The 72,089-nt window shown below is 41.8% G+C and overlaps 1 protein-coding gene and 1 long non-coding RNA gene across 6 annotated transcripts; both read left to right on the forward strand.

Annotated features, from left to right (window-relative positions):
* The first annotated feature begins 2,823 nt into the window (after nucleotides 1–2,823).
* TMEM268 (transmembrane protein 268) lies at nucleotides 2,824–54,301 on the forward strand. 5 transcript variants are annotated; one of them, XM_085882198.1, is made up of 11 exons: nucleotides 2,824–2,929; nucleotides 14,424–14,575; nucleotides 20,254–20,397; nucleotides 41,870–42,011; nucleotides 45,227–45,336; nucleotides 46,970–47,077; nucleotides 47,267–47,419; nucleotides 48,142–48,252; nucleotides 48,520–48,612; nucleotides 51,666–51,797; nucleotides 52,737–54,301. In XM_085882198.1, exons 3-11 carry the CDS (start codon nucleotides 20,368–20,370, stop codon nucleotides 52,890–52,892), a joined length of 1,035 nt encoding a protein of 344 aa, XP_085738324.1. In that variant the 5' UTR covers nucleotides 2,824–2,929; nucleotides 14,424–14,575; nucleotides 20,254–20,367; the 3' UTR covers nucleotides 52,893–54,301. The 5 variants fall into 5 exon arrangements, with proteins under 5 accessions (XP_085738324.1, XP_085738326.1, XP_085738323.1 ...); XM_085882197.1 differs by having other exon boundaries at nucleotides 2,830–2,929; nucleotides 14,420–14,575; XM_085882200.1 differs by lacking the exon at nucleotides 20,254–20,397.
* LOC147026607 (uncharacterized) lies at nucleotides 20,408–23,786 on the forward strand. The gene is made up of 3 exons (XR_015058413.1): nucleotides 20,408–23,005; nucleotides 23,271–23,328; nucleotides 23,617–23,786. It is a non-coding gene; the product is annotated as an uncharacterized LOC147026607 (long non-coding RNA).
* Nucleotides 54,302–72,089: the final 17,788 nt, after the last annotated feature.

A 72,089-nucleotide genomic window follows, 5' to 3' on the forward strand; every position in this document is an offset into this window, starting at 1 on the left:
AAACCAAGGCATTTCGGATCATTGACATCTTCCACGATGAGGCTGAGTCTTTGGGCTTCTCACTCTCTCACCACAGGCAGGTCGGTGGTCATTCTGTCTTCTACCGTCTCCTGTCCAGTCTTGCTCCCCCTGTTCTCTCTGCGATTTGTCCCCACCACATTTCCTCAGGGTGCTCGAGGTCCACCAACAACCCCTTCTGGTAAAACTACCAAAATCACGAATCACTGCTCACCTTCACTCTTTCATTCCTCTTTTTTCCCACCTTTGGAATAAACTCCCACACTCTGTTCATTCCCATTCTTCCCTCCAGGCTTTCAAAACAGCTGTTCACCACCACCTCTTATCGTCCCCATCCAAATCCTCGATCTTTTCTACAACCGTTAATCTACGCCAATCCCACCTCTTTCAAATTCCCTGCCTTCCTTCCTGAAAGTCCCTGTAATGTCCATCTTGTATTCTCCATGTTCCCCGCCCCATCCCTCTCCCTTCCACAGTTCACCTAATGTGTCTGTTCTCCACTGTTTTGTCCTTCCCACTCCCGCCCCCTCTTGTCTCATGCCCCATTGCTGTGCGTGTGTGTTAGCTCTCATACGAACCTCGACAATGTATACAAAAAATATATGAAAAATCTATGGGATTTTTTCCAGTGTTCCTGCAGCCGGGAAGGGAAATAGCCCAAAACACACAGGCCTACCTTAATATAACCACAATTTAGTATTTCCAAACAAAATACAATATAGTGACCACGTCCCCCAGTGGGTACCACCTGCCCCAGCTGGTCAGCTTACCAAATGCCCATTTTAAAATAGATTCTTACCAATCACATGGCATCCATACTCTTCCTCGCATGGAGGGAGGAACATGTGACTGAGTGGAGCCTTCATTTTAAACTCTGTACATAAAACCCCAACAGATGTGATTTTGTTTTTTTACCTTTGCAAGGCCATGGCATTATCTTTAACTCTCCATGTGTCCTTGGATGCAGCCAAGAGGTCCGAAAATGCAGTGGTGGGGATCTGTGCGTGCATGTTACCCGAACCAAAGTCCTCCCGTTAGAGGATCCAGGTCCTCCATCCTCCCCTCCCCCACCAACAGCTCCATAACAGCTTCCTAATTGTGTCTTCACCAGATGGGGTCATCCGTTGGCATTAAATGTCCTTTCATGGTCACCCGAGGTATTCTCTTCTACATGGCTGACTGAATCCGACCCATCTCAAGTGGTTTCCCCATTTCTAGTTGCATGCTGAAGCAACGGGGGGCGGGGGGAGGGCGAGGCATGGTGGAGCCGCAGACGACTATCTCTCTTGGAGTTCACCGGGCCTGCGGACACTTAAAGCACTCCCTCACACACAAACCTTACAACACAATTTCCCCTCCAGGCTGCAAAACCATTATCACTCATCCAGCCATTCAGGGTTTTTCTATGGAGTTCCTCTATGACACGGGCTGCATACTCACAAAACGAGAAGGGCACTGGGTAGAGCGCATACCTCCGACACGTAAAGCCTGATCCACCTTAGTTGTTGACCTTTGGCCTATGTTGACCTTTTGACCTCAAAAACAATAGGCTTCTTCCTTATGAGAAACTCTACCATGTGGTGAAGTTTCTTGTGAAGATCGGTTTAAAATTGTGACCTGTCGATGACAAACAAACAGACAGACAGAATAACAAAATCGACTGACCAACATGCTTGAAAAATCTTCGATTTTGCAAGTGACAAACAAACAGAAAGGGGTGAAAACATAACCTCCTTCACCTTTGGTGGTGAAGGTAGTAATTATATTGAGAAATCTATGAAACCTCCAACTCACCTTGGAATGGATAAAACAACAACAAAAACAATAACAACCTCCACAACAAAAAAACAAACCAACCTGTGCTATGAAAGGTCGTTTTTCGTGTTTCACTGTGTTTTTCATCATTAACATTTACAGATAGATGTGCAATATGTTTGTGAAGTGCAACATGATGTCTTTTAATTAAACCCATCGGTGAAACGATTGGCAGCCGATAGGAATGCATGGCTCGTACATTGGAAACATCTATGTTGCACAACTGGACTTTCAAGATGCTTTGAAAGTTTTGCAAGCAGATGTGAGAGGCCCCTCTTTGTGAGAGGCCCCTCTTTGTGGGTGGGTTCTCTTTGTGGGTGGCCCCTCTTTGTGGGTGGCCCCCTGGGACCGCGAGCTCCACGGGTGCCTTTCGGAGACTCTCCCTATGTTTCATGTGTTTGTTAATATTAAAATAAAAAATGTATGCTTGTTCACTTGCAGGAATCAGTGAGATACACAATGTGTCTTTGTTGTATTTGACGATAAATTGAATGTCTTATTTTTTTTCTACAAGAGGTGTTCAGTTTTGTCTGCAGCGTTTCCTTTGAAACACCTTGTCCTGACTGTATCTGGTGCTATGTCGGCCGCAGTGTATGTTTGGCACTTAAATGATCACATATCTCACGAAAACTTCCTTATGAACAAAGATGGCGTCCATAGCAACCACCACACCCGTGCCTATTTGGAGAGGTTTTTATCAGTATGTGGCGTAACCGGTTTCAAAAAACGATCAATCGGAAGGCGTCTCAGGCTTCCTTCCTTCTTTCAACTTTCAAGTGTTGCTGTTTACTGCTCGGAAGTCTTGATATAGTTCCTGGAGTAACTGGTGTATTTTATTTACAATTCTACTCTCACATTCAGTTTCATGAACTCCTCTTTGCCCATCACGTCTTCATTGGTTCGGACAAAAATTTAATATCGTGTCTTGGCCAATCACTGCTCCGCCCTTGACACACTGTCCCGCCCACTTTTTCCTCCCTCCTTTGTGACGGAAGCACGAGTCAACAATCACTCCGCGCCCCTCCACCCGCCCCGGCTCACAGTTCCCGAACGAAATGTGGGCTGACGATATTGCTCGTCCCTGAATCCCAAGCACGTAATGTATAATTTATGATCTATGAGCGCGTTCTTCTCTTAGTTTAAACTCATGTGCTCGATAATTAATCATCATCTTCCGATGAATGTGTTGATGTGCGTCGCCTGTGTTGGTTCGAGCAAGTTTCGGCGTTTCCATGACATTGAAACCCGAACGTGGTGAAAAAGTCGACAGAGAGCCCCCGCCTTGCGAGGAGGACTCGAGCTCGAAACCTCGTGTGGAAATTCTCACGGCCGAACGTGAAACGTGCTTCAGGAGCCGACTACTGAAACCAAGGAGGTCAACCACCGGACTGTCAAATATCTATTATAAGAGTAGCCATGTGTGTCTGTGTGTGTGTCTGTGTGTGTGTGTGTGTGTGTGTGTGTGTGTGTGTGTGTGTCTGTCTGTGTGTCTGTGTGTGTGTGTGTGTGTCTGTGTGTGTGTTTGTGTGTCTGTCTGTGTGTGTGTGTGTGTGTGTCTGTGTGTGTGTGTGTGTGTCTGTCTGTCTGTGTTTCTGTGTGTGTGTGTGTGTGTGTGTGTGTCTGTCTGTGTTTCTGTGTGTGTGTGTGTGTCTGTGTGTGTGTGTGTGTGTGTGTGTGTGTGTGTGTGTGTGTGTGTGTGTGTGTGTGTGTCTGTCTGTGTGTCTGTGTGTGTGTTTCTGTGTGTGTGTGTGTCTGTGTGTGTTTCTGTCTGTGTGTTTCTGTGTCTGTCTGTCTGTCTGTGTGTCTGTCTGTCTGTGTGTTTCTGTCTGTGTGTGTGTTTCTGTCTGTGCGTCTATCTGTGCGTCTGTCGTGTTATAACGAGAATGAATTCACTTATTTCAATGAATCCAACGAAGATGGGTTCAGGAAACTCATGGGAAGGTTTGAGACACAAAATAATGTTACGGATTTCCCGCCCGTCGGTGTGTGAACGACCGTGTCTAACCAATAGCGGTTGCTTTGCCCACCGAATGGACAATACAGTCGCGGCTTACCAGATCAACGCCGGAAACCAGCCACGGGTGTGTTTTTAACCACACCACAACCTTGTCCGCACTCTACCCGCGCTATAGGGTCTGATCGCCAAATCTTCGATTTACCTAATCATTCGCACGGGTAGGTTACAGAGAGATTGTACCTCAACGGGACCGCTTGGAAACGAGCCGCTTAAGCAGCTCGCTTCCTTTTGGGATAACCGAGCGGGGTATTATCGCGCAGTCCCATTCGACCCGATCACTTTACCGGCTATTTAAAAACCAACTATATTCTGAGTGCAAGATGGCAGCTCAATTAAGGGAAGAGGACTCAACGAACAGGTTAACATTCACACAAGGACATTTATTACAATAAAGCACGTATGCAATTAAACAAGGCAAAACACGTATGCAATTATACAAGCATCAAAAGCACGACAAAAGAACTACGACCGTCTATACGAAATGCAATGCAAACATTTACAGCACACAAAGCACTTAACAATTTCCTACTTAATAGACGGGCCCACGGACACACGTACACACACACACACCCAAGAAATGGTGGCAGAGGCATTTAATAACAGGCTCCAGCTCGGAGGAGAGGTGAGCTGAAACCCAGGACCTATGTCAAACCTCTCCACCTCGTGTGGTCTTCAAGTTGTTCGGACCCGGGCTCCAGCCAGAGCGAGCTGGATCCAATCGCCGTGATTCGCGATCCTTCCCGAGCTCCCGCGAATCCTCCCACGCTTCTCAACACGTGCTGGTGAGACGAGGCGCCGATCCTTCCCGTTGATGCGTCGCTTCCCCGAGGAACCACCTCCAAGAAGAGGTCGATGAGTCACACCAAGGGGGAACCAAAATGGAGAACAAAGAGCTCCACAAACCAAGACCAAGAAGCCACCATTCGCAGCTCGAGCCGAGCATCCGGCTCAACTTCCTTCCAAAACAAAGCAGCTCGAAGCAAAAAGCTCTCCCGAGCCAAGCAGAAGCCGAAGCTCACTGAACCACCAAAGCAAAAAGCCTCCAAAAAGGCTCCTCCCGAGCCAGGTCGCAGCCGAAGCTCACTGAGCCAGCCGAAGCAAAAAGCTTCCGAAGGCCTCAACCCTAACCCGAGCCAAACAGGAACCGAAGGTCTGCTGAACGACTACTCTCTGCCGAAGCAAAAAGCTTACTACTCAACTCCGCACACGAACAAAGAAAAGATCTCCTCTTATCCTTCTCCCGCCCTTCCCCCGCTCCCGGTGTGACTCATGCCCTCGTACTCCATCCCCCGCTCAGCCACGGGTGGGAGGGAGTTGTTGACATCATGAGTCACGGGACGGCAGGGTTCTTCTTCCTCTTCGCAGAAGAGGGGGAGGGATGTCTCCATTGTTCGTTCCTTAACTATTAAATCGATCCGCAGCGCATATAATCAATTTCTGAACATTTAAACAATGGAAGGTGAGCTATCGAGGGAACAAGTACTTATCGACATAGGTGACGAAAGGAACCTGTATGTTGTGTGCAATCGAATTCCAAATTCGAAACAATAATAACAAGAAAAAGAGCAATCAGAGATTGCAGACCCTCGTCAGGACTTGTTTTTGTGTGGTGTTTGTGTTGTTTTGTGTGGTGTATTTTGTGTAGCGTTTGTGTGGTGTATTTTGTGTGGTGTATTTTGTGTAGCGTTTGTGTGGTGTTCGTGTTATTTTGTGTTGTTTTGTGTGGTGTTTGTGTGGTGTTTGTGTTGTTTTGTGTGGTGTTTGTGTTGTTTTGTGTGGTGTTTGTGTTGTTTTGTGTGGTGTTTGTGTTGTTTTGTGTGGTGTTTGTGTGTGTTGTTTGTGTTGTGTTTGTGTGGTGTTTGTGTTGTTTTGTTTTGTGTGTGGTGTTTGTGTTGGTGTTGTTAGTGTTGTTTTGTGTGGTGTTTGTGTTGTTTTGTGTGGTGTTAGTGTTGTTTTGTGTGGTGTTTGTGTTGGTGTTGTTAGTGTTGTTTTGTGTGGTGTTTGTGTTGTTTTGTGTGGTGTTAGTGTTGTTTTGTGTGGTGTTTGTGTTGGTGTTGTTAGTGTTGTGTTTGTGTGGTGTTTGTGTTGTGTTTGTGTGGTGTTTGTGTTGTTTTGTTTTGTGTGGTGTTTGTGTTGTTTTGTGTGGTGTTTGTGTGGTGTTTGTGTTGTTTTGTGTGGTGTTTGTGTTGTTTTGTGTGGTGTTTGTGTTGTTTTGTGTGGTGTTTGTTTGTGTTGTTTGTGTTGTTTGTGATGTTGTTTGTGTTGTTTTGTTTTGTGTGGTGTTTGTGTTGGTGTTGTTAGTGTTGTTTTGTGTGGTGTTTGTGTTGTTTTGTGTGGTGTTTGTGTTGGTGTTGTTAGTGTTGTTTTGTGTGGTGTTTGTGTTGTTTTGTGGTGAGTTAGTGTTGTGTTAGTGTTGTTTTGTGTGGTGTTTGTGTTAGTGTTGTTAGTGTTGTTTTGTGTGGTGTTTGTGTTGTTTTGTGTGGTGTTTGTGTTGTTTTGTGTGGTGTTTGTGTTGTTTTGTGTTGTTTTGTTTTGTGTGGTGTTTGTGTTGGTGTTGTTAGTGTTGTTTTGTGTGGTGTTTGTGTTGTTTTGTGTGGTGTTTGTGTTGTTTTGTGTTGTGTTAGTGTTGTGTTAGTGTTGTTTTGTGTGGTGTTTGTGTTGTTTTGTGTTGTGTTAGTGTTGTGTTAGTGTTGTTTTGTGTGGTGTTTGTGTTGGTGTTGTTAGTGTTGTTTTGTGTGGTGTTTGTGTTGTTTTGTGTGGTGTTTGTGTTGTTTTGTGTGGTGTTTGTGTTGTTTTGTGTTGTTTTGCAAGGTGTATTTTGTGTAGCGTTTGTGTGGTGTTTGTGTTGGTGTTGTTAGTGTTGTGTTTGTGTGGTGTTTGTGTTGTTTGTGTGGTGTTTGTGTTGTTTTGTTTTGTGTGGTGTTTGTGTTGGTGTTGTTAGTGTTGTTTTGTGTGGTGTTTGTGTTGTGTTTTGTGTGGTGTTTGTGTTGTGTTTGTGTGGTGTTTGTGTTGTTTTGTTTTGTGTGGTGTTTGTGTTGTTTTGTTTTGTGTGGTGTTTGTGTTGGTGTTTGTGTTGTGTTTGTGTTGTTTTGTGTGGTGTTTGTGTTGTGTTTTGTGTGGTGTTTGTGTTGTGTTTTGTGTGGTGTTTGTGTTGTTTTGTTTTGTGTGGTGTTTGTGTTGTGTTTGTGTGGTGTTTGTGTTGTTTTGTTTTGTGTGGTGTTTGTGTTGGTGTTTGTGTTGTGTTTGTGTTGTTTTGTGTTGTTTTGCAAGGTGTATTTTGTGTAGCATTTGTGTGGTGTTCGTGTTATTTTGTGTGGTGAATTTTGTGTAGCGTTTGTGTGCTGGTGTGAGTTACGTAATTCATAAGAGACGTAACTCGAACTGCAACTTTATAACTGCTGGAAGTGATGACCGGGTACGAAGACGTCCCACTTTGATTGGACACCTGAACCTGACCCGTTACGTTTGTTATTATTCGTCATCCAATTGAATGCAGAATGGGATTAAAATAATTTCATTTCAAATCAAATGGAAAACCAAATCGGTGAAGTTCTGCATTGTGGTCATCAGAAGGAACCCAATCAAGCAAAAAGCAAAGATGAAGTCATCAGGAGGAACCTGGATATGATTTGGGTTTCAGCTGCTACTCCTCTACCTTCAAACCCATCCAGGTGCAGCCATATTGGGAAAAAAAAATCAAAAATAATCCAGATTCAAAAAAATAAATAATTCTACCTGCCAGACCATGCGTCCGATCAGGTTGTCATTTAAAAAAATATGTTTCGCATCACGACTCGATCATAATTGTGAAGTTTCACATCACTTGATGAAACGGTTCAAGTGAAAGAATATTTTTTTTTATGATTTTTGCTCAATTCAATATGGCTGCCAGACCATGTGACATCAATTATTCGTGAATATCCTGGGATCCCCAAGGCTTGGGGAAGATTTGTGTGAAGTTTCCCCTCGATCTCTCCAGCCGTTCTGGAGATGTTTTATTGTAGGTTTTGGGTAAATCCAATATGGCTGCCAAACCATGTGACCTATGATGTCATATGTGTGAATGTTTTGTTCCTCATGGATAGGCGGTCATTCATGCAAAGTTTTGCCTCGATCTGTTTCGCCATTTGGGGAGATTTTTGAAGGTTAATTTTTTTTTATTTTACAACAGCGTGGCTGCTGAATCACGTGGCCAATGACATCATCATTTTTTTTTCTGTGGACCAATTTATCCATAGATGAACCTCAAATATTCATACTGATCGAATGTGTTCTACATATGCAATTATGAGGTCATAACGAGATGGTATCACCAATTATGCCATCATAACGTCATGCACCAGCAAACATAACAAAAGCAACTATGATGTCCTAAAGAATCACAGTTATTCCCCATGAGGAATACTTGTCATGTGCCAAGTTTCAATTTTTTCTTTGGTGCAGTTTCAGATTTACAAAGGCCAAAGTTTTCCCGTTTTTCCAACACGGCTGCCACACCATGTGACCTATGATGTCATAATTATAATTACAACATTCTACATGAGAAGTCGTGAAATTTTCATCTCAATCCAACAAGCAGCTGCAGAGAAATATACCAAAGTTCTATGCGGAGAAACAAACAGACAAATGGACCCAAATGAAATACCCTCTCCTCTTGCGAGGGTAATAATAATAAAGGTCGGTTTATGCATGGGTATACATGGCCACAGGTGGTGAAACTGCAACCGGCAACTTGCGACGCTGGTTATTCCCGCATTGGAGGGCAGGATCTCCCAGGAATCCTTTTATGTTAACTTGAGAACGGAATAACAGATTTCAATGAATCCAATGACGGTAGATTCATGGAACTCACAGGAAGATTTGTGACACAAAAAAACTGTAATAACCATATTAAAGATCAGATTATGTATGGGTGTACATGGGCACAGGTCAGGTCAGGTATGGGAGCATGTGCCGGAGTAGCGCGTCACTGCATCCACTTTCTGCCGGTACTCCAGGGGCCTTTGTCTGGCCATCCACCAGGCAGACGCTTGGCCCATCCCCATCTCTTTGAGATGCTAATCAACCTGCTGCAACCACGAGGCACGTGGTCGGCCCATTGGCCTCCTCCACTCACGAGGCTCCCTCACTGAGAGAATCTGGTGAGCAAGATCAGCGTCAGGAAAATGAGCCACGTGTCCACACAGCCGCAGCTGACGCTCACGGACTATGCAGGTAACAAATCTCATTTGAGTCTCTCTCAGCAAACGCTCGTTGGACACAAAGTCCGACTAGTGATAGCCAAGGATTTTCCGAAGAGACTTGGTACCAAAGGAATTAAGTCGCTGTCAGATCCCTGGTCAGAGTCCAAGTCTCACATCTGTAGAGCAAGACTGGAAGCACCAAGGACCAGAAGGCTCAGACTTTCATCCTGCACCACACCCCATGATCCAGTGAATTCATGACTCCCCAGGCCTGACCCTGACATCTGTTGGCCTCTTGCTCACAGCCAGCAGAGACGTAAATGTCACTGCCAAGGTAAGTGAATCTCTCCGTGACCTCAACATCCTCACCACAAATAGGTACAGACAGGATAGCAGCATCCAAGATGTCATTGAAAGCCTGGATCTTAGTTTTGACCCAGGAAAACCAAAATCCCAGCAGCTCCGACTCCTCATTCAGCACCTCAAGGGACCCTAAAAGGATATCCAAAGTATCTGCAAAGATGACTGCATCATCTGCAAATCAAGGTCATAGATCTTGACATTCCCAAACTATACAACGCAGCTTGATTTCTCCGACATCCTCCCCAGAATCCAGTCCAAACAAGCTCTGAAAAATGTAGGGGCCAGTACACACCCCTGACAAACTCCTGCAACAACTGGAAATAAGTCAGAGATGGTATCACTACATCTCGTAGTACTCTCAGTACCAGAGTATAGTTCACACATTAGATCGATCAGTTTTGGTGGCACCCCACGAAGACCAAGCATCCTCCAGAGGGTATCCCGATTCACTGAATCAAACGCTTTTCCGAGATCAAAATAGGGTGCAAGTAGTCCTTGCCGAAACTCTTGCCTGTGTTCAGTGAGAACCCGAAGAGCAAGGATACAGTCAATCAATGACCTCTTTGGTGTAAAGCCTGACTGCTCTGGACACTAGTGATCAAGCAGAAGGTGGCAAACCCTATCAATAATTATTTATCCGAGCAAAGACCTTTCCCGGCACTGAGAGCAGCATCACCCTTCGGTAGTTGTTGCAGTCCTGGCAATCACCCTTCCCTTTCCAGAGAGGGACAAGGCAGTTGGGATGATGCCTGTGTTCCAGGCAGAGCACAGAACTGCACGCAATGACACGAGTACAGCATTTTTACCAGCCTTGAGAAGTTCAGCATGGATACCACAAATCCCAGGAGCTTTACACCATTTCAACCAGATCACAGCAGTCTATGTTTGCCCAAACGAAGGTGGATCACAGTTGATTGGAGGATCAGCAATAGGGATAAAAACACCCCAGACATCCAACTTCACAGCTGGTGGATCAGCCTGGTACAACCACTCAAAGTAACCGGCCCAGCGGGCCTTCACTTCGGACTCCTCTGTCAACAGCCCATCACCCTCTCCTCTGACTGCAGTACACTGAGGGAAGGTCTTGGAGGAACGCAATGCGCGAATTCCCCTGTAAGCAGGATGAGAATCACTTGACCACAGGTGATGCTGTACCTCTTCACAGATTCCTTTGCACACTTACAGTTTTACGCCTCAGCTCCCTGAACAGCTCAGCTCTGCCATTCGGCCTGTCCCTGCGACTCTGGTCAATGGTATCCAGTGTCCCTTGAGAGACAAAATTATTCTCCACCCCACAGTGAATTCCAAGACATCCACCTGCAACTTCAAGGATGGTGGTCTTGAAGGCACTCCACAACTCTTCAGGATTCTCCAAAGCACCCAGACCCCCCCTCACCACCTCCCCAAATCCTCACTCAGGCTGTTCTCAAACTCTTCAGCTACCCTCTCATCGTTGAGTTTGCCAACATCCAGCCTCGGCTGGGATGGTACCATTCTCTTGGATTTACGCTGCAACTTCAGAGTTGCCACAACAAGCCTGTGGTCGGTATTGAGGAACTGAGCACTCCAGTGGACCCTGTAGTTCTGGATCATCCTCCAGCGACCATCAATGAGCACATTGTCAATCTCCTTTGCCACACCACCAGTATTGGAATACCAATTCCAGCGATGAGCCGATGGGCATTGTAACCATGAACCAGCCACCCGAAGTCCATGACTTCTTGCAAAGTCAAGGAACATCATGCTCTTCTGGTTCACGGTTCCAGACCCATGGGAACCAATACATGTCTCATAACCATCCCTATCAGTTCTGGTTGATGCATGGAAACCCCCCAGGATGAGAAGAGTATCTCGCCTGGGGCACTGATTAACCACAGACTCAAGTGTGGCATAGAATGTGTCCTTTATGGCGAGATCACTCGCCAGTCGGAGCATATTCAGAGACCAGGTAAATGACACCCAAGTAGTGATGAATCCTTCGTCTCACAATATGCTCGTTGACCGATGTGACCTCAATTATCATTGGAGTCAGCTTATTGGACACAGCTACAACAACTCATTGGGCATGGTAACTTTCAGAGCGACCAGACCAATTGTAGGTGTGACCACCCGCCATGATCTTGCCACAGTCCGGTCTCTGAACCTCAGAGACTGCTGCAATACCGATGTCCAAACACTTGACCTCAGATGATAAGAGAGACAGGTGATCATCCGCTCTTAGGGATAGGACATTGCAGGCACATACCCAAAGGGACCGCCTCAGGTTAACCCAAGGAGACCACCCTCTGGTGGACGACACCTCAGCCCCACTCTGACACACACGACCGCAATCTGACCTGGGAAGGTTACCCTGTGGTTTTCCTCCTATCATCAAAGAGTGGGAATCCTGAAAGCTTTGCCCCAATCCCGTGCAGAGTGCAGCTGCACAGGAGGTACTTCCACGGAGTGGGTTTTCAGATTTATTTTTGCTTTTTGCATGTTTTGCAGAATGAAGAGTTTTACGGAGGCCAGAGTGCAGATCCTGCCACCAACTTCCAAATTAAAAGTTCTCGATTTTAAAGACTTTAAAAGGTTTATTCTTCAAAAAATCATAGCTGTCAAACCATGTGACCAATGACGTCATAAGTGGAGAACTTTTTTTTCCTCATGGATAGGCGATCATATCTGTAAAGTTTCACCTCGATCTGTTCAGCCGTTTTGAAGAAGATTTTTGAAAGTTAAAAAAAATGTTTTTAAAAATGTGGCTGTGAACCACGTGACTGATGAGGTCATAAATTCCCCCCCAATACAATTTAGCCCTAGATGCCCCTCAAAATTTTGATACTGATAAGATAAAGCGTTTGACGTATGCAATTATGACATCATTACGAAGCCACCTATGACATCATAAATCACATTTATTTCCCATGTGGAGTACTTGCTCTGTGCCAAGTTTCAAGTTTTTTCCATGGAGCAGTTTCAGAGATAGAGATCCAAAGTTTTATCTTTTTTCCAATACGGCTGCCACACCACATGACCTATGACATCATAATTATCATAAAAACATTCTACATGAGTAGTCACACCAATGGTGAACGTTTCTGGTCAATCTGAAAAGCGTTTGCAGAGAACAGAGAAAACAGAGAAAAGTAGCATGGACGTACGTCTATATGCAAGGTGTTAATGTACGTACGGACGGATGGGCAACCTGAAAACATAATGCCTCCGACGACTTCGTCTGCGGAGGCATAAAAATATGATGACATCACAGTGTGCAGGTGAATGCAACGAGTTCAGAAAATGGTCATATGATGTTTTACGACAAAAAAAATATATATGAAGAATTAGAGCATAAATAAGGAGAAAAATCTATTATTTTAAACACAATTTGCTCATTAAATAAGCTACCAAATCGTCAAAAAATGGTCAGAATCCATTTCCTTGACAACAAGTATCCTGAAAATGTATCTTCAATTATTAATTTTTATTTTAAAACAATATCTTCAAATATGCCTCAAACAATCCGGAGTTCATATTGTTACGAATTCGCGCCCGCCGGCGTGCGATCGGCCGCGTAACTTTAATCGCAACCGCGTCGCCCACCGGTCGGACAATTCAGTCGTGACCCTCCTGGAACCATCGCCAGGAACCAGTCACGGGTGGGGGTTTAACATCACCACAGCCCAGTCCGCATTCTACTCGTGCGAAATAGGGTCACTCGCCGAATATCGAAATACCTAAGTACTCGCGTGGGTAACCTACCGAGGGGCTGCACCGCGCCGCAGGTCGGCTTAGGACACGAACTGCTTAAGCGGTCCATTCCGTTTTACAGCGATAACCGAGCGGGTGTTATCGCCGACCTCGACGGATCAGATTGTCTTAGCCGGGTGTTTAAAACCCAACTAATTATTCCACGATGCAAGATGGCACTTTCAATGGGGAAATAGGACGCAACGAACGGGATACATTTCACACAAGGACATTTATTATTTACACACAACACAAGCAAGGCAGTCATGCACGTATGTACAAACCAGGCAGTAATGATGCAATAATACAAGAAAGGAAGCAAAAGTAATACCACCGAATACGAGCAAGGATCAATGTACATGCACAGTCACTTCTACAGTCGTTACTTCACAGGACACGGCGCCACAGCATTCATTCGAAAGCAAAAGAATGGCCACTCCCAAAGACGAGAGTGGCAGACAGGGTCCGTGGACCTTTATAGTACGTGAGCCTTGGTTGACCGAACGGGCTCACGAAACTGATGCGGCTTACCCACACCCTCGTGGTGCGACGATGGGCAGGTTGCGACGTCTCGTCCCCATGGCAGCTAGCGTAGCCGCGCCTGATCTCAGGCCTTGCAACGATGGGCAGGTCGTGACGCCTTCTCCCCACAGCCACTAGGACAGCCGCGCTTGATCTCGGGCCTTGCAATGATGGGCAAGTCATGACGCCTTCTCCCCATGGCCACTAGGACAGCCGCGCCTGATTGCGGCCTTGCCAAGGCGAGGTGATCCGGGCCCCTGCCGGCAACGCGGCTGAGAGGAACGAACGGGTCTATCAACGCTCTCTCAGCGCTGATGCTCGACAAGAGTTGATGCTCGATCAGCGTTGATGCTCTCTTAGACCCCGTTCGTCCCTAAGCGATGCGCGAATCGCGCCGAGGTCCGATCACCTCGGACTGCCTTGGCACTGGCAAGCGCTCTCCGGCTCTGGTCTCCACATAGCCTTCTGGTGTTCTCCAGGCTCTCCGATCCTCCCAGACCGCCGCAGACTGCCCTTGACTCACGCTCGGCTCTCCAACCCCTCCAGACTCACGGCTCCACAGACTCAAGTGAAGCTCCGTTCTGTTCGGCTTTATATAGGGCCGGGGAGACGAGATTCGATCTCTGCACTTTGACCTCCGACCCCCGGGGAGCGGACGTGGTAGAAATCACCAGCGTGCACAATCTGACAGTTCGACCTCCGCCCCCCGGGGAGCAGACATGGTAGAAATCACCGGCGTTCACGATCTGACAGTTCGACCCCTGACCCCCAGGGAGCGGACGTGGTAGAAATCACCGGTGTGCACGATCTGACAGTTCGACCCCCGACCCTCGGGGAGCGGATGTGGTAGAAATCACCGGCGTTCCAAACGGCGAGAGAACCCTTTGCCTCTGCCTGCAGTGAAGAGGGCGTCGTATTCGGAACGAAGGTGAGGCGATGTTCGTGGCGTGGGGTTGTTTATGGTTGTGGAGGTAAAAAGGGCGAAGGTGGTGGTGGTTTGGTTGTGGCCGTTTTGGAACGATGTCGGTGGTGGCGATCTGGTTGTGAGGTATGGTTGGTCCAAAATAACGATAGAAAAAGAAAAACACTATCTCAAAGGGTCGCAGCCCGGTGAACACGAAGAAATCCCTCTAAACAACGGTGGGGAAACCTATCGAACACCAAATTACCGGGATAACTGATCTGAGGACCTTTATGATGTATTGCGAGTTTCCACAGCCGTAACAATATTCTCTGTATTAACTTTACTGCGTTTTTTGTGACATTTCAGTCGAGCTCACCCATCCATAATTTGACGTCACAGATTGATGAAAGTTATCATGTAACATCGCTATTATCTCCTCTTTCCGAAAATGTAATAATCTCCCCCTTTAATATCTCATATCAGGATGTTTTCATTGTTTTATTCCAAGGCGGTGCGTAATATTGCACAACACGCTTCCATGTTTTGATTTTTAGTTTTTTTAAGGCTATTTATATTAGTCCGGGAGCCAACCGATCAAAATTAAAAAAAAATTGCCCGGTCTGCTATAAAATTTTTGTGTTGATTTTCATAAAGAGACACCCTTTGAGTATATGAAAACCAATGTTGGCAATGGTGAAACTCTTGCGCAACAACACAGTCAACACTTTTGCGAGCCCCCTCTGATAACAAAATGTTGGCAAAAGCGAAGATGTAGGATGGGGGTAGGGGTAATTCATATTGTCCTAAAATCATAACCACTAAACCTATATGCACAAATGACCCCTCATATTAAAGAGGAGTTCATTTCCTATATCACAATTGGTGTAGATTTAACCTACCTTCAATTGACAAGGTTATATGTCAAACAACAAAAGATTTATGTAACTCAGAAATGCTTGACTATCAATGGGGTCAGGAACAAGAACATACTTTTACATGCCATGGTTTTAAGGAAGATAAAATTAGAAATGGATTAACACAATATTGTGACATGAAACATCCTCTTCAGAGGAAGAGTCACTCTCTGAAACAACTCCACCACATGAACCTCTCTGACCAAGGCATATGCATGTCACTCAGCAAGGCACAGCAGCCTTTTTGCATGAACATCGTTTCAGACATTTGGATAATTTGCACATGCAAGACACCGTTTTGTCTATGTTTGGCTTGGCTGGCTTAGACATGAGAATTGGGACCAGTTTTCCATTGATAAGGGTTCTGCCAAATGTTGTGGCTGGGGGAAGTGCTCGGTCACTGAGATGTGCACGTCTATACAGAAGCAATTGATACAATGCTCTTAAAACAAGGAAGTAAAACGCATCTTCTGTTGCTGGCAGTGACCTAAGGTCTAATTTTGAAGAGACAAACATATGCTGCCTGAGGGTATCCAAACAGCTGAACCCTTTTTGGCCATGCAGAGCAGTCCAGTATACTCTGGCCTCATCAATGACACATTCTGTTGCTGCCATTTCACTATCTCTTCCAAAATCAACAAGGTGGGGAAGGTTTCCTATCAGTCCCAGAGAAACCTGTGCCGCTCTTCTTTTCACAGGAACACAGGCATCATCCCAACTGACTGGAAGAGGGGCCTTGTTGTCCCTCTCTGGAAAGGGAAGGGTGATCGCCAAGACTGCAAAAACTACCGAGGGGTGACGCTGCTCTCAGTGCCAGGCAAGGTCTTTGCTCAGATAATTCTCGATAGGGTTCGCCACCATCTGCTTGAGCACCAGCGTCCAGAGCAGTCAGGCTTTACACCAAAGAGGTCAACGATTGACCGTATCCTTGCACTTCGTGTCCTCACCGAACACAGACGAGAGTTTCGGCAGGGGCTGCTTGCAGCCTATGTTGATCTCTGTAAAGCGTTCGATTCAGTGAATCGGGATGTCCTCTGGAGGATTCTTGGTCTTCGTGGGGTGCCACCGAAACTGATCGATCTGATGTCTGAACTCTACTCTGGTACTGAGAGTGCTGTGAAGTGTGGTGGTACCATCTCTGACTTATTTCCAGTTGTTACTGGAGTTCGTCAGGGATGTGTACTTGCCCCCACACTTTTCAGCACTTGTATGGACTGGATTCTAGGGAGGATGTCGGAGAGATCAAGTTGCGGTGCATCGTTTGGCAATGTCAAGATCTCAGACCTTGATTTTGCAGATGATGCAGTCATCTTTGCGGAGACTTTAGACATCCTCTTGGGGGCCCTCGAGGTGCTGAATGAGGAGTCGGAGCCGTTGGGATTACGGATTTCTTGGGTCAAAACTAAGATCCAGGCTTTCGGTGACATCTTGGATGCTGCTGTCCTGTCTGTGTCTGTTTGTGGTGAGGATGTTGAGGTCGTGGAGAGATTCACTTACCTTGGCAGTGATATTCATGTCTCCGCAGGTTGTGAGCCGGAGGTCAATAGACGTCTGGGTCGGGCCTGGGGAGTCATGGATTCACTGGATCATGGGGTGTGGCGCTGCCGGTACCTGTGCGGGAGGACGAAAGTCTGAGTCTTCAGGTCCTTGGTACTTCCAGTCTTGCTCTATGGGTGCGAGACTTGGACTTTGACCAAGGATCTGAGACGGAGACTTAATTCCTTTGGTACCAGGTCTCTTCGGAGAATCCTTGGCTATCGCTGGTCGGATTTTGTGTCCAACGAGCGGTTGCTGAGAGAGACTCGGATGAGATTTGTTACCTGCATAGTCCGTGAGCGTCAGCTGCGGCTGTATGGACATGTGGCTCGTTTTCCTGACGCTGATCCTGCTCACCAGATTCTCTCAGCGAGGGAGTCTCATGAGTGGGAGGCCAGTGGGCCGACCACGTGCCTCATGGTTGCAGCAGGTTGACCATCATCTCAAGGAGATGGGGATGGGCCTGGCATCTGCCTGGGGGATGGCCAGACGGAGGCCCCTGGAGTACCGGCGGAAAGTGGACGCAGCGACGCGCTGTTCTGGCACATGCTCCCATACCTGACCTGACCTCTTCTTTTCCCCTTCTGAATGGGTAGCTCACTGTGTCACATCCACACAACACATATGTGCACAGAAGTGTAGCTGCGACATCAAGAGGATTTTCTGGTACTTCTTGCTCAACACTTCTACCAGCTCATGAATAGGTAGGTATTGATTCTGCCGTTGTATCCAGAGTTCTTGCAATGTGTTCAAGCAGCAGAAGTGATATATACACAGCATAATTATGTCTGTATCTGTTGCATGCACAACAGCTCGATGGTGATCAAGATATTCCACACAATACGCAAGATGAGCAATAATCCTTGTGTCTGCCTCTTCATGTTCTTCACAAGGTAAGTCCAGAACTGAACTTGATGCTGATGTGATGGAAAGAGTGTGACCTTTGTTTTCCATCATACTACCAAGAATGATGGTCACTCCATCCGGAATAGCTTCAGGACTCTCACAAAGGGAAGTGCCAATGAAGTTCTGAAGATTTCCTTTATTTCTTGGATTCTTCATGAATAAATTTCAGTCCGGAATTTCTAGACTCTTGGATGGTGAGAATTGTCTTGCCTGGTCTGTCTGGTTTCTCCTCTGCTGCTCATCACCCTTCAAAGTATGGCTATCATCAAAATCATACTGATCACCAATGATGTTGACACAGTTGCACATTTCAGGTTTCAACTGCAGGATACACCTGCTTGCGAAGATACAGCTGGGGAAGTTCACCAAATGTTTTCGCACCCATTTTTTGGTATTTATTTACAAATGCCATTGTGTCTACCAGATAAACTGTGTATAGGTCACTCTGTGGTAATGATGGCAGCTGTAAAACAACATCCTGCTCAGCTTCAGCAATTAGCACTGCCACGAAATCAGACTCGTTGCCTTTGCGCATTACAACCCCCTGTGCTAAGCGTGGATCAACCTCAAACAGGGATGATGGATAGTCTGTCCACTCATGGGAAAATGCAATCTGTCTTGTGACTGGGTCGGCAACTCGATAGAAACACAGCACACGTGTAGTTGCAGTCTCATCTTGATAGATCCTGATTAAACTCTGTTTCCTTGATGGTTTTGATTTCTTCTGTGAGGAGAAAGTTACCAGCTTCAGTGGTTCAATCTTAATAGAGACCACCTCTTCTGCTTTCATAATGGCTTCCATGCCCTTAGCTTGAGCATGGACCAAGTCTTTTGAAGCATCCTTCTCACCAGTTGCTCTATTGAGCAGATCCACTTGGTTGTTACACTGGAATGGGTTTATCATCTGCTGGCATATCACTTTCTTGATCTCCTCAACATGCATATGTTCTTCTGTTGCCTGCTTCTGTGTTTCTCCATGATGAGTAGATTCCTGTTGGCCTAGATTAGCCATAGACTTTATGTTCTCTGATACAGCTGTGAGAAATGGTGCTGTTTTCACATATTTATCTCGAGCAGCTGGTGCCTGAGATATGCGTTTGAACAGAGATGTCTTCCCTTCATTGTTGTATGTCTGCTCCAGGGCCATGTCACTCCAAACACCATTGAATTTTCCTTTGGAAGAGTGAACTGTGAAGTACCCAACCTGGATCCAGCAAACCTTAACCGAACTGTGTTCAATAGAGTAAGAGGATTTTGGGGGTAGGGGTAACTTTGGTTGACAAAAATGTTAATTTTCTCTTTAAAAATTGATAGAACTCAATCAAATTTGCTGTTTTAATTAGCCATGGATACCATGTTCATATCACATTAAGAGAAATTAGTATTCTAATGCAGCATCTGCCTATGATAAGAAAAGTTCTAAAGGCCATCTTCAAAAAACGTTATTTTTAAGGCATTTTTCACAAAATTATGTACTTTTACGAGGTTTACTTTCACAAAGGCAATTTTTTTTTGTCATTTTACAATGCACTGATTGAATTCTTACATTTAGTTCACATTTATTTTTCATGAATGTGATTTTTTAATTTTTTTAGAAATTTTATTGACAATTGCTGTTTTATCAAATTTTTCAAATCTTCCTCAAACAAAAACGGCCGCCAAAATTTTTCGCAAGAGCTTATGAATTGCCAACATTGGTTTTCATGAACTGCAAACATATATCTAAACATCCTGGGGGTGTAAAATTTTATAGCAGAGGCTGTAAGGTCCAACCCTAAAACAGCCTCGTACACAGGTTGGCTCCCGGACTATATGGCTAAGATGTTATTATATAACTCTCATGCATTAATGCACATGTGGTGAAACTGCAAACGCCAACTTGCGATGCTGCTTCTACCCGCATGGAGGGCAACAAATCCCCAGGAATCATTTTTTGTGCTTGCCCTCATTGATTAGCAGCAAAGATTGCTATTCGTGTCAGCGAAAGTGCCGGGTCTTATTTGCTAGTATAGAGTAAAATGAGAAAAGTTTTTCTTTAAGAGTTTCACTTCAACAGTGAAGGGCTAAGTCACCCGATATGTGACGTGTAGAAATTGCGAAGATGATAAATACAATTCCCACTCACTATTTATGAAGTCTATTGCAGAACATTTGGAATTAACATTCACAAGTGAAAATTTGGCTTCAGGGATGTGTTCCATTACCAATCAGCTTGTCGGGCACTTGCCAAGTGGCTTTAGCACTCAAACAAAATGGTTTATAGGGAACAGCTGGCTTGGCAAGCGATCGCAAGCTGATTGGTAATGGAACACTCCCCAGGTTCACAATAAAACACTCTCCACTCAGGAATCACGATATGAAACAAACGGCGAGCAGTATTGAGAAAACTCAATAACTTTGGGAAAGTCGGTGATAAAACATCCGAGGCCTCAGAGATAAACTCCTTTGGGAAGATGTGGAATGTCCATGAAGAAAGGAAGAACACCTCTGGTGAGCACAAGTATGGTGAAAATTTCAAGTGATAAAGTAGAATCCACAACCACGTTGCATATGAGACGTTCCCTGAAAATGATGCTTCACTGGGTATAACTCCCAAATTGATTTTCAGCATTCGGAACTGCTACTAGCTCAATTCTGGAGCTTAAATTTTGTAATTTGGCTTGGGTATAACTCCAAATTAACTCCAAAAAAAAAACCAAGCGAAAGATTGGAAAAAGCACCCAGAAAGAAAAACGATGATTGGTGATTAAAAACGGTAAAACTACCGCCAGTGTTGGTGGACGCAACTTTGGACAATTTCCGGTTAACGATGGCCGCCACCTTTTTAGCACGTTCAAAAAAACAACTCCTTATGGCAACAATTTGAACGCCATTGATTTCTGTGATGGTGGTCGTAATTTTTGTTGTGTAGTCCACCCAAATGTCATTCAATTATTTGTCATGGGAAAATTACGAACGACACAATGCAAAATGCAACGACGGATCGACTGGACCCGAGCCATGCAGTCTAAGGGTAGCGTTTTTATTGAATGAAAATTAATTATTCCCATTAAAACTGAACAGAATTAAAAAAAAAATTGCCACAGAAATATTGTAAAAATTCGACTTGAAGGACCCGTGAAAGAGCATGCAAATAAAAATTGAAATAAAAAAGTTATAGCACGTCAAAAAAATTGGTCCAATGGACTATCCTATGCATGTTGGGGTTAACAAAAGGGTAGGGGCAGGGGGAGGGATGGAAGAAAGAGGGATAGGAGTGGGAGAGGTGGAGGGGTGAGAGAGGGGAGAGGGAGAGAGGGGAGGGAGGGGATGAGAGAGTGTGGAGGGGGAGAGGTGAAGAGGAGGGAGTGGAGGATTCCAGCAGATGTGACCTCCAATTTTACATGCATCCGAGAGACGGCACACAAGTAGGGTAAGAATACTGGTTCTGGCTCACTTTTCCCCATGTAAATGAATGGGGGATTTTCAGCCATGAAATTTTTCTTTTTTTTCCCCTAAAAAAATAAATCCCCTTTTTAGCCCAAGGTATATTTATTTGTCTCCCCTTTTAACCTGGAGCCTGGTGTTGGCTTAGTGGTTAGGGTGGCGGCTTGGGATCCCAGGGTCCTGAGTTCAAGCCCCGTTGGCTGCTGAATTAACACCAGGGGGTTGACTCAGCCTGCCATCCTTCCGAGGTCGGCGAAATGAGTGCCAGTGTACTGGTCCCGGTGTATGCCCCGGTTAGAATAGGTGTACCATATCCCTGTGTGTCGTAAGAGGCGACCAGGGTTGGCGTCAGGAAGGGCATCCGGCCATAAAACATTGCCTCAAGAAAAAGCCAAACCCCTGCACAGCAGGGAAAAATGGCTGTAAAAACGGTCATTTTTTTATTTCCCCTTTTAACCTAGGGGCTCTCTATTCAAATAGCCCATACAAGAACATAAAGATTTGTTAAAGGTGATTCTAAAGAAATATCTGAAATGTCTAAGCCTCGGGGCACTCTTTATCAAATAACCCATACAACAAGATAAAGATTTGTTAAAGGTGATTCTAAAGAAATATCTGAAACATCTAAGCCCTGGGACACTCTTTATCAAATAACCCATACAACAAGATAAAGATTTGTTAAAGGTGATTCTAAAGAAATATCTGAAACGTCTAAGCCTCGGGGCACTCTTTATCAAATAACCAATGCATATTGTTTAGCTCACTCATTGAACCTATAAACATTTGTTCATTCTCAAATTCCTTCAATAGTTTAATTTTCTTTGCACAATAATCCCCATCTAAACTATTGAAAAACAAAACATTTGAATCTTTATATTTTTTAAGATACCCCTTTTGTGCCATTACGAAATGATAAACTTCTCTTAATGATCTCATCTGGCCACCGCCCGAGTTGCAAATCATTTTTGTACATAAACCATGCCATAAAAAAAGTTTTGTTTCAAATGTTTTCAGTTCATGCCGTGAAAATGAGGAAGTGTTTTTTTTTGACACGGCCGTGCTGTGTGAATGAGGAAGTGGTTTTGGACTGTCATGCTGTGAAAAAATAGGAACTATTCTGTGAGACAAGGTCTCGTGTTTATATTTTATCTCAGAACACGAACTGAAAACATTTGAATCAAAACTTTTATGGCGTGGTTTATGTACAAAAATGATTTGCAACTCAGGCGGTGGCCAGATGAGATCATTAAGAGAAGCTTGTCATTTCCTGTGCCCACACCCAATGATTAAGCAATCTCCTCATCGTTGCTTTATAAGTGATTCGCCAGACAAAGTTTCTGCCAGACGGGATTTTCATTTTTACAACTGGGGCATGGACGATCTTTCTTCCGATGAAGACAACAGCCCACTACAGAGTTGGTAAGTTTGTGTATGATTTTCTCTTTGAACGATGAAGCAAATGATTATTAATTAAATCATGATAATTCTGATATATATATTTTTTCCCTGACAGGGCATTGGAAGAAATTGAGTTTACATATCACGACGTGGTTCATGAAATTAATACTCTTATTGAAGAGATCAATGATTTTAGAAGAGAATTGAAAGACATTTACAATGAGTGGCATGAAGTCTTATCACGTCCTCTCATCTCGAAGGAATTAAACCAATGGTGAGACACGTGTGTGTGTGTGTCTCTCTCTGTCTGTCTTTCTACCTACCTCTCTCTGCTCTTATTGAAGAGGTCAATGATTTATAATGACTGGTCTCTGATCTCGAATGAATTAAACCAATGGTGAGGCACGTGTGTGTGTGTGTATGTGTGTGTGTATGTGTGTGTGTGTGCGTGTGTGTGTGTGTTGCTTTCCCTGTCTGTTTGTATCTCTCTCTGTCTGTCTCTTCATCTATACCCTTGACTTATTTTTTTTTTTTTTCAGCACTATCGCACAACATCAGCTGTTGAAGCAATCTTGTACAACACATGATTTTCTGGAGGTAAATATTTCTGAATTATTATTAATATCACTCATACAACACATGATTTTCTGGAGTAAATATTTCTGAATTATTATTAATATCACTCTCTCTTTAGAATGTCGCCTTATGTTGGTTGCATCATTAGTTTGGACGTGGTTTTGTCAGTACACTGGAATTCATTTTATTGACCTTGAAAGGATGACAGGCTCCTGGTGTGTTAATTCAGTGGTCAACGAGGCTTACTCATATTACCATGTAATTATCTTTATAAAACCTAATTATTATCCACTTTTTGTTTCAAAACAGAATATGGTGTCTGAGTTTCGAAATCACAAGACATCTGAAGAAGATTGCTGGGAAAGATTATACATTCTCGCAAATGAATATTTAATATTTTCAATATTAATAAATTATATTTGTTTTGTTTACAATTACTTGATTCTGAATTACAAGAAAAGAATAAAAGAGATGTAAAGGGAGGGTGGGTTGGGGGGGAGGGGGGGGGGTAGGTGCGCTCCCCCAATGACCCATCACCCCCTCATCCCATCCCTCCCCTCCCCATGTGTGTGTGTGGGGAAGGGTGGGGGGTGGGATGAGGGAGGTGGTGGGTCAAAGGGGATGAGAGAGTGTGGAGGGGGAGAGGTGAAGAGGAGGGAGTGGAGGATTCCAGCAGATGTGACCTCCAATTTTACATGCATCCGAGAGACGGCACACAAGTAGGGTAAGAATACTGGTTCTGGCTCACTTTTCCCCATGTAAATGAATGGGGGATTTTCAGCCATGAAATTTTTCTTTTTTTTCCCCTAAAAAAATAAATCCCCTTTTTAGCCCAAGGTATATTTATTTGTCTCCCCTTTTAACCTGGAGCCTGGTGTTGGCTTAGTGGTTAGGGTGGTGGCTTGGGATCCCAGGGTCCTGAGTTCAAGCCCCGTTGGCTGCTGAATTAACACCAGGGGGTTGACTCAGCCTGCCATCCTTCCGAGGTCGGCGAAATGAGTGCCAGTGTACTGGTCCTGGTGTATGCCCCGGTTAGAATAGGTGTACCATATCCCTGTGTGTCGTAAGAGGCGACCAGGGTTGGCGTCAGGAAGGGCATCCGGCCATAAAACATTGCCTCAAGAAAAAGCCAAACCCCTGCACAGCAGGGAAAAATGGCTGTAAAAACGGTCATTTTTTTATTTCCCCTTTTAACCTAGGGGCTCTCTATTCAAATAGCCCATACAAGAACATAAAGATTTGTTAAAGGTGATTCTAAAGAAATATCTGAAATGTCTAAGCCTCGGGGCACTCTTTATCAAATAACCCATACAACAAGATAAAGATTTGTTAAAGGTGATTCTAAAGAAATATCTGAAACATCTAAGCCCTGGGACACTCTTTATCAAATAACCCATACAACAAGATAAAGATTTGTTAAAGGTGATTCTAAAGAAATATCTGAAACGTCTAAGCCTCGGGGCACTCTTTATCAAATAACAAAAAAGATGATATCATAGACAAATAATATCATAAAATTTTTTATTTTTGTTGAGTTGAGGGGCGCACAGGGGGGATGAGGGGGGGCGGGGCTTGTGTGGGCGGGGCTTGTGTGGGCGGGGCTTCGGTGGGGCTTGTGTGGGTGGGGTGTGTGTGGGAGGGGCTTGTGTGGGCGGGGTGTGTGTGGGTGGGGCTTGTGTGGGTGGGGCTTGTGTGGGGGGGGTTTATGTGGGTGGAGCTTGTGTGGGAGGGGTTTATGTGGACAGGGTTTATGTGTGTGGAGTTTTTGTGTGGAGCTTGTGTAGGCAGGGCTTATGTGGGAGGGGTTTATGTGGGCAGGGTTTATGTGGGCAGGGGTTTATGTGGGTGGAGCTTGTGTGGGAGGGGTGAATGTGGATGAGGTTTGTGTGGATAAATGGATGGGTGGAGAGATGGGGGGATGGGTGGATGAGTGGAGCTTGTGTGGATGGGTGGATAATTTTTTAATTAAATAAACATGTTGTGTGTGGGGGGGAACTAATTAACTAATCACTAATTATGTGAATATGATGAATATGGGTGGAGCTTGTGTGGGGTTTGTGTGTGTGGAGCTTGTGTGGAGTTTTTGTTGCGGAGCTTGTGTGGAGCTTGTGTGGGGTTTGTGTGGGGTTTGTGTGGGCGGGGCTTCGGTGGGAGGGGCGTGTATGGGCGGAGTCAAAAAGGGGCGGAGTCAAAAAATTTCAATTTATTGGAGCTTGTGAGGGGGTGTGTGGTGGGGTTTGTGTGGGGTTTGTGTGGGCGGGGGCTTGTGTGGGCGGGGCTTGGGTGGGTGGAGTCAAAAAGGGGCGGAGTCAAAAAATTTCAATTCATCTTTGTCTTTTGTAATGCCTGTGAATAAAATGAACCTAAAATCTCTTCCCCTTCCAAATCATATATCTTATAAGTCCAAGGAACCGTATCTATTACATCAACAATTTAAAAAAGCTCGTTGGTCCATCTTTTCGTATAACCTTTTTCAAAATGAGATTTCCACCTATATATTCTTACGATATCACCAACTTTGAACTTAGGTTTTCTGACATTAATCTCTTTTTCATATTTTAATTTTGTAAATGTTTCTGATGGTTTCATATTTGTTGCCGTGTGAATCGTGTCATTATACTTATCCACAATATCCTGAATAAAAGATGACCATTGTTGTGAACCGAGTTGTGTGAATTTTTTATATAGTCTCTCTTTTAAGGTACGATTAAAACGTTCAACAACAACTGCCTTCCCTTCATTAAAGGTACTGTATAATGTAATACTGTTATTTTTTAGAAAATTCATAAATGTCTTGTTATAAAACTCCCTACCCTCATCAGTCCACAATTTTTTAGGTTTTCTCTTACTTTTATTAAATATCTGTTGGAAGGCCAACATAAGAGTATTACCTGTTTTGTTTTTTAATGGTACAACCCACACATATCTACTCCTCAAATCAATAACGGTTAAAGCATACTTGTACCCCTTATCATTATTGAGTTCAATCAAATCAGCAGACCAGATATAATCTACTTCCTTGGAATAAACTTTCCTTCTCTGAAACTTTGTGAATATTGGTTTATGTAATTCATCAGCTAATTGCTCTTCAGTCTTAATGGCATCATTAGAGCCTATAAGTTTTTTGAATTTCCAAGTCCAAGTTTCAATTTAGCACTGATCATCTTCTTCACAATGAACCGATCAACTTTTTCTCTCAAGGTTGGATTTTGTATCAGAGACAAATTATACAACATTTCTCTATCGGCTTCATGCTTTTCTTCCAACGTTGTGGTATTCCCATAATCAATATCGTGTCTCATGCACACTTCATCAACTCTATTGATAGGCCGACTCCAGGATTTAGGATTGTCTGCCTCATCTAATCTTTTATCCAAGTTTGTGCCTGGACCACAGAAAGAATACCCTGGAAGATGTAATTCCCCTGGTATTCCAGTAGTTGTAAATTTACTTCCTGATAAAAACTTTTGTATATCTCCTCCTAGTTTGTGTTGGGAGATAAATTGATTTTTTTTTGAACCACACACCGAACATATACCTTTTTGTATAACCCTGTTATTTTTACTTTTAATATATGAAATATTTTTAGTATTAGTTTTCTTTTTACATTTGAGACAATAACTCATTTATTTATGAGAAAAATTCCTGCAGAGTGCAAAAACCTTTTTAGTTTCCAACATGCACATTTGAATCTTAATTTTTAAAACATAAAGAATCCTTAGAAATGCCTTCACTCTCTCCCCCATTTATTTAAGAAAAAAAAATGAAAAACTTGAATTAAAATACATGTCTTCTCGATATCAATAGTCTTGTCGAAAGTATTGTAAATAGACTTATCAATTCTTTGTTTTCCTCCTCGGTGGGTTGAGTTATTTTCTGTAATACCACCAATCTTTTTTGAATCTCACTGGTTTCCATATTTTGATATTTATTCATCCACTCTCTTTCCTCCCTCTCCTCCCTCTCTCTCTTCTCTCTTTCCTCCCTCTCTCTCTTCTCCCTTTCATCCCTCTCTCTCTTCTCTCTTTCCTCCTTCTCTTTCTTCTCCCTCTCCTCCTTCTCTCTCTTCTCCTTTTCCTCCTCTTCCCTCTCTTCTTCAACTCCTTCCTCATCCCTTACTATCCTTGAATCACTTACACCCCATAGAATATTATACATATATTCATCAGGATTTCTTGTTATTCCTGTATCCAAAATAATTTTTTTACAACAGGAAACCAATAAAATTTCTTTTGAATTTCTAAAAGAGCCTTACCTTTTCTTAACTTTATAATTTTTTCATTATTTAACATTCTAATTAAATCTAAAGTTGTCGGTTTATCAACATCAGCATAATGCCAATCTTTTATTGAAAATACCTCATTCTTATGTTGTAGAACATATTTATTAAAATACCAAATACCCTTTTCTTGAAGGTATGCTTGAACACAGAAATGATAATTTTCTTGAAGCCTTCTTGCTGTCATTTATGTATTAGAAATATATGTTAGAATAATATTATGGCATGAAACACCTCCCCATCTTCCCATAGTTAAATCATTTTGTATTTCCTTACTTATTATATATAATCCTGTTTTTTCTGTTTTCATGAGATAAACAAGGGCAAAACCATTATTATATTTACCCTTATTAAATTCTTTTATTTGTTGTTTACTAATCGTAGCCCCACAAAACTCATTCTCGATACCAAGTGGATAATATTCTTCCTTACGAGACTGATTTAATTGTTCCAGGTCTTCGAGGTTAATTTTAAATGACCAATTATACTCTAAATCATTCATATCATACCCCCATTGTTCTATTCTCATACAAACGATACGCCCTTCTTTATAAAAATTTATTTTAATTCGAACTGTGAATTCTGTATGACCTGGAGATAATATCAACACTTCTGTATCTTTGGAATACACAGCCATTTTATTTAAGTATATATATTGTGATAAATCACTTAATCTCACCAAGTCATTCGCTTCAGTTGGGGTTGGATAATTTTTTAATTTATAAGCATTTTTCATGTTAATATTTTTGGTTATATTATATTTATGTCGTTCAGCCTGTGCCTTTGTGTAATAATTTGATAAATCAATATCCAGTTCTTGAGATACACCAAAGATAGAACCATCTTTACCAACATAAGTCATTTATATTAGATTAAAAATAATATCATAAAATTTTTTATTTTTGTTGAGTTGAAATAACACATATAGGCATAATTGGCCACAACACTTGGAATTTAATTCTTGGACTTGAAATGTTTGATAAACACCATTCTGTAAGAATTTTATGACTTCAACAGGTGGCGGAAGACCAAAACTATCAAAATAATATTTGTCTTGACTATTAAAAATACAAACCCAATGAGAACCGTTCCCATTATTATCTTCTAAGTTCATAATAATATTCTTTGTATGTTTCGGCACATTTGTTAATTCATCTCTCATACAAATAACCACATTATGAATTTTTAATTTCTTACAATATTTGACAAGTTGTAAATTTGATGTTGTATTCTTTCCAAATTCTTTCAACCACTCATCAATGCTTATTTATTTATTAGAAAGATATAATCCATTACCTCTTTTCGTTAATTTTACACCTGCTTGTGCTATAGAAGAAAGCATATCTCCAACTAACAATCTCGCTTTATCAGGCAGACCTTCAAGTTTTTCAGCAAAATCTACAATTACACCACTTCCACTAATTTGTTTCTCCAACTCTTTGTTGTGTCTTTCCAATTCTTTTTGAGCCTGGAGCTGAGCCTTCCTTTCGTTGGCAGTTTTCACCGCTGTTGAAATACCACCCGTCAATGCTCCAACCGCACTTAAACCAGCAAATAAAGGAATTAGAAATGGGAGAAATCCTCCACTCGTCTCTCTTATTGAATATTTTTTCAACATTGGTTTTGTCATTTTAATTTTAAGTGAGCCAGTGTCATTCAAGATTTTAACCTGTTCTCTTGTGAGAAAAACATCAATTCTTACTGCTCCTTTTCTCTGAATTGTATTAACGTTAATCGTACAAGGCTTTTGATTTTGAACACAAGATGATAGTTTATGAAGATTGATTTGATTAACATATACCCCAGTTGGTACTTTGCCACTCATTTATTTAACAAAAAATTATGTGAGACTAATCATCACACCATTATCTGTATTAATCTGCAATTCTGTTTCTTCCAAAAGCAAACAATATGTATCAACTTCTTCACTCTCTCCTCTTTCAATGTATAGGGAAGTATCCACTCGATTAGACTTTATAGTTTCCTTTTGAGCGCTCAGGTCAAACGCATAGATTGTATACAAACTTTTAAATGCTGTCATATCCAAAATAGGTTCTTTATTTCCATTACTTTCACACACCTTTTGGTAAGACTTGTATGCTTCAGCAAAATCATTTTTTCCCAATTAATTTCCAATCTATCTCGTGGGTAAAATGTTCCATCTAGAGAAACGCGAAGTTGTTTCACCTTAGCATTATCACTCAATGCATTATTCTTATCAGTCGCAGTATCACCATCTGGCTTTTTAAAAATGATCCACAGATATCGTGGCTTTCCTTCCAGAACACCCAAATTCCACGTGTAAGTAGTTTGATTGAGTTTAACGTGTTGACATCTTCTTTTGAGGTATGATACACTGAGTGGTTTCTTTGAGTTAAGTCTTCGATTCAACATCTCTTCTGTTTTAAGATTAGGAGTATATTCACTGATATACCAACTCATCTCCTCAATTACAAATTTATTCTGTTCACCAAAAGCACTACCAACACCAAAAAGCAATCGATTTTCATTATCATTCCTCTGCAGTTGAAATCTAATTTTAAGACCATACAGAACTTTATCATGATCACAAAATACAAATATACCTTTAAGAGGAACTGCCACAGTAAAACTATTTTCTGTTTTTGCATCATCATTATACATTCCTTTCCTTTGAGTATATCCAGGGTCTGTGTTTGTTCCCGTTGACATATCAGGAATAAAACCTTCGGCAGACCCCTTTCCCATTCTATCACTGAATGTATAGAGTGTAAATTTTATCATTTCAGATACAGCAGAGACATAATCAACCGCTTCAACTTCTTGTGTTCCAATATACAAACGCACACTATCAAACATTTTCCAGAAGAAATCATTTACAAGTGTAGCGTTTGTGTTATTCCCAGCTTTAGTGAATTTAAATTTACACAACAAGAAACTTTCGGAGAGATTCAAATAGGTTTGTTGATTATTTATTTCAAAACTTTTTGTACCATTCGTATTCCCGTCTGTTCCAGTTATTGCATTTACCTTGAAGTAATCTTCTTTTTTAGTGGAGTTTGAGATAATAATAGTATCATCCAAATCATAGATACTATCAATTGCTTCCATACTTGTATTTATTTAGGAAAAAAAGATGTTAAAACTTTTGAAACCCTGATCCAAGTATTTGAATTATTTTCTGTCGTTCTTGGGGGACAACTGAGTTTTGCCTTTCTTAATTTCTTTTATTGCTTGTAATTTATGAGATTCCTTCTGAGCATCTTTTATACTCTTTACAGCACCTGCTACATTTCCCACAGCAGAAGCAGTTGAACCAATTAGATCTTTATGTTTAAGAATAGTTGAACCAATACCCATGAGAGTATCAATTATCCCATCTCCTCTAAATTGATGTCCAACACCCCTTTGTCTCTTAGGTTTATAGTATCCTCTACCAAGATACATACCTTCACCCTTGTAGTATGGGGAAAGGAACATCCCATCCCCTGTAATTATTTTATATTTTCCCAACTCGTGTTTCCTCACAATAACCATCGTATTTATTTATTGGAAAACTTCACGTAGGTGAATTCTGATGGATATAACTTCTCCATTAAAAGAAATCACACGATTATCTTGGTCGGTTATCCTAAAATTTACTCTGTGTATGGTTTTTCCTGACACAGGCAGATAAACCAAATTTTTGGGTTCCATATTGAACTTATAACCAATTGGGGTTGAGTATGCGCTGAATGAAAATATTGTATTTGTTTTTTTCCCATCATTATAAGCACCATCAATCAAATCACAGTGAATTAACACCGAATTTATTCCTGAGGATATTTGAATGACATTATCACTGTAAAACGTCCCATTAGTTTCAATCTTTTTTGAGGAGAAACCCAATAACTCTCTAAATGAATTATCAATTGTGAAATCAACCTTGTAGTTATTTTTAACTTTAATCGTTGATTTTGAAGTATGTTTTTGAATGTTTATAACAATATTTTTTGGTTCATCACCCTGTTCTTTTATAAGACGAGCAATTTCGGAAGATATTTGAGAAATCTCATATGCTCCGGGTGAGACTGTTATCGTTTTGTATCCACTTCCCGGATTATAACTAAACTTGTCATTTTTCTCGGTTATATTAAATAAGGTATTATAAGTTTCCATGGACAATAAAGATGCCTCATATTCTTTTGTTGTGTCAAGTTGTAGTGGGTATGGGAATGAAGATGTGTGGTCGCTTGTTGTGAAATTGAAACTAAGGATTGTGCTTCTCATCTTATTTAATATGAGATAAAATGTCTTTATATTGATATTTATTAATTATTTTCATGTTCATCAACTGGTCTAAAATGGCTGATGCTTCATTAAAACAATTGTTATTTCCAGCCTTCTTACTGCCTAACAACAATAACAGTCTATTAACTAATTGCGATGGGTCATTTGGAAGAAAACTAACACCTGAACCAAGGATACTTAAAGCCTGAATAATGTGTTTCTCCTTCTCATTCTTCCTACTTTTACCAGAAAGAATAACCTTATAATTTAGAGTGTTCAGCAGATCAATATATACTCTATCATCATTATTTTCCATATCCAATGGTTTATCAATATACTTTGATTCATCCCTCACAGTTGAACCTTGTCTTCCATCTTTTGTGAGAAGAAACATTAATCTCGGAGTTAGTTTAACAGGGGGTTGAGCAGAACCCAAGAACCTTAATTCATCATTAAATATCAATACCTTTTCTTGAACAAGATGAAATATTGCTGATTGTTCTGTTGGAATGAGCCCTGCTTTGGTTTTTGAATCCGCTGAATATTCATTGTTTTGAACAGCATTCACAATATAATCAGGGGGTTGATTAATCTCTTCCAGTTGTTGAAATAATTCTTCATCATGATATTCTAATTCTCCAATATGCTCTAATTCTTCCTCCGTCATTTGACTGAAATCTTTTAACATTTGAAGTTTTTTAGGAGTATATTCTACTGTGGAAACATCTTTCATTTTTTCTTGGGAAGTTTTTAAAAGTGGTTTAAAAAATTTCTCTTGTTTTCTTTCAAATGCTTCTTCGCCCGTTAGTTTCTGTCTGCGTTTCTTCTTTATGTCTTCCTGCTGTTTTACAACTTTTGAAACCAACTCTTGATGTTCCCTAAATCTTCTTGCTCTTTCTTTCGCATCCATTTATTTATTGAAAAATATCATTTAATATCTCATCTTGTTTCACAACAATATATTTATATTTTTCAGTCGTGTGTTTCATGTAATCCCCAAATTCCTTTTTACTACATAATGTAGAACAATTGTCTCTCCAAAAATTGTTTATATCTATTGAATTTAACTTGAATAAAATAAAAGTATTAGCATTGTTTCTGATGGAACGACGAGGAAGTTGAAAGTACGATTGACTAAGATAAATACAATTACAAGAAGAATGTCTCCCTCTTGTGTAGTAGCTGTCCATTACCGTTTGGTTTCTCTCATTAACACAATCATCAAAGATAACGAGGTTCTTTTTGGATTTATCCAAATCTTGGGGAGACGGTATATCATCCGTATTATCACTCAGAATACAAGTTATCGGTTTTGATTTCTTTTTACATCTCTGTGTATCACAAAATAGTTGTATTATATCTTCAATGTTAAAATCATTTAGGTTTTTTTGAAGTTTAAATAAACCGATTATATCTTCTTTTTGAAGACCAGCATTAAAACCTTGTGAGAGTAGTTGATACTCTGGTTGAAAACTCGACTTTGTGAAAATTATTAAATTATCATAATCTAAAAAGTTGGGAGTGAGGAGCATCTTTAAAAGTAAGCAGGTTTTTCCACATCCACTTGAACCAACTATGAGGCATCTTAATGAATTTGGGAGATTTTTATGGTTGTCAAATTTTATCTTATTTTCCCAAATGGGTAAAAAATCATTCATTTATATATTTGGAAAACAGGTTATTTAATTTATTATTGGCTTTTTTCGAAATTCTATATTTTATCCTAAGTTCAGGTTTAATTTCAAGATAATCCATTATTTTATTTATGCAATATCTTGTGTTGATATTTCCCTGAAAATCACATCCATGAATAATATATAACAACAATCCTTTGAACATTTCTCTAATACGTTCAGTTTCTTCCCTTGTAAGGAAAGGTGTGTTCTCACCCTCGTACTTTACATTCATTTCTCTAATCAATCTTGTAAAGTAATTCATTTTTGGTGTAAATCTAAAAGAATTATTTTCCTTTTTATATTTTTGATTATCATTAATTAGAAGATAATCACAGAATATACATTGTTTATAGGCTTTTGACTCTGTGTTTAATCCCCGTCTTTCACACGCAGGACAATTCTCAAATTTGTCATATGGAGAATCATGGAATTCAAGAGGCTCAAAATCGAGTAAACTATTCATATTTATAAAGTAAAACTTTACTTAAACTGAAATTCATCTTCGATATCATCTTCGATACTTTCAGAATCATCTATACTTTCATAACTATCATTTGAACACAAACTCTCGGTGTCATAACTATCGTTTGAATGGAAACTCTCGGTATCATAATCACTCTCATAATCTTCAAAATCTTCAGTTGAATATTGGCTCATTTAATTAGTAGAAAAAACATTACCATCGATATCGATATACATTTTTTCATTAACAGATTCAACTGCTACATTTTTTATATTAAACGTAATTTTAAAATGATCCTTAACTACAATTGAACGAAATGTCGTTTCACCTGATATATTGACATCCTTTATTTCATCAGGATTTATATCTTTAGGGTTGTTGAAAAAAATACACATTTCTCCTTGCATATTACAGATGGTCTTATCTTTTCTTTCTAAAGCTTCATCCATAAGGTTTTTATTTTTTGATACCTTTTCTTGTTTCATTGCTTTTTCTAGTTTTGAATATATTGCCAGAAGGAGAGGAGAAACTTTTGTTAGAGATACCTTAATTGATGTTCTTCCAGGTATACTAAAAGCCCTTCCACTGAAGTAAATTGAAGAACTCATCATATCCACCATAATTGTTTTTATCCAATAGTTGTTATATTTATCTTTGTTCAATTTTACATCCTTGACATATTTCTCAGCATCTTTAACAAATGAAGAGATTGATTGAAACTTGTCTTTTGTGTCTTGAAACATTGTATTTATTAAGTGAAAAAGTTGGAGGATAAAATGGTTTTAAGCACAGATTCACCTGTAAAATAAACGAAATTTTCATCAAGAAAATTTTAGTTTAAGCACAGATTCACCTGTAAAATAAACGAAATTTTTATCAAAATTTTAGTTTAAGCACAGATTCACCTGTAAAATAAACGAAATTTTCACCAAGAAAATTTTAGTTTAAGCACAGATTCACCTGTAAAATAAACGAAATTTTCATCAAGAAAATTTTAGTTTAAGCACAGATTCACCTGTAAAATAAACAAAATTTTCATCAAGAAAATTTTAGTTTAAGCAAAGTTTTATTATATAAATATGGTGAATACAACATACTGCGATGTTTGTAATCACGAATATAAACATTATAGAAAACACCTCCGAACCAACAAACACACATTTAATCTATTTCACAAAATATCCCCTCTTGAGTTGGAAAGAAAACATTGTGATACCTGCTCAAAGGATGTTTTGAAGAGTAGTTATAATAGGCATCTTCAATCACAAAAACACAAGAAAAATGAGTTTAAAGTAAAGGGAGACTATTATATTGAAAACACTGATGGGGCATTTAAAGGGCATATAAAAATAAGGATTTTTCAATTTGGAGAACCCGGTCCATCATCAATAGTTGAATCAATTGAAATAGTGAAACCTGATGTTGAAAAATTTATTAAAAAGACATTAAAAGAAATGAAAACTTTAAAGTTTTATATGGGAGTGAAAATGAATATGAAAAGACAAGATGAAGAACAAACTCCTTATATGAGGACAGATCTTCATTTTATAACATCATTTCAAGATTTTTTGAATAGTGGGGTTTATGAAGAACTATCAAGACAAGAGGAGGATGTTGATAATACAGTGGTAGGAAGTGGATTCAATATTAAAAAAATCATCTTTTTAGATATACACATTCGAAAATCAAACCCTCTTAAAGCTTCTTCTTATATTGAATTACCAAAAGAAATAAAACGAAAGAAGGCAGTTGTTAATATTAAGAATAATGATAATAAATGTTTTCTCTGGTCTGTTCTTGCTCACTTACATCCACCAAAATGTAATTCAGAAAGAGTAAAACAATATATGAAATATGAGAATACCTTGGACATTAAAGATTTTAATTTCCCAATGCCACTAACAGATATTCCTAAATTTGAGAAAAAGAATAATCTTTCTATTAATGTATATGGATTAACGGATACAAACAAAGTTCAAATATTAAAAATTTCAAACAACTATAAAAATGAAGAAACACACATTGATCTTTTATATTTTAGTGTTGGAAAGAATTCACATTACACATACATCAATAATTTATCAAGATTAATCTCTTCTCAGGTATTCAGAACAGCAAACAAAATATATCCTTGTAAGCGATGTCTTAATTCATTTCATACAAAAGAACGATTAGAACAACATTCAAAATATTGTAGTAATCATAAATCAGCTGTAATTACAATGCCTAAACCTGGTGAAAAGATTTATTTTGAAGATTATAATAAATCTATCATGCACCCATTTGTGATATAGGCTGATTTTGAATGTATCCTTAAAAAGATAAATACTGCTTCTCCTAATCCAAAAGAACCATATACAAATAAATATCAAAAACATATTCCTTGTGGTTTCTGTTATTATATCAAATCATCTGTTGGAGAAAAGTATAATAAACTTGAACAGTATAGTGGAAAAAATGCTTCACAAGAGTTTGTAAAACGATTAGAAAAGGATTGTATAAGACTAACTAAATTAATGAAAGAAACAAATGAACCGATGAAATTAACCATAGAAGAAAAATTAGAATTTAGAAAGAACAATATCTGTCATATTTGTGAGGAGGAAGTTGAGGAGTCTAAAGTTCGGGATCATTGTCATCTTACTGGTAAATATAGAGGTCCCGCTCATTCCTGTTGTAATCTTAATTATAAATTACCTTCTTTTATTCCAGTCTTTCTTCACAACAGCGCCAACTATGATACACATCTATTTATAAATGAACTTTCAAAAACACCAGGGAATATTTCTGCTATAACAAACACAAGTCAAAAGTATATTTCATTTTCAAAAATGATATTCACAAAACCTATAACTCGTATAAGGTTTCTTGATTCTTACAAGTTTATGGGAACGCCACTAGCCAACCTCGCATCAAATCTAAGCTCCACGGGCTCTTTTCCAAATCTTAATTCATTCTTTCCAAAAGAGGAAATTCTAACTAAAGAGGAAATTCAGATTAAAGAGAGAATTCAAAGTGAAGAGGAAATTCTAATTAATGAGGAAATGAATGAAGAAATTCTTACTGAAGATGAAATTCTAATTATACACAAAATTCGAACAAAGAATGAAATTCTAACTAAAGAGGAAATTCTGATTATAGATGAAATTCTGATTAAAGAGGGAATTCTAACTAGAGAGGAAATTGAAACAAGGAATGAAATTCAAAGTAAAGAGAAAATTCTTACAAGTAAGGGAATTTATCCTTATGGTTTCTGGATTCATTTATGAGATTTAAAGAAACACAACTTCCTTCAAAAGAAAGTTTCTATAATAACCTTTATGAAGAAGAGATAAGTGATAAGGAATATAAACACGCACAAGAAATTTGGGAAATATTTAAGATAAAGAACCTTGGAGAATATCATGATTTGTATCTAAAAACAGATGTTTTATTGTTAGCTGATGTGTTTGAAGCTTTTAGATCACTCTGTCATAATAAAAATTGTTATGGATTAGATCCTGCCCACTATTTCACAGCTCCTGGTTTAGCTTGGAGTGCAATGTTGAAAATGACAAAACAAGATATAGATTTAGTCAGTGATGTAGATATGCTTTTGATGATTGAGAAGTCTAAGAGAGGTGGAATATCACAAGTATGTTCAAAAAGATATGCTAAAGCAAATAATAAATATCTTCCAAATTATGAGAGTGAAAAAGATAGTAATTATTTGATGTACTTTGATGCTAATAATTTGTATGGATGGGCAATGTCTCAATCTCTGCCTTATGCTAAATTAGAGTGGGTGGAAGAAAAGGATTATGAAAAGGCTTTGATGAATATTGTTATTTCTTCTCAAGAGAAATTGAATGACAAAGAAGAAGGTTATTATTTTGAAGTTGATTTGAAGTACCCGAGTGATCTTCATAATAAGCATAAAGACCTTCCTTTTGCATGTGAGAAAGAAACCCCAAAGAAAGAATGGTTCAGTGATTATCATAAAAGTTTTAATATTAAAGGCAAATCAACAGAAAAGTTATTAACAACATTCTATGATAAAGAGGGATATGTTTTGCATCAAAGGAACTTGAGACAATATTTATCTGCTGGGTTGAGAGTAGCTAAAATTCATAGAGTTTTAAAATTTAAACAAAGTCCTTGGATGAAAAAGTATATTAAATTCAATACAGATATGCGAACAAATACAAAAGTAAAATTTGAAGGGGAATTCTATAAATTGATGAATAATGCTGTCTTTGGAAAGACAATGGAGAATGTTAGAAACAGGCAAAACATTAGATTCGCAACATCTTGGAAAGAAGCTTCGAGATTGATAAATAAACCAAGTTTTGAGAGAGAAGAGGTTTTTTCATAGAACTTTTCTGCTATTCATATGAAAAAGGAAAGTATTGTCATGGATAAACCAATTTATATTGGAACAGCAGTTCTTGATTTATCAAAGATATTGATGTATGATTATTTGTATAATGATTTAAAGAAAGAGTATGGTGAAAATGTTTCATTGTTGTATATGGACACTGATAGTTTTATTCTAGATATAAAAACTGATGATGTTTATAAAGATATGAAGAAAAACATTGGAGTATATGATACAAGTAATTTTAGTAAGAAGAGTGAGTTATTTTCAAAAAAGAATGAAAAGGTTATTGGTAAGTTTAAGGATGAGTTGGGTGGAAAAGTAATGAGTGAGTTTATTGGATTGAGAGCAAAGGCATATGCTTATAAGTATGGTGATCAGATTGATAAAAGGTTAAAGGGTATAAAGAAATATGTAATAAAGAAATCAATAACTTTTAGAAATTATTATAATTGTTTGATGAATAAGAAAGAAGAATATAGGAAAATGAATACAATAAGAAGTTATAAACATAAGATATATAGTGAAGAAGTAAATAAAAAGGCATTAGGGGCCTTTGATGATAAGAGATTTATTTTAGATAATGGAATAGATTGTGTTCCATATGGATATATGATAGAGTGTATAAAATAGATTGTGTTCCATATGGGTATTGTATGATAGAGTGAATAGAATAGATTGTGTTCCATATGGACACAAGTTTTAACGATGGGAAGATGGGTTAGGGTTTTTAAGGGCTACCGCCGCGTTTTTCACAATATATAAATGGTCGAACCAAGTATTAGTCAAACTAAAGAGTGGAGAAAATCTCAGTCTTGGTATATAAATGGAAAACATAATGAATGTGAAAAATATCAAATAAGTCTTATTGAAAAAATATCTAAAACAAAGGTAAATAAAACAAATATGCGAATCAATTTAAAAACCAATAAGTTAGAGGATGTAAAGAAAATAATAAATATGTTTGAATGGACTGAAAAATTTGATGGTTATCAATTGAACAATGGAAAAATAATTTACTACAATATCAAAATGATATGCAACTCAGGAGGTGGTCGGATGAGATCATTAAGAGAAGTTTATCATTTCGTAATGGCACAAAAGGGGTATCTTAAAAAATATAAAGATTCAAATGTTTTGTTTTTCAATATTTTAGATGGGGATTATTGTGCAAAGAAAATTAAACTATTGAAGGAATTTGAGAATGAACAAATGTTTATAGGTTCAATGAGTGAGCTAAACAATATGCATTGGTTATTTGATAAAGAGTGCCCCGAGGCTTAGACGTTTCAGATATTTCTTTAGAATCACCTTTAACAAATCTTTATCTTGTTGTATGGGTTATTTGATAAAGAGTGTCCCGGGGCTTAGATGTTTCAGATATTTCTTTAGAATCACCTTTAACAAATCTTTATGTTGTTGTATGGGCTATTTGAATAGAGAGCCCCTAGGTTAAAAGGGGAAATAAAAAAATGACCGTTTTTACAGCCATTTTTCCCTGCTGTGCAGGGGTTTGGCTTTTTCTTGAGGCAATGTTTTATGGCCGGATGCCCTTCCTGACGCCAACCCTGGTCGCCTCTTACGACACACAGGGATATGGTACACCTATTCTAACCGGGGCATACACCGGGACCAGTACACTGGCACTCATTTCGCCGACCTCGGAAGGATGGCAGGCTGAGTCAACCCCCTGGTGTTAATTCAGCAGCCAACGGGGCTTGAACTCAGGACCCTGGGATCCCAAGCCGCCACCCTAACCACTAAGCCAACACCAGGCTCCAGGTTAAAAGGGGAGACAAATAAATATACCTTGGGCTAAAAAGGGGATTTATTTTTTTAGGGGAAAAAAAAGAAAAATTTCATGGCTGAAAATCCCCCATTCATTTACATGGGGAAAAGTAAGCCAGAACCAGTATTCTTACCCTACTCACACACATTGATGAATCACCCTGCTGTGAAACACCGGGATGAGTTTATAGCTGGGTCGGGATTCAAATCCAGGATAGACAGCTTAGAGCAAGCATGCATACCTCTCAGCTATCCTGCAATGATGTGGTGATTCATTGCTTTGTAACAGCTGAAACTACTCATTGTAATCGTCTAACTTATTTTGCCTTCCTAACTCCAGTATCAAACTGCGGTTTCGCCATCGAAGCTTGAAGAGCATGTGCCAAGTGGCTTTACCAAGCACTCCACAAAACGGTTGAAAAAAACTTTTAAAAAACGAAACATATAATTTGTCATGTGTAGCTATCTATGCCGAACAGACAGGTCATATAATGAAAGATGATCGTACAAAAAGGAGAAACTTGGTGTCAAATAATATTGCCCATTTTCAGTGAGCCAGCCAACACCCAATGCAACGCAGGACCAAATGCGGGCGAGCGTCCCCTGAACTTTGTTGAAGTCAATCGAAGCACTCCAACTTCATGTTTCATCAGGAATGGCTGGCTTGGCAAGTGATTATAGCGATCACTGATCCCTCATATTCAACACTTCCCGGAGATGCCCAAAATATCAAACTATGTCCGAATTAGATAGACAAAGGAACACTTTTTAGCATTCGGAACTGCTACCAAGCTCAATTCTGGAGCTTAAATTTTGTAATTTATCTTGGTTTAAGAGATTCTCAAGGTTATAGCATGTGCAGAAATGAAATAAATCCACGAACGCTGGTGTCTCCCTGCGTTTATAAGCACTGAAATGTATCCAGCAATTCGTAGCTATGATGAACAGGCCTTTGATGATATGAGTGAGAAAAGTGAAAAAAAACTTTATCGTTAAGAAATCGTTGTGGCATGTTCCAAGTTAAGGCATTGTTGAGCAGGCCAAAAAGTGGCGAATTAAGACCCCATCAAGGGACAGCGAGGTATCCGAGGATGTGCCTGATAAAAGATTTAATTAAACAAGGCCATTAACCATCTTCAAAAGGGGTGTTTTAATTATCTCGTACAACAAATTTTCACTCATGCACCTCCTTGGGGGTTTCTTAGTGTGCATGCAAAGTTTCACACTGCTAGGTTTCATGGTTTTAGAGTTATGGAGGACACACACACACACACACATTTATTATTGTAGATGTGATGTATTGGATCAAGTGGAAGTCGGAGGAGCCCACAGTGGAGCCAGACGCTCATACAGTGGAGATGGGCCTGCCGTGGGTTCTTTGGTTTTAAGTATGGTGCACACAATAAAAGACTGGCAGTGCACTCAAACTGCTGTGTCCATTAGATACTTTACAATTGATGACATTAAGATTGTGCTCGTACATGGCAGAAAAACATCCATTCAACATTGCTATCCATTATATGTCTGTCAACCCAACCTTGACCTTCCCAGTAATGGTTTCAGTTGAATTTGGAAAAGCACCAACATGACAAGTTTGCACATGATGTTGGAATGAACCGATGGTCCAGCCAGAAGAAAAGTGGTGTCGAAATGCCATTGTGGTGCTGTGTGTTGTTCTTCAGCATAGACCTCCACTTTTACTGCATCTTCAGTGTCTCAAATGTCTTTTTGTTGTCGTCGAACACCTCAAGGTTCGTCCAAAGTATTCCATTCCACGCCGTGAGACCCAGCAGATGGAACATCTGGAAAAGCGCTCGGAGCCAATGGTCGAGCAGCCCTCAGAGCGAGTTCAGAAAGGTTCAGGATCAAATCGAGTCCAGGAAACTGCAAGCGGTAAAGCATGGATCCACATGATATCTTGTAATCTCATGGTCATTGTATTGTTGTGGAAATGACTTCTTGGGGTTAACATTGCTTAGCATAGTTTTGTTATATCCCATATTATATGTCTTAGAATAAGTGTGAAGTAACATAATTGTGATATGAGATATGTGTCACTTTATGATGAGATGATGTCCACGGTCCACCATCCCTTTGAACCTTTATTTAATGTTCTACACTCCGTAATCTGTCTTTTATGTTCTTTTAAAGCATCCCGGGGGACCTTCAAGCACAAGTTTGTGCTGGAAAATTAAAACGGACATGCGATGCTGGTGCAGGGTGACCTGCATGGTGACCGTGGTGACCGCAGCTGCAGGGTCTCTGTAGTTCCCTTGTGGATCCCGTGGAACAAGTGCTGAGTACGTGAAGGCTGAGAATCCACAGGGCCCAGGGGATAATTAGGAGGGCAGAAGACGAATAGAGCAGGCTCTCTCTATCAAGTGCAGCCTGTGGCTGCTGGTTGCATCATTGGTTGGGACGCGGCTATGCCGCTGATGCAGTGTCCCCCTTACCAGTGATGCAGTGTCCCCCTTACCAGTGATGCAGTGTCCCCCTTACCAGTGCACTGGTACTCATTTTGCCGACCTCGGAAGGATGACAGGCTGAGTCAACCTCCTGATGTATTAATTCAGCGGCCCAACGAGGTTTGAACTCAAGACCCGAGGATCCCAAGCCGCCACCCTAACCACTAAGCCAACACCAGGCTATAGAGCAGGCAGGATGACTGGAATGACCATGAGAAAGAGAAGGGATTTTAGATGACATTTTAAATTGACGTTGGGATATTTATTTCGAATTGGCTGATGTTCGGATAGATGCCTTCCTCCTTCTTCTCCTTCTTGTCCCCACGAGATTAGGAATGGTTGAGGAATGGATGATGAGTTAATGAGGTGAATGTGAATGAGGTATGTGGATCCAAATTGTTTAGTGAACAATATTAGAGTTGTGTCGATAGAGGAGATTCAGCTGTTTCGGAACGCAGATGCCGTTCCGGTGTTGTTGTTGGTTGTGGAAAGTTTTTTTTTTTCTTTTTAATTGCAAAGGTGCAAGATTTAATGTAATGGGCAGGGAGTGTGGCTCATGGTATGTTTGCTTTTGAGGAGGGGTACTCGGGTGCTGGGAGCATCCTGGCCCAGAGGCCATGGGGCTGAAAGGGGCAACACAAATTTTTGAGGGAGGCTTGAGTACTTGGGAAAGGACTCAAGGCGCTATGTGCCAGAAAGGGCACTTCTGAGGGAGCCAGAGAGGGCTCCCCAGAATTTTGCTGGAGTGAGGTAACTCGGAGGGGGTCTCAGCAGCGCGGAGGTGTCGTATCTGTGAAGCAGGCAGTGGCCTGAAAAGGGAGCCACACTGCCCATCCATGGATTGTGTAATGGCACAGGAGGAAAATTTGACGGTGAGGGCCAAACTTGTTGGAGCACCAGCACATGGAGCAGCAGGTAAGTTGGTTACATATGGCCACACTTGAGGGGGGATAATGGTAAAAAAAGAGAAAAATGTTTCGATGTGCTAGGATAGTTAGGAGATGCTTCCCCCTTGTACCATTTTTGATGTCGATGGCGACTAGAGATAAACAGAGTGGAGTAATTGGCTTTTGCAAGGACCCATTGATACCCAAATTGTCCACCACTACCCATCTAAAAACCACCAACCCTTTGAACTTTTATTTGATGTTTTACCCTCTATAAAAAATTTATGTTCTTTTAAAGCGTCCAGGTAGGCGTTTCAGCACAATTTTGAGAGGAAACCCAAGACGGCCACACCGATTACCAGCAGCCTGGTTCGGTGAGGTCAGGAAGAGTTTGCCCTGCCCATGGACCAATGGCAACCCAGAAGGGAGGGGCTAAGTGTTCCATAGCAGAAGGTGGGGACAAACCTTATAAAAGTGGGCATACAGTGGAGGAGGAGGAAGGAGAGATGAGCCTGGGACCTCACCATGACAAACTGCGTGGGAGTGCCATGGGAGCTTTCCCTTTGAATGTTGTCCCTCCAGCGCTGTGCTCCACCATGCCCCACCCTCCATCCATGCTCATCTCTCTCCTCTCGGACCGGACTTGAATTGCAGCAAAGCCATGGTCGGTGCCTGCTCATGTCCTGTCAGGCATCGCCGGGTATTCCTGTCTTGTCACTCTGTTGTCTATCTCACGTAGGTAGAATGATTGGGCCCCGATAAGACATAGGCTATTTAAGGAATCTTCCGATCGTTCTTTGTTTCGTGGGCACGATAAATGTTGGTGGGTAAAGGGTTTCATTGTGTCATCATTATTGTATTCCCATTCCCCGTGCCCCATAATTTGTTATTAAATATTCCTGGTGTCGGGGTGAATTTGGCCAGTCGTGATAGCAATTCCAATTTTGAAAAGTGTGTTAAGGGACTAATTGGTTACGGATAACCAGCACTCTATGCAAGACCGTACCGTGCGCCTCACTGGCTACGCTCAGCCGTTAATTAGAGATCAGGGATGCAGCACCGAAGTAACACAACAAATCAGCTGACTCGGAGGTCCGACCAGCACGGTATTGTGGCAGTGGACACTTGATCTGGCTCGGTGCCATCGACTGAGTCAGCCGTTGCAGCCATTGTTGACTCGGCCTGCCAGAACTCGCACCGGGACCCTGGGACGAACCGCGCGGCGACAACAGTATTATCGGTGAAGCTCCAACATAATATTCCAGAATTGTTTGGGAATTTAATGAACATGTCATATGTACTGATGAAATATGAAGGAGGACGATGACATGGTAAACAGCATGGAGTTCCAAAACTACTGCCATTGGGGAAAAAATGGTTCAGTCTCAATCCTACAATTTATGAGAGGATCAAGTTGAATTGAACGGACCATCACTACTGTTATAACATGTTGATAACAGCATTCCATCCTTTCCTGACAGCCCCATGAGGAGCTTGCCGACTCTGGATCGACACATGATTGAGCTTGTGCTCCGTGATTTTAACCTCCGGTGATAAAACGAAAAAGCCATAAGGCCTCATCCTGTGTATCCCAATGGGTTTAAAGGGTTTTTTTTTTGTTTGTTAAATCATGAGATGACGATGTTTGTGATGATAAAATGAAAACTCTTTTGTTCCCATTGTAGTACAAATGAGTATATGATGATGAATATTGATTGTGCTGATAATAATGACATATTTGTGGTGCTTTTTCCAGCACTGTGCAATGGACATGTGATTGTCCTGTGGGGCAAGACAGACCAGAGCTGGGATATGATATGCGATTGCAAGCAAGTTCAGCAAGAACTCGACCTGGCTGGTGTACAGGTAATCATTGACCGTTGCACTTTGGGCCCCTTTTGACCGGTGGTCTGTCATGCTGGCTCATGTAGGTCTGCCTTCGCAGTAATTATCATGGAAGGCAGGAATACTCGGTTTCTGATGTGCTCGCCTTTGAACCCTCCACACCTGGGATTGATACCGGACGGAGTTAAACACGACACTGCCTTCCTGGGGTGCCAACAGGTGCCGCTGCATCTTGGATCTCACCCTTCTTCGGAAAAGACATTGAGCCAGCTGTTTCATCCACAATTACATCGACATAAGATTGCACAATATATTTTCCTGTACGTCTCCTTGCGCATTTCTGTTTAACATCTTATTACCTCTGCCACCGAAGGTACATGGAGGTTTTTTTTCACCCCTGTCTGTCGGTCTGTTTGTCTGTTTGTGAACAAAATATCTCAAAAAACTGTGAATGGATATAGACGAAATTTGGTGGAGAGCTTGGGTGCGTGGCAGACAAAATGATTCGATTTTGGTGAATATCTGAATCTGGATCTGGATCCCAGAATTTTTAAAGTGATTTTTCACCATTGGGAGATTAGGCCAAAAACGACATCTGGCAGGATATCTCAAAAAGTTGTTGATGGATTTGGGCGAAACTTGGTGGAAAGGTTGCATAAGTAACAAGGAAGAATTGATTCGATTTTGCTGAAGATCTGGATCCAGATACCAGAATTGTTAATGTGATTTTTCACCATTGAGTGATTGGGCTAAAACGATATATAGCACGATATCTCAAAAAGTTATTGATGGATTTGGACAAAACTAGCTGAATGAGTTGGTTAGGTGACAAGAACAAGCCAATTAGATTTTGGTTCAGGTCCAAATGCAGATCCGGCCTATCAGTGGGATACAAAATCGAAACTAATCAGCTTGTTGGAGGTATGCACTTTACCTAGTGCCCTTGTAGTTGTTTTATTGTTTTCTCTCCTGGTAATCACGTGGAATCCCTTTTTTTTTTCCTCCAAAATGTTGTAGTTTTTAATTTAATGCTCTAATAACAGATCAAACACAACTATTACTCATATTATAGTATGGCACTACCATTACTCCGATGACTAAACTACAATAGCTTAATCATTCCCACCTTCTCGTGGGTCAGCCAGGAAAGTTTTTGGCCTCAAGTCTTTCATGAACCGGCTGGCCTGACGTTTGACTAAGTTGGTTAGAGTAGGAATTTGGAATTTGTTCAGTGTGCCAGACGATTCGTCACCTACTCTTGGGGAAGGACACCATGCAATCTTTAACGTCCACCAGCTAATGCTAGTAGATAGATCGCCCACTTTAACATCCATCCAAGGGATGGTGCACTCTTCCTTCGTCAGTCACTTGTACAAGGTTATTCTGAATTAAAAAAAAATACAGGTAAGAAGGCTCATGGACGAGCACAGCAACAGGAGGACCAACACACAAAATGGAGTGAAAAGGAAACTGGAAAGAACCATAATGTACGGATGCATTGGGGAGAGGAGAGAATTGGTCAAATAGAAAAGACTGCAGGGATACGAACCTGAAGTAGACCCTGAGACTCGACCTTTTGTCAGAACATCCCATTGACTCGTAGGACCATTGACCGATGTAATTGCTCTGATTGTTCCATTGGTTCTGTGAGCAGGTACCCTTGGGTGATATTAACGTGGCTCTCTCGGCAACGATACAAGATCCACAGTTACGCCGTCTCATCGTGCTCGTGTCTGAGTCCTGCAGCCTGCTGCTTCTGCTGGTCAGATTGACACATTCACGCTCACCTTCTGAACTTTGCAGCGAGATGAACACCTTACGAAAACTAGATTGTCACTGTCAATTATGCTGTGCTAGGAGACCCTTCAGTTTCCATAAACCTTAACTTCAATCTCATCTGTCTCATTTACCCCCATCATCCCCTCTCCTACCCTTTCAAACCCTGCATCAGCTGCTCTTCATCACTGGGTGGTGTGACATCTCTGCCACAATCTGGCACTTTTCTCCAAACCTCGGTGTTTGGAGTGCTGCCTTCCTCGGACTACCTCTTGCTTTTGGCCTCACACTTTCTTTCGCCACCATGAGCCACTTTCACAGCAAAGAGGTATGACGTGCTTCTCTTCCAGCTTTCATCTTCATCTCACCTGAAAACAAAAAATATATATATATATATACTTCCTTGTGAGTGGTTAATCCATTCGTGAGGCTCATGATAAGCAAGAACTCCAAAAACATATTCATCCTTTTTGGCCTTTCCTCTTTCTGCCCTTAATTTCACTCGTTTATGAATGTCTTCTTTCTGAAGTGTTTTGGGTGTTGATGTGATCTTGTGACAATCAATGTGACTATTGCACAATGTCCCTTGTGGATGATTGTTCATGGTTGGCCTGTGGGGACATCACCTGATCATGAACATTTCACCAAATATGCTGATGAAATGAGATCTTTGTTGATTACTGTTCTATCATGCCAAGCATCACCTTTTACTATTCTTCTAAACTGCAGCTGCACAATTTGTCTGTTCAATAACTTGCTTGTGTACATTAGCACACACACACACACACACACACACACACACACACACACACACACACACACACACACACACACACACACACACACACACACACACACACACACACACACACACACACACACACACACACACACACACACACACACACACACACACACAGGCTGAAACAGCAAGTTTTGATGGAATTCCTTTCTGATTCTTGGCTTTTGAAAACACTTTGCACTAGTTTAAATGTCTCTATGAAGCACATCGATATTTATAACTTTCTGGTATGAACTTCCTTCCTGCAGCTCAACCCGAGCATTGACCTGCGTCTCGCTGTATCCAACGAGGTCCTCCTTAGGCACCACCTGCTGCTCGGTGTGTTGCATTCATTCTCCCATTGTCGCAGTCAATTGCTGGTATCCTAAAACGAGCGAAGTATGGACGGAAAGAGGTGGAAAGAGGCAGGACTTAAGGTAGAGTGAGATGGTTATTTGTAGCTAATGGTTCAGATTTGAGATTTGTTAAATAATTATCATTCCAAAATTATGTGCACCATTTAAAATCTATTAATCTGCCTGTTCAGAGGAAATGGTTTCAGTGGCTGTAAGCCTTGGAAGAGGTCATTTTGAAGTGTCTCGTGTAGCTGCAGATTCGATATTGTTTCTATCTTGACCGCATGGCAGCTGGCCTTTGTGCACTTCGACCCGGGGCCTTGTGAACAGGCCTTAGAAAACGCTGTGCAGACACTGGAGATGAGGGGTGATGGATTGGCGAAGGTAAGGTGATATTTAATCTTGAATGGAAATATATATATATATATATATATATATATATATATATATATATATATATATATATATATATATATATATATACATACATACATACATACATACATACATACATACATACATACATACATATATTGTTGCAGTTCTCGGAACCGCAGGCATCCAACAGATAGTGGTGCCAAGACAGTTATTTCATTATTAAACGTGAAGATAGTCCCTTCCCTTTTGTCTGGTGGGACAACAGGAGCGTGCGTTGCGATGATCTCATCGCTAGGTTTGCTTACATCATTCCTTCTTCATTTCATCCCGACTCTTATTTTCTGATTATTCCTGAGGTAAATCTGCGCAACGTGCGCCTTCGCGGAGATGGGTCCTCGCGGAGGTCAGCGCGTGCGGCGCTGCTGCGAGGAAACTATGATGCGCGAGCATTAACAGCGCAGAGCCCTCGTTCCCAAGCGAGTCCTCAACCCAACGTGTGCAGCGAGTCATCCAGTGCACTTGGCAGTTCGGGATTATCAACTCGAGCTTCCGATGATCTGGGGAAGATTGCCGGTTGCATTAAAAAGGCATACGAATGAATACTTCTTCAGAGGCTGCACGAATAGTGTTTTTCACAACACAGGAAACACAGCCAGCACGACGCGCACGCTGCACGAAACGTGTACGGAGGCCGATAAAGGCGACTCCACGCCACGTTGGGCTGGTTGCGAGTGTGCAAAGTAAAAGCGGCGTGTTCCTTTTCAACCAAATATCTGATACATATTGGTGTTCACCCCGCGCACACGCAAGCAGAATCGGGCGAACGTGAGCACTGACCACATGGGCCATGGCGGATCCGCGCATACTGTGCGAAACATGCATGGATTTTATCCATAACAATGTACCTTCAGCCCTCGCTGGCAGCAGCGGATTCCCCATGGATGGTGAACGTCTTCTCGTATCTACGGCCAGTGAAGCTGCGATCGAGCAGGGGAATGTTGTACAGTGCGGGCCGCGTTGGCGCACGCAGAGCAAGCGCATTGATCAGCTCTGGTTGGACGCCCAAGCGGGCATGCGGGACCCTCGGCCGGTCGTCAGGGCACAGCCGGGGTTTTTTTACGGGACGATTCGTGCGCCAAGTTCGGTGTGGGCGATTCGTGTCATGTTGTGGGGTCGGAGCAGAATATATTTGCTGTATGGGATGACCTTGCCGGGAATGGAGTGTTGCGGTTTCCGGCCAAAGTTAGCAAGCCGCGTGAGGGGTCGGGGCAAATCAGAGCCCCAGATTCAGGTCATGACACTTCGCTTCAGGGTGGCCCCCTGCCCCGCGCTGCGAGGCCTATAAAAGGTCGGAGTAGTCCCGCCGCCTTTCTCGCTCTCATCTCTTTGCCCGACTTCACCACGACCCACCTCCTGCTGCCTGGACTTCACCTCCTCGGCTCCGCCCACACAACATTGACCCCACCCGCCTACCTGGTCCCTCCTACCACTCCATCCACGCACTCTGGGCTCCGCCCCTTCTCCACTCAAGCCCCTCCTTCATGCCCACGGTCTCCACACGTGCTGCTGAAGCCAAAGACGATGCACCAGCTGTCGGGTACTGCACCACGGAGCATTCCCCCACCCCGCACCCCCCCCGAAACGTATTGGTGGCTCGTTCGTGCACTCAAGTACAAAGGTACCGAGATCGTAGCCTCAACTCCTCTCCCTTCTTGTTTCAATACTTTCTCTTCATCGGGGTGTGTGTGTGTGTGTGTGTGTGTGTGTGTGTGTGTGTGTGTGTGTGTGTGTGTGTGTGTGTGTGTGTGTGTGTGTGTGTGTGTGTGTGTGTGTGTGTGTGTGTGTGTCCTGGCACCTGTCTACTTAAGGAAGAATGCAGAAGATCATTATTGTTATCATTATTATTTTCACGTTAAATCTGCTCAGTGTCCCCTTTTGTAAGTTGCCTGTAAATAAATCATTATTAGGAATGTTCCCAGCTCGTTTTTTTGGTTTCCTTCATTGATCCAGCATGGTCCGAATCAGAGCTTAGCCGCGAATTTATTCCCAATGATCCATTCCTTCTCGCTGGTACGACCTGAACAGTGTCGCTCGGCTGCATCCGATCCGGTAAAGTGATCCGATCCAGAAGAGTGATCCGGTTCGGACAAGGCGTACTGAGGGCGTGTTCCCCGGTAATTAAATCACGTGATTAATTAGGTAACCTGATTAACCCATAGAAGGGAGGACCCTAGGTCATGCGGTTGAGTTATTGGCGTCCACGGTCGGTTAGGTGACCCGCCGATCACGGAATTATCCGTTTGTGACGGCCTACAATTCCGGGGAGTCTGGTGGGAGCCGAGATAGAGTCTTCCCCCCCCCCCCAGTGGTCTTCTCACCCGACCCCTGGCCTGCAACAATATATGTACATGTATGTACTGTTGGCCAGAGGAAGCCTGCTGTGAAGCAGGTGAAATGTCGCTTCAGATCGGGTCTGCTCTTGCTTATTGCTCAAATTTGTGGAGTAGATCTAGTTTTACTTTAAAGGGAAACAACCTTAAAAAGTAAAGAGCAAACATGTAAAGATGGAGTCAGGAGGAACTCGGATAGGATTCGGGTTTCAGCCGCTACTCCACTACCATCAAACCCATTCAGGCGCAGCCAAGTGGGCCTTACAGAAACATTTCTGCAAGAATTCACTTCTTCTTTGAGAGAAAGATAATGAAAGAGAGGAATAGAGGGATGAAAGAGAAGAAAAAGCAAGAATTAGAATGAATAAAGAGAATTGTGAAAAAGGAGAAAGAAGTATGAAATCAACAAAGAACAAAAATGTCCGGAAGAACCCAGATAGATAGATTTCAGCAGTCACTAATACAGTATATTATGATTGTCTTAGCCATCATAAAGCTTGCAGTGCCAGCGTAAACTTAAGTAAGTAATAATTTAGATGTTCTCACTCATTACGAAGAAAAGTCTGAACCAATCAAAAAGCTTTCAGATCTCATGACAACTACAAACTGTTTGAAACATGTTTTTTTGATTGTCAATATAATGAGCTTCTTCTTTCTCCACCTCTGCAGCTCATGTGTTCCCCTCGGGATTACGTGGCAATTACTGTGAATGCGGAGACCGAACCTCTGTTGTCCTCTGAACATTTAGTCAAAGAGATGCCACCATGCACTGCTAACTTCGTCCCCCAGGGTACCCCGCAGGTAACGCAAAAAGAGAAGATTCATTTGCTGAGTGCACTGCTTATAGTATCTCATTGGTGATCATCCAGGGGGTTTGAAATCTTATATTCTCACAGTCGCTCGGATTGGCTGTCATTGTAGCTGTGTGTGCAAATGTAAATACACATCATCTTTTTTTATTAAGAGAATAAAGAGATCCCTGTCTCTTTGGCTGTTTATGTTACTCTGTTGCATTGCAGTTGTCTTTGTTGCTGCCTGGTTGGCTTTGTGGCTGCAAAGTTGGATTTCGGTTGCATGGTTGGGTTTGTGGTTGCACAGTTGGATTTGTGGTTGCACCGTTAGATTTGTGGTTGGGTTTGTGGTTACACGGTTGGATTTGTAGTTGCATTTTGGATTTGTGGTTGCACGGTTGGGTTTGTGGTTGTACGGTTGGATTTGTGGTTGCACGGTTGGATTTGTAGATACACGCTTTGTTTTGTGGATGCACAGTTGGGTTTGTAGTTGCACGGTTGGATTTGTGGTTGCATGGTTGGGGTTGCGGTTGGGGTTGCATGGTTGGATTTGTGGTTACATGGTTGGGGTTGTGCTTGCATGGTTGGATTTGTGCCTGCGTGGTTGGATTTGTGGTTACATAGTTGGACTTGTAGATACACGCTTTGTTTTGTGGATGCACAGTTGGGTTTGTAGTTGCATGGTTGGGGTTGCGGTTGGGGTTTCATGGTTGGATTTGTGGTTACATGGTTGGGGTTGTGCTTGCACGGTTGGATTTGTGCCTGTGTGGTTGGGTTTGTGGCTGTTTGCTTCGTTTTGTGGATGCAGGGCTTTGTTTCTGTTTATCTTTCTGAAACTTCCACAAAACAATTGAGTTGGATCATCTGTGATAGATGCAAAGTTACATCACAATCATTCTTTTTTAATCCCTTTAATATGGTGCATTGCCCTTCCCATGCAAACACACAGGAGCAGGCGAAACAGTTGGTATTGCTCTACAGCGGCCTCTACGCCAGACTTCTAGCCAAGGGCTCCCTTCAAAGGCCTCCTGCCATGCTACATGCACCCTCGGCACTTTGTCTGTGCCAGTTCATCAGCTTGCATCTCCCATACTTACACAGATAAAATAGGCTGAGAAAGTAGCGGTGGATTAGATAAATAAAATCTTTTGAGAACATTCAGATCTTCCATGAGCCTCAAACTTTTAATTAAAAAAAACAAACAAACAAAACAAGCAGTCATAGACTGGTACTTACGAAATCGTCAACTTGACCTCTGACCTTGTTTAATAAAAGCTGTCTTTAGAGAAGGTAGCGACACAAACCAGAAGTTTCTGCGATGATTCTGTACCAAACCTCTCATAAAACATCCGATTTTTTTACCAGAATTTCGACAACCGAGTGTTAAGCATACTTAACCGTTACCAAAAGTGAAGACAGGATTGAAATTGACTTTAAAACGAGCGCGTAACGCCGTGTGTTACAATCCCCCTCATTAGCATAATCTTCAGTTAAGCCTCAGATACGACACCCGACATAAATCTCATAAACATCCGATTTTTACCAGAATTTGGACAATCGAGTGTTAAGCATACTTAGCCATTACCAAAAGTGAAAACAGAATTGCGATCCGAGTTAAAACGAACTCGTAACGTCGACCGAAGCAAAAATCTCCATTTATCCACGCAATTATTTAATATCATTTTATCAGTCACAAAACCATATTATTCGGCCATCCACCAACAATCTTTACATAATCCGACGGCTTAGCGAGTCAGGCATGCGACGATAACCTTTATTGGGATAAAAAAATGACTTTTAAACACCATCTTTATCGAAAACACGCCGCGGCCTTCAACCAGGCAAGGCGTTCTGCGCCATGGGTGCCAACACTGAAACCCCCAAAACAGCCGTGACTCAAAGAATTAACACACAAATTCCGCCAAACTTACCTCGTTCTTCCAAATACACGCTCCGTTTAATAAAAGCTGTCTCTGGAGAAGGTAGCGACGCAAAGCAGAAGTCTCTACAATGATTCTGTACCAAACCATCAAAAATCGAATGTTTGACCTCACCGTGACCTTTGACCGACTTTGACCAAAATCTAATCAGCGCTAGCCACCACCCTCCTGAATCACGTGGTGTAATTTGACATTGGTAGCTTCTTCTGTTCTCGAGTTATCGTGCCTACAAACAAACACACAAACACACACACAAACAGAGGACGGAAGTCATCAATATACTTACGAAATCTTTAGATTTCAGAAGTTAAAAAAAGGGTAACAGCAAAAGAAATGAGGAAGCCAACAGAAACTAGTTTTCTGTTGATCGTGGGAATGTTCTCGCATCTTGACAACTTGTTGATTCATGTCCTTTGGATGGAAGAACAATGTCTCAGGAGGGATAAGAAAGAAACAACTGAAGAGCAAAGAGAAGTGAGCAGATGTGTAAATGAGTGAATAAATTGTTTTGTTTGGCCTTTGGAAACTTGACCAAAAGTTACTAATATCTACTTTTATTAAAATATTTACCTCATGATGGCCTCTTTCGTTTATAAGAATCGAGTAACAATTTATTGGTGCCATTTTCAACTGTACCCCCACTCCTCCACTATCCCCTGCCCAAGTACCACACACTATCCCCCAGGACCACACAACATTACTCCACCTGCAACAGAAACTGTGTTGTTGAAAACGTAAGGGCAACAAATATTCTCAACCAACTGTTGACAGAGGTATGCTAACCACAGGGTGGTTTGCATACATCTGTCAACATACCACTCTTTACACCTCTTCAGCACACTTTTTCAATGTTGGACCAAATGTTATCTCCCTTGGACCACGGTAAACCACAATTTACTCACCTTCAGCCATACTTTATTCCTTTAATACCACACTTCCAATCTCTTTATCACAATCTACCACTTGGCATCCAACTTCACTTCCATACAATTCCCCCAAATCACCACCCTTCTCGATCCCTTTCATACCATTCTTATCCCACATTTCGCACACAAAGCGAAAAGCGGGGTTAAGCAATTGGTTTATGCCCATCCGTCCCTCAATCCGTCTGTCATCATCACTTTACTTTGTCAACGGTGCTGTGTCAAATCTGTCTAGTAGGGTTCTTCCCGACATCTTTGTTCTTTGTTCCTTTAATACCTCTTTCATAGTTCTCTTTATTCATTCAAATTCTTGCTTTTTCTTCTCTTTCATCTCTTTTCCTCTATATTCCTCTCTTTCATTATCTATCTGTCTACGGAGAAGTGAATTCTTGCAGAAATTTTTCTGTAAGACTCACTTGGCTGTGCCTGGATGGGTTTGAGGGATGCGGAGTAGTGGTTGAAACCCGAATCCAATCCAGGTTCCTCCCGACGAGTCCATCTTTGGTCTTTACTTCTTCAGATTCCTTCTTGGTCTTCCGTTTCATCAGCTTGTGATTGTCAGTTTATGATTGACGAACAACTTATTTAAATCAAATGTTATATTTTGAACATGAATCGGAAGACGAGTTTGTCGTTTTCCCATACCTTGACTGAATTTGTTCCGATCACATATCCACAGAGAAGAGTGAGATAATATTTGTACTCTGTCTGCCTGTCTGGCAGTCAAACAAAATGGAAAATCTTTCCAGACAGGAAGCTTACTGTTTGTAAGGACGTCATAAAGGACACAAACAACAAGCACAAAGAACCAATGTAATATGTTAGATCAGGTGATGTAATAGACAATGTGGAAAATGGTGGTAAAACCTGGAATTTATTTATTTATGTGACTTTAAATAAATCCATTAAAACCTTTATTTAAATTGAAATATATATATATATATATATGTATATATATATGTATATATATATATATATATATATATATATATATATATATATATATATATATATATATATATATATATATATATATATATATATATATAGTTATGAATTCGCACCCGCCGGCGTGCGATCGGCCGCTTTCCACTCATAGCAACCGCGTCGCCCACCGGACAGACAATTCAGTCGTGACTTTCCGGGGCTAACGCCGGAAACCAGTCATGGGTGGGTTTCTAATCCCCACCACGGCCGAGCCAATTGTCTACCCGCGCAAGATAGGGTCACTCGCCGAATTCGATATCCCTTTGTACCTGCGCGGGTAGCCGACCGGGCGACCGTACCTCAACGCAGGTAATATTGGGACACGAACCGCTTAGGCGGTCTGTTCCGTTCTGCAGTGATAACCGAGCGGGTATTATCGCCCAACCTCGCCGGATCCGATTCTATTGAACGGGTGTTTAAAACCTAACTATTTATTCCACGATGCAAGATGGCATTTCCAATATGGTGAAAGGAGGACGTGACGAACGGGGTACATTTGAACAAAGCACATTTATTTTACACATGCACGTATGTACAGCCAACATGTATACAGGCAAACAAAAGCAGGCAAACAAAAGCAAGGGAAAGCACTACGACCGAATATGGTTATTAATTATTAATGTACAGTCACTTAACAGTTTTTACTTGTCAGGACCACGGACTTCTTATAATAACCTGGACCAGCAACGGCCTCTGTCGACTGAAGTCGCCATGTTGCGTTGCCAATCCGAATTCACAGACTGAATATATTAATCTGTGCCGAATTTCTCGCTGGAAACAACATTTTTGTCCAGCTTAATAAGAAGAACAGGATTTTCATTTCACCAACAGTCTCCGCCGCCCATTATCACTACCAAGCAAATATAAGCGCTGCAGCACGAATCAATAAGGTGAGTGAGTACGAGGTGTCACAATTCTCATGAATGATTATATCATATCATATGATCTGATGATCTGATGATAATAAGTGTAATGTGTTGATGATAATCAATGTAATGTGTATAGCTAACCCCCTATGGCCTGTAATATTTGTATTATTATTGGCCATAAGGCGGTAGCTTTCAGCTACCCCCTATAATAATAGACCTTATGGCCTATAATTAATAATATATTGACCAATCATCAAAACATTGAACAGACATCGGACAACCTTAATAAATATGATCTATAATCTACAGACTAACCTATGGCCTCCTATTAATATGTGTATATCATCGAGGGTAGCTTTCTGTAGTAGGTCGAAGCATATTGAACCAGTACCAGTCTCCTTAATGTTTTCATGATTGATCAATATATTATAGGCCATAGTGGGTAGCTTAAAGCTACCCCCTATGTGAGTAGCTTAAAGCTACCCTGTATGGTCTATAATATATTGATCAATCATGAAAACATTGAACAGACATTGGACAACCTTAATAAACATGATCTATAATCTACACACTAATGAGACTGGTTTAATATGCATTGACCTATAGAAGATGACGATCAACTATTATAATCGCAGTAGGTTGAAACATAAGATATGTCGAAACCTAGGAGAAACACTTCAATGCAAATGGTTAGGAAACTATTGATGTGCAAATAGGATCAGTTTGCTGAATTTTTTTCCTGATGGGTTTATCTTTCAATCCAGTGTTCATGGTTAGAACAACATGGTGGAGACGAATCTTTGTGTAGCACTCACAGATGTGCTGTATGAGAGAAAATACATGATTACAGTCTGCCTCCGTCTCAAACATGTGATCACTAAGCGAGTCAAATGCACTCGATCCTACTTCTGCCAACACTTCTGATGCAGAGATTGCAGATTTCAGGTAACTATCACGAGGAATCTTGCCATTTGTCACCGCTAGCATTCTCTTAACACATTTCTCAGTGGCTTCACATACTTGAACAACGCTTGATGATGGAACGGTAAGGCCACCCCTTGTTTTAACAGCAATCAGCCTATGGGCAGGTAAATTGACATTATCATTCTGCGTGAGAGCCAGCAAGCAATCTTGACATTTGAGTGTCCGCTTAACCATCCTAACCACATATCCTGCAATATAGGTTACAACTGACTCCAGGAACACAGAAAGTTTGTTAAATGGTGGAATATCGAGTTCAGGAAGTGTTCACTACAAAGTAATGTCACACCAGGCGTTGGTGTAAAGTGTTCCCTTCTCTGCACAACTTTTCATCCTTAGGGAATCTGGAGAAAAAAAGATCCAAATGACGTTTTCAATTACTGGCATTTGAAGGGATGGAAGGATGGGTACTACAATTGGCGTCAGTGGAGGTGGATTTCTGATATCAAGATAGATACGACCCCCTAACCCTAAGGCACGTAGGAAGCAAAATGATTTTGGGGGTAACATCGGGTTAGGTGGACCGCGGAGCCAGGACCCTCGGAATAGGGAGGGCCTGTGCCCCCAAATGGACAAATATTGTGAGCTACCCACCCAACTATTTACGCAGCCACGGCGGTCGATGGGGGGGAATGAATCTCCGGAAAAAATTGAATTCTAGACGCCTGGAAAACTCATTTCCGGCGTATTCCTGGATAATATCGTTTTTTTACATTTTCTTTCAAATTATCGACTGTACTTTGCCATCATTTAGATTGTTATACTGGCGTTTAGGGTTTAAATTGTAACTTCTTAAAATAATACTCTAAAAATAGATTAACCATTGAAAGAGAAAAAAAGCATCAATAATCGCATTCTTACCGATGAAAGGTGCATGTGGAGCTCTTCCCAGACTTATTATTGCATCCGAACGCCACGCACTGTGGCATTTTTACGTTTACCGGTTCAAAATACTGGCAAAATAGTTAAAACTCTTAATGCATCTAGAGGTTTTTTTGAATTGCACGTGACTAGTGAGTGGCAATGCAACATGGCTGCTGAGCCATTTCCGGTGACTTCAGTTCTCACTGCTGCGAGTCGATGGCATTGCTGGTCCAGGTTATTATAAGAAGTCCGTGGTCAGGACACGGCGCCATAAGATTCACTCAAAAGGAAGGAAAGGGCCACTCTCATAGACGAGAGTGGCAGACAGGGTCCGTGGACCTTTATAGTGCGTGAGCCTTGGTTAACCGAATGGGCACGCGAGGCCGATGCGGCTTACCCGCGCCCTCGTGATGCGACGATGGGCAGGTCGCGACGTCTGCTCCCCACGGCCACCAGGACAGCCGCGCCTGATTGCGGCCTTGCGACGATGGGCAGGTCGTGATGTCTGTTTCCCACGGCCACTAGGACAGCCGCGCCTGATTGTGGCCTTGCCAAGGCGAGGTGATCCGGGCCCCGGCTAGCAACGCGGTTTGAGAGGAACGAACGGGTCTTTTAGTGCTCTGTCAGAGTTGATGCTCTAATATGGAATAGGCAAAGCCGAGAAGCGAACGTAGAATTTTTCTTAAATATATCATGTCTTTTTGCTATGAAAAAATAAATATTACCTTAACATTACCTTCACAACAACAACTACACCACCTCAAACAGGATCTCATCTAAAAAAATTAATATTACCTCAACAACGACAACTACACCGCCGAGAACAGGATCTCATCAAAAAAAAAATATTACCTCAACATTACCTTCAAGACAACTACACCGCCGAGAACAGGATCTCATCTAAAAAAATTAATACTGGAAGTTAACGTAGTATTCTTCTTACATTCGCTTCTGACTTTACCTACAACATGTTCACAACTGTATACGCAATTTCTGGTTACTTCGGGATCAGCGATCAAATAACGTAAATCACGATTAAAAATTTTTTTTTGATGATGCGGAAGATATCTTTATTAAAATCAGTGGAGGAAATATACACCATGTCTGATATTATTTGGGTCTTTCATGTCTCCGACGATGCCTTTATCTCCCGGCATGCATCATTCCCCATGACAAAAACCGGAAACAAAAAAAAAACCAGAAACAAAACAAAAACGGAAGCAAAAGGTTCATAGCCAACGACACGGATTCACAATTGCCAGGATATTGTGTTGTTTTTGTTGTTTGCTATTCTCTCATGTGCACGTGTTAAGTAATATTCACAAGATAGAAATAAAACCCAATCGTGTTTATACACCGCACAGCGTTTAAAAACAACCGAAAGCAAAAGGTCATAGCTAACGACACGGATTCCAAATAGCCAGGGGTATTGTGTTGTTGTTTTGTTGTTTCCTATTTTCTCATGTGCACGTGTTAAGTATGAAGCTCACTGTGTTCGCTATAAGAGTTGATGCTCGATAAGAGTTGATGCTCTTACGACCCCGTCCGCTCCTCAGTGATGCGTGAACTGTGCCGATGTCCGATCACCTCGGACTGCCTTGGCGCTGGCAAGCTCTCCCCGGCTGTAGTCTCCACGCAGCTCCTTGGCTTTCCCCGACTGACTCTCTCCAGACTTAGGGCTCCAACTCGGCTCTCCGACCCTTCCAGACTGTGGGCTCCACTCGGCTCTCCGACCCTTCCAGACTGTGGGCTCCATTCGGCTCTCCGACCCCTCCAGACTGTGGGCTCCACTCGGCTCTCCGACCCCTCCAGACTGTGGGCTCCACTCGGCTCTCCGACCCCTCCAGACTGCTTTGAAGCTCCGTTCTGCTCACCCTTATATAGGGCCGAGGGGACGAGATGTGGCCTTTGCTATCTGACCCTTGACCCCGCGCGGAAAGCAGACGTGGTAGGAATCAGAGCCTTTGACCTTCGACCCCTCCCGGAGAGCGAGCCGACGTGGTCGAAATCACCAACGCTCTCTGCGAGAGAACCCTTGCCTCTCCCTGCAGTGATGCCGTTTGATCGGATCCCGCCGCTGCTGGCGCAAAGATGGCGTCGTTTCGGGAACGAAGGTGAGGCGATGTTTGTGGTGTGGAGTTGTTGATGGTTGTGGAGGTAAAGGGGCGAACGTGGTGGTGGTTTGGTTGTGGTAATTTGGGAACGATGTTAGTGGTGGCGATTTGGTTGTGGTGGGCGGTAGAGGCGATGGTGGTTGCGGTGATGGTGGCGTGGTTGGCGTTGTGGTTAAGCGGAGCGATGTTGTTTGTGGTGATTTGGTTGTTGAGGTATGGTTGGTCCAAAATAACGATAGAAAAAGAAAAACCTCCCTCAAAGGGTCACAGCCCTGTGACACGAATAAATCCCATTAAACAACGGTGGGGAAATCCATCTGAACACTCACTTACTGGGATAACTGATCTAAGGAACCTTTATGGTGTTCTGCGAATTTCCACAGCTATATATATATATATATATATATATATATATATATATATATATATATATATATATATATATATATATATATATATATATATATATATATATATATATATATATATATATATATATATATATATATATATATATATATATATATATATATATATATATATATACACACACACACACACCACTGGTCTAGAGTTTTAGAACAGCCCCATTTTTCCAGTTTTTACGGAAATTTAAGCAGTTCAAATCCAGTGAATAACTTGAAATGGTACAAAGCTAAGCGATAAACTGCCAAAGGTTAAAAAAAGTGTAGGTTACCAAAAACTGAAAAATAATGTAAATTTCAGAGTTGTCAAAAAAGGCCCTTTTCAGGGAACAAGTAATGGGTTAGCAACTGCAGCTGTTCTGCAGTAATGGAAGTAAATTAAGCCTTGAAAGTTGATGCACACAATTCCTACAGGTGTCCCAACTTTTGTTGATTAGTTACAAACCCTCTGTCTGTATAAAAGCAGTGTTGGAACAGACTGTGTTGCTTCACCCTATGAAGCATTATTTGGACAATATTGCACACCAGGAAGTAGCATATTACTATCATAATGGTGAGAAAAACACATTTAACAAAGGAAGACAGACAGACAGACCATGATAACCCTTTAAAGTGTAGGTCTTTCCTTTAGAGAAATTGCAAAGGTAGCCAAGGTGTCAGTGAGTACAGTTTCCTACACCATCAAAAGGCACTTGGAAACTGGAGGAAACTATGACAGGAAGAGGTCTGGCAGACCCAAAGCCACAACACAATCAGAAGACAAGTTTCTGAGAGAACAGCTTGCGTGATGGGTTGCTCACAGGACAGCAGCTTCAAGCACAGCTCAACACTGGTCGAAGTAAGGAAGTCTCAGTTTCAACTGTGAAGAGAAAACTTCGAGCTGCAGGTTTGACAGGTTGAGTGGCAGTAAGAAAGCCATTGCTAAGATGGCAAAATAAGAAAAAGAAGCTTGCCTGGGCCATGAAGCTCCACAAGTGGACTACTGAAAACTGGAAGAAGGTCTTATGGACCGATGAATAAAAATTTGAAATCTTCGGTTCATCATGCAGGGTTTTTGGACACCGTCGAGTAGGCGAAAGGATGGTTCCTCAGTGTGTGACACCAACTGTCAAACATGGAGGAGGAAGCGTGATGATCTGGGGCTATTTTGCTGGATCCAGAGTCAGCGACTTGCACAGTGACTGGCACCCTGAAACAAAAGGGCTACCACAGCATTTTGCAGCACCATGCAATACCCTCTGGTCTATGCCGAGTTGGTCAGGGGTTCATCCTACAGCAAGATAACGACCCAAAACATACCTCCAGGCTATGTCAGAACTACCTCAGAAGAAAAGAACAAGACGGTAGGCTTCAAATCATGGAATGGCCAGCACAGTCTTCAGACTTAAACCCCATCGAGCTGGTTTGGGATGAACTGGACAGAAGGGTGAAAGCAAAGCAACCGACAAGTGCAACACATTTGTGGGAACTTCTGCAACAGTGTTGGGAAGAACTTTCCGAACAACATTTGATTTCCATTGTAGAAAGAATGCCACGAATATGTTTGGCTGTTATATCTGAAAAAGGTGGCTACTTTGATGAGTCAAAAATTTAGATTAAATTTTGTTCAACAAAACAATTCCATGATTTCTTTTTTATCTGCAATTGTTTGTTTGTTCTATGCTTTAATGTCAGAGCACATTGAAACATTAAACTGCTTAAATTTCAGTAAAAACTGGAAAAATGGGAGGTTCTAAAACTTTTGACTGGTGGTGTATGTATATATATATATATATATATATATATATATATATATATATATATATATATATATATATATATATATATATATATATATATACATATATACATATATACATACATACATACATACATACATACATACAGTACTTCAAGACTGAAGAACACAAATATCCTTCATCATAGTTCCTATAACCCTTCACTATGTTGATATATCACATGAGAGGGCATGGCATGTGAGATAGTACAGTATGGGGGGATTCAATGAATCTTCCAAACTGAGATTCAACGTCGTCTTATTTCAGTGTATAAAGTGAGACTGCTTCAGTGGCGCTAAACTTCCACATCGTTATGACGTGAAAATTGCATATGTATAATGCTACAACTGATCAGTATGAAAATTTTTGAGGGTCATCTTTGGATAAAATGGACCACAGAAGAAAAAATTGATGACGTCATCGGCATATGATTCGGCAGCCATATTGTTAAAAAAAAAATCTTCTTGTCTGAAGTGGCTGAACAAATCGAGCGAAACTTTACATGTATGACCGCCTATCCATGAGGAACAAAAAGTTCAAACATATGACGTTATAGGTCACATGGTTTGGCAGCCATATTGGATTTACCCTAGAACCTATATAAAAAAAATCTTCTCCAGAACGGCTGGACAGATGGAAGGGAAACTTTACGCAAATCTTCCCCAAGCCTGGGGGGATGCAATTTGTTAAGGAATAATTGATAGGTCACATGGTTTACAGCCATATTGGATTGAAGATAAATATTAAATAATCTTTTCTTTGGAACCACTTTAGCTTTTGAACCCTGAGCTCCTTGGACTTTTGGCTCCCTGACCCTGGGCTCCCTGGAGGAGCTGTTTTCCTCGCCTTGTAATTATAAATAAATGATATTTTGAATCAAAGACTGTCTTACCTTCTTTTTTTTTGAGTTTTTCTCCAATGCACTACTTCGTGGTGGGCTTGGGATCCCAGGATCCTGAGTTCAAATCCCACTCGACTGTTGAATTAATACCAGGTGTGGTTGACTCTGCCTGTCATCCTTCCGAGGTTGGCAAAATGAGTGCCAGCTTGCCGGTATCCTGTGTCGGAGTGGCGACCGGTCCATGATTGTACCCAATAGCCAAGGAGACTGCTTCGGTAGCACCAACGCTCTGCACAGAGGATGGCCCCAATGGATGGATAGATGGTGCCAGTCAAACCAGCAGTTATTGCCCGGATTTCCAATAGATAAGAATTATTCACAATACGTGCATCAGTGCATCATCTTGCAATGTTTCGACAAGTAATTGTCCTTTGCCCTTGGGTTTCTTTGCTTCGCCATAAGGTACTTTTCTCTGCACACAACACAACCTTTATTGGTGGTCGCATGTGGAGCCTTTTCTACATCATGGTGAGCATGTTGTTTCAGTCGTCACTCGTCACGAAACTCTGCTGAGTGGCGATTACAAAATGCTGCTCCAGGAGATTGAACATCTCCTGCAAGTTCCTGACACAGTTTGTCTATAAACAAATGGAAAGTGACTGCTCTCTTGTTTGGTGGAACATGGAGCTTTATGAAACCCATCAGTACATATGCATGTATACAGCTCACATGAAGAATTTTATTACCAAGCATCTTGGGCATTTATAGTGGTGGCGGCATTTCTGCAATGTAGTAATTTGGTCATTTTTGTCTGTTGTCCCCCACCCCCCTCCCATATAAGCATTTTAGGCCTTCACTTCTTTTGGACAAGCAACAGGAATCTTTCTTTTTCAGTACCATCATATTGTTGAACTTGTTCAGGAGGGGGAAGAGACATAGATTGACGTGACAAAATATATGGGCCACTTGTCCTGCCAAACTATAACAGCAACAGTCCCATTGAATAGAATTTCCCATTCTCCTTTTTGCATTTCATGGTTTCTCCTTATAAGAGTGTTGGGAAATTCTCTTCTGTTGGTCACAGTCGTTCCACACATCCTTATCCCTTTTTTTATGATCAAACACTCAACCAGTTGAACTGAAGTGTAGATTCTGTCGGTGTACAGGGAATAATTGTGTCCTGAGAATTTATCAGTCGTTCGGACAACAAAGTTCCCCATAACCCCAAGGTTATCGATAGCTTTGGCATCATTTCTTCTCCCAATGTAAACTTCAAAATTACAAATATACCCATTTTCACAATCACATAACAGAAAAGTCTCGATTACCCCAACGGATCGGTTTGTCCTTTACGTACTGTTTGACCGATATTTTGTTTTCAGTGGAGATCATTCCTCATCAAGTGAAAGTTCACAATCTGGAACACATGAATGCTTGAATTTCTCAATCAAATAATTGAACTCTGGGCAGGTATTGTATATTTCATCAGTCTTATCCAGCTGGCGATCATCTTCATTTACACAATGTAGGAGAGACCGGCTTGCAAGGAACTGGTCTCTTGTCATGACCTTTGGAAAACCAGGCGTTTATCTAAGAGTAGCGTCCTTGGACCGCCAGTACTGCTCGTACCGACAGTATCTTTATGTGTGAACATTTCCATGGTGACTCGGAGCTCCAAAAATGCTTTCAAATCTGCCAAAGTAAGAGGCTTTTCTTGGAAAGATTTTGCTGCATAATTGTTTGGTTTGGCTGCAATCACCCGTTCAGCTTAACGATTCGTCTCTGTGAGAAGTCAATCCCGAAGAACAGCATCCCAGAACAACCTAAAATAGTCAAGTGGAGTACTTCACACATTTATTGCATTTGGTAAATTTTTAGGCCCTGGTTGCTGATTAGATGTAAACTGGCGTTCATTTAACCCTGCAGTGGCTCTTGTCCATCCCGGCGAGGAGTCAGGCCTTGGTCTATCCCCTCTGCGTCCTCCGCCATGACCAAGCCCCCGATCGCCACCTCTGGGAACTGCCCCAGCATTGTCGTCAGTTCTGTCAGTTTCACTCTCCCCATTTGAAAAGTCATTCTCTGACTCAAAATCACTCTCATTACCATAACATCATCATAATCATCTATACCTTCCTCATCTGAGTTCAACACCTCATCAACTGACATCACACTTCGACTTCTTTTGGAACGATTTTTTGCGAGAAACCTTCAAAAACGTTCATGAATCTCGTGCTACTACATCCGCAGATCACGCACTTTGGTGTGTGCACAAGGATGGGCCGACTGGCGTGTGTAACAAAGTGTGTGCACGGCAAAAGACTCCCTCACACTTCCTGAGCTGTTAGTGGCGACGCAGACTGAAGATCAGGAGCGATATAACGGAGCCGCTAATTGCTCAGGAAGTTGCTCATGATATGTTTGTAACCAAAAGCATGTGGTGGCCGGTTACTGACTGGCCGCTCAGTTTTATGGAGGTTTAATTAGCGGCTGGTAGGGTTCAAAGGGTTAATCAATCGACGTGAAAATTCACAATTGTGATCCCGTAGTGATGGGGAATATATTGTTATGGATTTCCGCCCACTTGGCATGCGCACGACCTTTTCAGCCGAATCCAGGCCGCGCTTTGACTGAATGCGACAATCTAGTCGTAGCTTCCGGACAAACGCCGAAACCCAGCCAACTATTCTGTCCACGTGCTACAGGGTCAATAGCCGAATTATTGATATACCTAACTATTCGCGCGGACAGAAATGCCGGGAGTTTATACCTCGACGGGGCCTGCATGAAAACGAGCCGCTTAAGCATTATGCGAATGCCGAGTGGTTTTAATTCGCCAGATTATTTTATCGGCTTTATAATCAGCCAGCTAATTTCCTGAACGCATCATGGCAGTCAATGGAGAAAGTGACGCAACGAGCGGGTTGACATTCAAACAACGGGTATTATATTTTCACCCAGCACGTAAGCAGTCAATGGGGGGATGGGGACAGGACACGAGAAAAAAGCCTACAGCCAAGTTCTATCGGAATGCAAGTATATACAGGCACTTAACAACAATTCTACTTAAGGACAAGACTTTCATGCAAAACCCAAGAAAGAAAGAATCGGGCTCGCGAGCCTTTAATGCACTCAGGGCCGGGATGACCGGAATAGGCCCTGAGAGACCGGGCAGGTTACCTCGTCACCCTTGTGGTGACTCGATGGGTCTTTATTATCGGCAACCCCTGGTGTCTCCGTTCGGCCCGGTGCGTCGCGAACGTGCCAGTCGCTTGTGCGGTTCCCCTCGGTCGTCCGGCCTTCACTGCGGCCTGGGCTATCCGACGACGCGTTGGAGGAGTGAACTGGTCTCGACCCCGGCTTCCTGGTTGAGCTGGCGAACCTTCCAGCGAACCAACTCCACTGCTCCGATGAACCAACTCAACTCCTCCGACCAACGAACTCCACTCCGCTCGCCAGCTTCACCACCAACTGCTCTAACAGCCGAATGTCCCATCGCCAACTCCTTCACTGCGACCCGGGCCAACTGCTCAAACGACGACTCGGCGTCTCTCCAACCCAGCGTTTCTCAACCTTTTTAACTCTTGTGGAACCATTGGAATAGTTTTCATGTCTGCATAAAAATTATTATATACCATTATTAAAATCGACCTCTTTTATATTTTTATCGGAGTTCACGTGGTAAATAATATATTTTTTTCGGATACCTGGTTTAAGGAAAAAATGACCCCCTTTTTGTCAAAATTATTGGCAATGAAAAAAAAAAAAAAAAACATACTGCTCGTTTTTGAGACCTCACACCTAGGTTTTAATTCCCAAAAAAAATAAAAAATAAAAAAAAAACACACCTCATGTAACTTGATAAACAAATAAAGATGGAGAGAGAGAGAGAGAGAGAGAGAGAGAGAGAGAGAGAGAGATGGAGAGATGGAGAGATGGAGACGGAGAGGGAGAGGGAGAGGGAGACTGAGAGAGATGGAGAGATGGAGAGATGGAGAGATGGAGAGATGGAGAGATGGAGAGATGGAGAGATGGAGAGATGGAGAGATGGAGAGATGGAGAGATGGAGAGATGGAGAGATGGAGAGATGGAGAGAGGGAGAGATGGAGAGATGGAGAGATGGAGAGATGGAGAGATGGAGAGATGGAGAGATGGAGAGATGGAGAGATGGAGAGATGGAGAGATGGAGAGATGGAGAGATGGAGAGATGGAGAGATGGAGAGATGGAGAGATGGAGAGATGGAGAGATGGAGAGATGGAGAGATGGAGAGATGGAGAGATGGAGAGATGGAGAGATGGAGAGATGGAGAGATGGAGAGATGGAGAGATGGAGAGATGGAGAGATGGAGAGATGGAGAGATGGAGAGATGGAGAGATGGAGAGATGGAGAGATGGAGAGATGGAGAGATGGAGAGATGGAGAGATGGAGAGATGGAGAGATGGAGAGATGGAGAGATGGAGAGATGGAGAGATGGAGAGATGGAGAGATGGAGAGATGGAGAGATGGAGAGATGGAGAGATGGAGAGATGGAGAGATGGAGAGATGGAGAGATGGAGAGATGGAGAGATGGAGAGATGGAGAGATGGAGAGATGGAGAGATGGAGAGATGGAGAGATGGAGAGATGGAGAGATGGAGAGATGGAGAGATGGAGAGATGGAGAGATGGAGAGATGGAGAGATGGAGAGATGGAGAGATGGAGAGATGGAGAGATGGAGAGATGGAGAGATGGAGAGATGGAGAGATGGAGAGATGGAGAGATGGAGAGATGGAGAGATGGAGAGATGGAGAGATGGAGAGATGGAGAGATGGAGAGATGGAGAGATGGAGAGATGGAGAGATGGAGAGATGGAGAGATGGAGAGATGGAGAGATGGAGAGATGGAGAGATGGAGAGATGGAGAGATGGAGAGATGGAGAGATGGAGAGATGGAGAGATGGAGAGATGGAGAGATGGAGAGATGGAGAGATGGAGAGATGGAGAGATGGAGAGATGGAGAGATGGAGAGATGGAGAGATGGAGAGATGGAGAGATGGAGAGATGGAGAGATGGAGAGATGGAGAGATGGAGAGATGGAGAGATGGAGAGATGGAGAGATGGAGAGATGGAGAGATGGAGAGATGGAGAGATGGAGAGATGGAGAGATGGAGAGATGGAGAGATGGAGAGATGGAGAGATGGAGAGATGGAGAGATGGAGAGATGGAGAGATGGAGAGATGGAGAGATGGAGAGATGGAGAGATGGAGAGATGGAGAGATGGAGAGATGGAGAGATGGAGAGATGGAGAGATGGAGAGATGGAGAGATGGAGAGATGGAGAGATGGAGAGATGGAGAGATGGAGAGATGGAGAGATGGAGAGATGGAGAGATGGAGAGATGGAGAGATGGAGAGATGGAGAGATGGAGAGATGGAGAGATGGAGAGATGGAGAGAGAGAGAGAGAGAGAGAGAGAGAGAGAGAGAGAGAGAGAGAGAGAGAGAGAGAGAGAGAGAGAGAGAGAGAGAGAGAGAGAGAGAGAGAGAGAGAGAGAGAGAGAGAGAGAGAGAGAGAGAGAGAGAGAGAGAGAGAGACACAGACACTTTTGGCCTCTTGATTGTTTGGGATCATGATGTGACAAGAGAAGTTATACCAGTACAAGCAAATGCCTGAGCATTGCCCAACAAAGAAACAAGGTAAATTAAAACTTCAATGTAAGTACACCATCAACAAGTTCACATAAGGATGTGTTCACACACCACTGTTGTGAGAACAGTGTACAATCACTGGAATGAATTTCAAGGTGCACGCGTGCTGTGACCAAGGTTTTAAAGAGATAAACAACATCGGAAACAGAATCACAAACATCTTGAAGTTTGCGTTTCCTTGACATGTATATAGCAAGCTTCGCTTCAGAGGACAAATAATTTGCTAACAGGTACTCGTATTTATGCTGGTGGAATATGCTAAAACCGTAAACAAAACCACAACAAGTAAAAGTTAGGCCGAGTCCCCGGATAGCACGCGATAAGACTGTAAAAAGGGGTGCCAACCTTGAACAATCAATAAAAATGTGAAAAATAGTTTCTGTGGCACCGCAGAAGGGACACAATTCTGTGTTATCGGGACATATACGATGAGATAAAACATTGGATGGTAAAATGTAATGTGCCAGTCGCCACTGCAAATCTCCGGAGCGCTTGGCAGTGGGTGCCTTGTACATAACATGCCAGTTGATTGAAGTAGAATGAGTGGTCTGAAGCATTCTCCCCCAATGTGCTTGTGGTTCCGCAGGTCTATCGGGAACAAGAGTTTTAACACACAAAGCGTAAACAGAAGATTTTTCCATCAATTTGAAGGAGGTGAAACCTTGAAAATGAAGCAAAAGCTCTGGAAAGGGATGTAGGGATAAAGAAAGGTTAGCTTCCACCTGTGGAATCCATTTCAGATTAGTTTGCTTGAAAAAGCGCAGAATCACAGAAAAGATTCTCCCAATAATTCGAATGGACCTCACTCCAGTGGCCACAGCGACGTTAGCAGCTGGCTTCCACTTATAAGGAGAAGGAGTTCTGAGATCTTTTACCTTCGTACATCCAGCATCAATAAACTTCTGCACAAGAATATAATTGCTGCAGACCCCTTCAAAAATGGGGTTTAAAAAGATAGGCTCATTTAAGAACATTTCCAGGGAGTAGTCATTGTTATTTCAGCGAACAGTGACTGCCTGCCATGCCTTCAGCATGCTTCTATAAAACAGGGGGACTGATGCTATATCAACTTTCTTGGTGTCAATAAGGAACAGTTGCTGATCGTAGCCGAGTTTCCCCGCCTGCCGAAGCAGGCAGTGAGCCAAGGCCTTCCACGAGACGTCCGTGTACAGCAATCTGCGAAGCGAAAGGAGGCGAAAAGCCATCACCTTGCTGATAATAGCAATCAGCCCCTGTCCTCCTTCAGCAACAGGCAGGTTTAACACACCAGGTTGGAGCCAATGCTTTCCTCCCCAAAAGAAGTCAATAAGAATTGATTGTAATTTTTTAAGAAACAAATCTGGGGGCTGCAGTGCTATAAAAACGTGCCAAAGCATTGATGCTGCAAGGTTGTTTATAACAAGGGTTCGGCCCCGATAGGAGAGTTGACGAAGCAAGCCCTTCCACTTTCGTAAACGTCTCTCAGTTTTAATTATTAGAGATTCCCAGTTTTTTAAAATGAAGTTCTCAGTTCCAAGAAAGACGCCTAGGTAAAGAATTCCATCCCTTTCCCATTTAAGTTTCTCGGGAAGAGTCGGAGGAATGGCGCCATTTTGTGGACCAAGATGGAGAGCTCTGCTTTTTCCCCAGTTCACTTTTGTGGAACTTGCCAAACCAAATTCATGAATGCAATGAACCAAGGCTGAGACGTCCTCATTCGAGCGAACGATTGCACAAAGATCATCTGCATAAGCAATCACTTTAAACGGGTTCGCCATTGGTTGAGGAAGGAAACCAAGAAGACGTGCACGCAACCGAACGAGCAAAGGCTCAATCGCAAGAGAGTACAGGAGGCCAGAAAGAGGGCACCCTTGACGAATGCCTCTATTAGCCGGGAAAGGGGGACATAAAATGTTGTTAACCTTTAAGAGACTAAAAGTGTTGTTATACAGTAACTGCACACGAGAGATAAAATTTTTCCCAAAACCAAACCCCCATAAAACAGAGAAAAGATAAAAATGATCAATGGTATCAAAGGTCTTTTCTTGATCTAAGAACACCAACCCGACATTTCTTTGCTCAAGAGAACAGATGTCAATTATATCACGCACAACGAAGATACTGTCATGAATTGTCCTCTTCGGGACACAGTAAGACTGATCTGGGTGTACGATCTCCTCGATTATGGCTTTAAGGCGGTTGGCAAGGGCCTTGGAAAATATTTTGTAGTCTGCACAGAGTAATGAGATGGGACGCCAGTTGTGTGGTTGCTGAAGGTCTCCTTTTTTGGGGATAAGGGCGAGGACAGCCCTCCGGCAGCTTAATGGCAGTGAGCCTGATCGTCGACCGTCGATTATAACCTCAAGTAGTTCTGGTCCGAGGAGGTCCCAAAGGGTTTTATAAAATTCCGCAGGAATTCCATCCAGACCGGAGGCCTTACCCGAGGGTAGAGTTTGAAGAGCAGCTTGGAGTTCCTCCAAAGTTACTTCCTTGTCCATTTGAAGAACTGCAGATTTTGACAAGGTAGGTAAGGAAGAAGTCAGCACTGTTACCATTTTGTTGTCGATTTTCGGAGCATGATAAAGTTCAGTAAAGTAGTGTCTGAGTGAGGCTCTGACATCTTTTTGATTGTGTGTTATCCTTCCTTCCTTTGTCCTTACTGAAGTTATCTGCTGACTTCTCTTTGTTTGATCTTCCAGTCCAAAAAAGAACTTAGAGGAGGTGTCCAGGTAGCACAAATTCTCCAGTCGGAGACGAATCAGCGCTCTTCTGGCTTGCTTTGCACAAAGTCCAGCAAGAAGAGCTTTTTTCTTCGCCAGCAAGAGGTTGGTTCTTTCATGATTTGAAGCCAAGAGGTTGGTCTGCAAATATAATATTTCTTTGGCAAGCAAGGATTGAAGGGCAGAGTCATATTTGGTGT

The sequence above is a fragment of the Eptatretus burgeri genome, chromosome 5, assembly GCF_056783735.1.
Source record: "Eptatretus burgeri isolate ZD-2024b chromosome 5, Ebu_testis_v1, whole genome shotgun sequence".
Taxonomy (NCBI): Eukaryota; Metazoa; Chordata; class Myxini; order Myxiniformes; family Myxinidae; genus Eptatretus; species Eptatretus burgeri.

Bases quoted from the DNA above. Each gene is read 5' to 3' on its own strand.
- TMEM268 (XM_085882198.1), top strand. From the start codon at position 20,368: ATGTCCATGAAGAAAGGAAGAACACCTCTG. The intron at 47,078-47,266 runs GTCAGATTGACA...ACCCTGCATCAG, and splicing joins GCAGCCTGCTGCTTCTGCTG to CTGCTCTTCATCACTGGGTG. The intron at 48,253-48,519 runs GTATCCTAAAAC...ACCGCATGGCAG, and splicing joins ATTGTCGCAGTCAATTGCTG to CTGGCCTTTGTGCACTTCGA.